At 39.0% G+C, this 72089-nt stretch overlaps 6 non-coding genes across 6 annotated transcripts; 2 read left to right on the top strand and 4 right to left on the bottom strand.

Annotated features, from left to right (window-relative positions):
* Positions 1-12459: 12459 nt before the first annotated feature.
* On the bottom strand, positions 12460-12567 carry LOC112793831 (small nucleolar RNA R71). Its single transcript, XR_003198524.1, has one exon. It is a non-coding gene; the product is annotated as a small nucleolar RNA R71 (small nucleolar RNA).
* Positions 12568-21828: 9261 nt separating this feature from the next.
* On the bottom strand, positions 21829-21936 carry LOC112793672 (small nucleolar RNA R71). The gene has a single exon (XR_003198374.1). It is a non-coding gene; the product is annotated as a small nucleolar RNA R71 (small nucleolar RNA).
* A 7815-nt stretch (positions 21937-29751) lies between these two features.
* LOC112793124 (small nucleolar RNA R71) lies at positions 29752-29859 on the bottom strand. Its single transcript, XR_003197833.1, has one exon. It is a non-coding gene; the product is annotated as a small nucleolar RNA R71 (small nucleolar RNA).
* Positions 29860-49481: 19622 nt separating this feature from the next.
* On the top strand, positions 49482-49590 carry LOC112793996 (small nucleolar RNA R71). The gene has a single exon (XR_003198679.1). It is a non-coding gene; the product is annotated as a small nucleolar RNA R71 (small nucleolar RNA).
* Positions 49591-56423: 6833 nt separating this feature from the next.
* Positions 56424-56527, bottom strand: LOC112793085 (small nucleolar RNA R71). Its single transcript, XR_003197794.1, has one exon. It is a non-coding gene; the product is annotated as a small nucleolar RNA R71 (small nucleolar RNA).
* Positions 56528-70510: 13983 nt separating this feature from the next.
* Positions 70511-70618, top strand: LOC112794014 (small nucleolar RNA R71). The gene has a single exon (XR_003198696.1). It is a non-coding gene; the product is annotated as a small nucleolar RNA R71 (small nucleolar RNA).
* Positions 70619-72089: the final 1471 nt, after the last annotated feature.

The raw sequence follows: 72089 nt of genomic DNA, 5'->3' as shown, positions 1-72089 counted from the left end.
AAGGAGATATTAATGTAGAAGCTTGTAAAGGAATTTAAACCCCAGATAAAAAAAAACAATTTTTTGATCATTCACATTCGATAACATACATAAGTGGGTCAAAAAAGGTAGATAATTACAAGCTTGAAAAAAGAATAAGGGTAAAGAGACATATATAAGTATATATAAATGTCTACTAGTCTCGGCTCGTAAAGATTAGGCCGGATAGAGTTACAATAGTAATATAATTTGATATATATAATATATCTCTTGACATATACATCAAAAGCCTCTAAAGGAAAGTTTTCAAAATGAATACATCATACGAGTTTCTCCAAAAGAAGGAGAGTATCTAAAACCAAAATAGAAGCAAAAAGTCTTCTTCGCCATCTTCCAAATAAAACTCCCGCTCACTGAGGAACGTTGGGACCTGCATCTGAAAAACAAAAATAATATATGGGTGAGAACCCAAACCACCGGGTTCCTAGTAGGGTAAAAGTGCCGAGTCGATACAATATATGGTAATAGGAACTCTCTAAGCAATCTGAATCTTCAAAATTTCATTGCTCCAAGTCTAGGGTTCTCACTAAACCAAAAAATGGAAACTTACCTAAGAGATTCTAATATATCTATTTATTCTCAATTTTCCACAAACCTCCAATCACCACATTGCATCAAGAACAATCTTCAGGGTCACCATCGCCAGCATAAGGGATATCTCAATTGTCAAACACATACAAAACAATACAAAGATTACACAAATAGAGAGAACAGATAAAGCAATTAGCCCAAATAGCATATAGATACAATTATTTAATAAGGCAAGCCAAATACAAGATGCACACCTAATCAATACACACAAATGAAAATGATGCATTCCTGCCCTACGGCTAATGAACTCATCTGTCGGTTATAAGCCAAAAGCCGATATGTCCGGTAATGAATCCTGAACAGTCACTTGGTGCGAGCATCCCTAAAACGTATTCATATTTATTCATTGATCAATATCATGCATGATTCTCAAATCAATGCTAGGGAGTGCCATTTTGGTGCGGAATTTATAACCCACAAACTAACCGGTAAGTGCACCGAGTCGTACCAAGTAATACCTCAGGTGAGTGAGGGTCGATCCCACGAGGATTGATGGATCAAGCAACAATGATTGAGTGATTGGCTTAGTTAGATAAGCAGAAAATGGTGTTTTGAGAGTTTAATTGCATAAACAGTAAATTCAGAGAATTAGAAAGCAAATAGTAAATGGATTGTAAAGAATATGGGAGAAAACAATTAAGATTTCAGAGATGTTTATTTTTCGTATTAACTTTTCTTACCAACTATTTTAATCATGCAAGATTCAATTCATGGAAAATTATATGTGACTAAACCCTAATTCCTTAGACCTTTTTAGTCTCCTCTAACCTTCATCAACCACCAATTCTTTGGTCACTTGATTCCAAATAGAGTGTTAAGTTCAAAACTAGTTTATGTGCCACAAAAACTCTAATTATCCAAATATAAGAGGATTATATGTCACATATCCCGTTAAGTATAGATAATTAGAAATTTAGGAGAAATTATTTTCAAGCTGTTGTTCAAGTAAATTACTTTTCCAAGGTTTACAAGAACTCAAATAGAATAAGGGTCATACTTCCATTCTACCCAGATTCATAAGATGAAGAACAAAAACAAATTCTTGAAATTGAAATCAATACATAAATTAAAATATAAAAGTAATAGTATCAATCCATACAATAAACAGAGCTCCTAACCTTAACAGTGGAGGTTTAGTTGCTCATGGTTCAGAGAGAAAACAAGGATTCTGAAAAACTGTAAAGTGCGAAATGAGGTAAGAGAGAAGAGGAGTCCAAATGGCTGATTCTTTTCCCTTTTATATCTAATCCTAATTAATGTAAAATATATTTTCTAAAACTAAACAATATCTTTTCCTATTTATAAATAAAATAAAAGTTTAATCAAAATCACCAAGGATCTTCGTGGCTTTCCTTGAGGAGCGCGGGGACCATTGGGTGTTATAAGGCTGGCACCTAACTTCATAATTGTGAAGTTAGGCATGAAGGGGGAAGCAAGGCTTGGAGGCGGGTTCCTTTGTCTTGGTGCCTAACTTGGGAAAAGCCAAATTAGTCCCCACTTATGCAGAATGAAACTTCAACGTGTACACTAAGGCCGAGTGTGTTGGAGAAGAAGTGTACACTATTATATATCGATGGAAAGCTCTGAAAGTTAGCTTTCCAATGCTACTAGAATAACATCAATTAGCTCAAGTTATTTCTGTTAGAGTGCAGAGAGGTCAGGGTTGACAGCATCATTCACTTTCTTCTCTTCTTCTACAAAAACTCCATCAAATCCATCCGAATGCTACCTGAAATAAACAGAATTGCACACGACTCAAAGTAACATTCACTGTGACTAAAAGATATTTAAATCTTAATTAAACTTAACAATTCAAATACAAATTCACTAGAAAAAAATAGAAAAGATGCTCACGCATTACATCTCACCTTCTCTTGGGAGTATCATCTAGGAAGGTCTAAGTGTTCGGCCACATTTTGCCATGGAGGCTCAACAAAGTCACATATCTCAACCCAGAGCAAGTGAGACAAAGCCAAAACCCTTGCATCTACCCAAGCAACTCAAATATCAACCCGGAGCAAGTGGGACAAAGCCACAATCCTTGCATCTATCCAGACAACTCAACTATCAATCAAACTCATCTCCATCATCCAATTATATCAACTCATCCCTTCAATCACTTCCAACCCATTTCGACTCAATAATTTTTTTCCCAATGCTTTCTACCCTCTAATCCACCGTCTCTAACTTACCATAGGAGTTATGAAAGTGAAAAATCTGGTTAGATAGACTAAAACAGTTAAAAATGATCATTTCTAAAAAAATGACAGTCGTGCGTGTACGCATGAGTTCACTTTTGCGCGTACGCGCGAAAACGTGCATGAAAATTATTCAATTCTAAAATGTAAGTCGTGCATACGCATGGGTCGTGCGTACCATGAATTGGCTTTTGTGCATACACATGGTATGCTCACAAAACTATTTCACTTCTATAACACCCCTTATGTGCATGAAACTATTACCATTATAACAATCAAACTACATTTCATTTCAACACAATTTCAATCATACCAACATATATCACAATTTTTAGTAAACTAAACAGTCAACCACAATAGTTCAACAATAATTCTAAGTCCAATAGCCTAGGATTTTAAGTCACATTGTATGGTATTTATCCGAAACTTAAGCCCACACCTTAATGTCGCAAATTTCAAGCTTCTAAGATTTTCCTTCCAAAATTTCACCAAGTCAAGCTTCCAATTACTCAATCTAATACTATATCATACAATTTGGCACAATGTCAAAAGTAAGGCTTGTATAAATTGATGAACCAAAGGGAAAAAGGGGTATTTATCTTTACTCATTGAAATTAGTAATAGAAACCACCAAGAACATAAGCTAGAGAACTCCTATAACATCAAAATTACCAAAAATTCTCAATACCCAACTCAAAATACAAAATTTATATTTGGCCTTCAAGTATGGGTATACTTGAAGGTTTCTGCCAATGTCGCCTTACGATCCAACGACTTAGCCTACACATATTGAAACCAAATAATAAAATAAATCAAGTAACAATTAATTCAAGTAATAATTAACAAATATTAATAAACTACATACCAATATGCTCGTCGTCTTCATGAAAGTTGCCGACCCACCGGTATACTTCGACTACCTCGGCGAAGCCTTATTAGTTCTATTTGTCAGACAGTGATGCTAAAATTCCTCATCAGTACTAAAATGGACATCTAGTTCCATCTTAATATCTGGACGAAGCAAAATCATGAGGTGGTCACGCTCTTGACGAACGTCCTGCATGATCTGCTGATGTCGCCTAGCTATCCGGTGGTCATAGAAATTCCTGATCAAGATGTTATGTTCCTTATCCCATATAAATTTCTCCTACATAAAGAAATTCAACAACATTAGTTATTCGAAATAAAATATAGTTAAAATACAGCTAATTTAATGGTGCACAAATTCCCACACTTCGTACAACTGAAGCAGCAAGTGCACTGGGTTGTCCAAGTAATACCTGAGCAAGTCAGGGTCGATCCCACAAGGATGGTTGGCTTGAATCAAGCAATGGCTATCTTGTAGATCTTAGCCAGGTGGATAGAAAAGTTGCTTGTTTGTTGGAATGCATAAAAGAAAAATAAAATGGAATTACTATATTTGATATAACTAGTGTTAAGAGGATGGTTAAGGCCTCGGAGATGCTTTGTTCCTCTGAATCAATTTAGTCTTACTGTTTAGGGGGTTCTTTTTGGGCGTTGGACGCTGGTCTATGCTCCTTTGGGCGTTGGATGCCAGAATAGAGCAGATGGCTAGCATTGAACGCCAGTTTTAGGCCTTTAATTCTGAAGCAAAGTATGAATTATTATACATGTTTGGAAAGCTTGGGATGTTAGCTTTCCATAGCCATTGAGAACGGTCTATTTGGACTTTTGTAGCTCCAGAAAATCTCTTCCATGTGCAACAAGGTCAGATCCTAACAGTATCTGCAGCACTTTCTCTGCCTCTAAATCAGACTTTTGCTCCAGCTCCTCAATTTTTGCCAGAAAATACCTGAAATTACATAAAAATACACAAACTCACAGTAGAATCCAAAAATGTGAATTTTACCCTAAAACGTATGAAAATATAATAAAACTTAAATAAAACATACTAAAAGCTATATGAAAATGATGTAAAAAAGTGTACAAAATATCCGCTCATCACAACACCAAACTTAAATTGTTACTTGTCGCCAAGCAACTAAAAACAAGGTAGGATAAAAAGAAGAGTAAGATACAATAAATCCCAGATTTTTAATGAAGCTCAGTTTCAATTAAATGAGCGGGACTTAGTAGCTTTTTGCTTCTAAATAGTTTTGGCATCTCACTATCCATTGAAGCTCAGAGATGTTGGCATCCTTAGGAACTTCGAATCCATATGATATTATTGACTCTCCTAGTTTAGTTCTTTTTTATTCTTGAACACAGCTTTTTAGAGTCTTCGTCGTGACCCTAAGCACTTTGTTTTCTAGTATTACCACCGGATACATAAATGCCACAAGCACTTAACTGGGTGAACCCTTTCGGATTGTGATTCAGCTTTGCTAGAATCCACAGATAGAGGTGTCCAGAGTTCTTAAGCACACTCTTTTTGCTTTGGATCATGACTTTAACTACCCAGTCTCAAGCTTTTCACTTGACACCTTCACACCACAAGCACATGGTTAGGGACAGCTTTGTTTGAGCCGCTTAGGTCAGGATTTTATTTCCTTTAGACCTCCTAACCATTGATGCTCAAAGCCTTGGATCCTTTTACCCTTGCCTTTCGGTTTAAAGGGTTATTGCCTTTTTCTGCTTGCTTTTTTTTGCATGCATGTTATACATTTTTTTTCTTTTTGCTGCTTTTTCTTGCTTCAAGAATCAATTTTTGGATTTTTCAGATTACCAATAATACTTCTCCTTTTTCATCATTCTTTCAAGAGCCAACATTCTTAAACTCCAATTTTAAATATGCACTATTCATTCATACATTCAGAAAATAAAAGCAATGGCACCACATCAAAATAATTGACTATTCTTTATTATATAACTCGAAATTTATGTATCTCTCAATTCTTTTTCAAATAAAATTTTTATTTAAGTAAGGTGAGAGATATATGGAACATTTATAACTTTAAGACATCAATGCAAATGATGATGCAATAAGAACAAGAGAACAGACAATAAAACATAATAGAAAATAGAAAAATAAAATAAGCAAGATGATGAAGCGGGACCACCTTAGTGAGGACGGCTACCACTTCCTCTAAAGAACCCAATGGTGTACTTGATATCTTCAATGTCGTACCCTTGTCTCTGTTGTTCTTCCCTCATAGCTCTTTGTTCCTCCCTTATGGCTCTTTGATCTTCTCTTATACCATGGAGGATAGTGGAGTGATCTTGATGCTCCATCCTCAGTTGACCCATGTTAGAGCTTAATTCTCCTATAGAGGTATGCAATTGATCCCAATAGCTTTGAGGAGGAACAAACATCCCTTGAGGCATCTCAGGGATCTCATGTTGAGGCAGCTTCACACGCTCATGTTGGGGTGCATGTGTAGGCTCTGTAGTATGCTCATCGTACTTATAGTGATGGGCTTATCCTCCTCAATTGGAATATCACCTTCTATGATAATCACAGCTAAATTGCATAGGTGACAGATGAGATGAGGGAAAGCTAACCTTGGTTGGGTGGAGGGCTTGTCCGCCACTTTATACAACTCTTGAAGTATCACCTCATGTACTTCCACCTCTTCTTTGAGCATGATACAATAGATCATGATGGCTCAGTCTATGGTCACTTCGGACCGGTTGCTAGTAGGGATGATAGAGCGTTGGATAAATTCCAACCATCCTCTAGCTCTGGGCTTGAAGTCAGACAGTCTTAGTTAAATAGGCTTGCCTTGGGAATCCCTTTTCCTCTGTGCTCCTTCCACACAGATGTTTGAGAGCACTTGATCCAACCTTTGATCAAAGTTGACTCTCCTAGTGTAAGGATGTGGGTCTCTTTGTATCATAGGCAAGTTGAACGGCAACCTCACACTTTCCAAATTAAGGTCCAAGATTCTTCCTCGAACCACGGGACTCCAATTCTTGGGATGTGGGTTCACACTAATGTCATGGTTTTTTGTGACCCATGCATTAGCATAGCACTCTTGCACCATTAAGATCCCAACCTCTTAGATAGGATTGGTTAGGACTTTCCAACATCTTCTCTGGATCTCTCTTTAGATTTCCGGATACTCATTCTTCTTAAGCCTAAAAGGGACCTCAACGATCACCTTCTTCTCTGCTACTACTTCATAGAAGTGGTCTTGGTAGCTTTTGGTGATGAATCTCTCCATCTTCAAAGATTTGGAGGTGGCGGCTACTACCTTTCCTTTCCTCTTTCTAGAGGATTCTCTGGCCTTGGGTGCCTTGAATGGAAATGAAAAGCAAAAAGCAAGGCTTTTCCAATACCAAACTTAAAAATTTGCTCGTCCTCAAGCAAAAATAAAGAGAAGAGAAGAATGGAGTAGTAGAAGAAGAAGAAAATAGAAGGAGATAAAGGGAGAAGAGCAATTCGGCTAAGTGGGATTAATATGTGTATGAGTAGTGTGTGGGATAGGTGATATTAGAGGGGGTATTTATAGGGAGGGAGTGGTTAGGGTTCGGTCATGGGTGGGGTAAATGGGAGGAAAATTTGATTTTGAAGTGGGTGGGTGTTGGTGGGAGTTGTGATGGTTTTAGAGAAGTGATATGGAGGTGATTAAGCTAGGGTTTATAGGGAAGAGTGTATGGGGAAGTGTAAAAAAGAAGAGAAAGTGGGGTAGGCAAGAATGCTGTGGGACCCATTGGTCCTGAGAGGCTAGGGAATTCAAATTTCCTACCCTCTTTATGGGTATTGAACGCCTAGGTATTGCCCTTGGCTGGCGTTCAACGCCAGCATTATTGCCATTTGGGGCGTTGAACGTCCAGGCTCTGCCTAAGGCTGGCGTTGAACACCCAGGCTCTGCCTAAGGCTGGCGTTGAACGCCAGCAAGGCTGCCATTTGGGGTGTTGAACGCCCAAGGTCTGCCCCTGGCTGGCGTTCAACACCAGCAAGACACTCCATCCAGAGTGTTCTGTTTTTAATCCTGAATGTATCTGTCTCTGTTTTGATTAATGCACATGATCATGAACCTAAAGAAAATAATTAAGAAAAATAAAAATGAAGAAAAAACATAGATAATTAATTATGGTTGGGTTGCCTCCCAACAAGCGCTTTTTTAACGTCACTAGCTTGACAGTTAACTCCTTACGGAGGTTGATATGGGCTCAAAATTTTGTCACTTACAGTGAACTTTCTTCCTGTCTTCTCATGGAAGAGCTCCACATGCTCTAGACACAAGACATGACTCACTGTATGTGGTATGATGATGAGCAGATAATTTATACGCTTTTTGGCATTGTTTTTAGGTAGTTTTTAGTAGGATCTAGCTACTTTTTGGGATGTTTTTATTAGTTTTTATGCAAAATTCATATTTCTGGACTTTACTATGAGTTTGTGTATTTTTCTATGATTTCAGGTATTTTCTGGTTGAAATTGAGGGACTAAAAAAAATCTGATTCAGAGGCTGACAAAGGACTGCTGATGCTGTTGGATTCTGACCTCTTTGCACTCGAAGTGGATTTTCTGGAGCTATAGAACACCAAATGGCACGCTCTCAACTGAGTTGGAAAGTATACATCCAGGGCTTTCTAGCAATATATAATGGTCCATATTTTGCTCGAGCTTTTATTACGCAAACTGGAATTCAAACGCCCCTCCTCTGCCCTATTCTGAAGTCAAAACGCCAAAACTGGCATAAAAGTTAGAGTTAAATGCCCAAACTGGCATAAAAGTTGGCGTTTAACTCTAAGGAAGCCTCTACACATGTAAAAGCTCAATGCTCAGCACAAGCACACGCCAAGTGGGCCCGGAAGTGGATTTCTGCATCATTTACCTATTTCTGTAAACCCTAGTAGCTAGTCTCATTATAAATAGGACCTTTTACTATTATATTTACATCTTGGAATCTTGGGATCATTTGATCATCCTTTGATCTCTTGATCACGTTTTAGGGGCTGGCCATTCGGCCATGCCTAAACCTTGTTCTTATGTATTTTTGATGAGCGGATAATTTGTACGCTTTTTGGCATTGTTTTTAGTATGTTTTTGGTATGATCTAGTTAGTTTTTAGTATATTTTTATTAGTTTTTAGTTAAAATTCACTTTTCTGGACTTTACTATGAGTTTGTGTGTTTTTCTGTGATTTTAGGTATTTTCTGGCTGAAATTGAGGGACCTGAGCAAAAATCTGATTCAGAGACCAAAAAGGACTGCAGATGCTGTTGGACTCTGACCTCCCTGCACTCGAAGTGGATTTTCTGGAGCTACAGAAGCCCAATTGGCGCTCTCTCAACGGCGTTGGAAAGTAGACATCCTGGGCTTTCCAGCAATATATGATAGTCCATACTTTGCCCAAGATTTGAAGGCCCAAACCGGCGTTCAAAGTCACCCTCAGGAATTCCAGCGTTAAACGCCGGAACTGGCACAAGAATGGGAGTTAAACGCCCAAACTGGCACCAAAGCTGGCGTTTAACTCCAAGAGGAGTCTCTACACGAAAATGCTTCATTGCTCAGCCCAAGCACACACCAAGTGGGCCCGGAAGTGGATTTTTATGTCATTTACTCATCTCTGTACACCCTAGGCTACTAGTTTTCTATAAGTAGGACCTTTTACTATTGTATTTTCATCTTTGGACATCTAGTTCTTATATCATATCTTGGTTCTTCTGGTTCCCTCTCTGGGACCGAAGCCAATGATCACTCTTGTTCTTATGTATTTTCAACGGTGGAGTTTCTACACACCATAGATTAAGGTGTGGAGCTCTGCTGTACCTCGAGTATTAATGCAATTACTATTGTTCTTCTATTCAATTCCGCTTGTTCTTGTTCTAAGATATCACTTGTTCTTTAACTTGATAAATGTGATGACCCGTGACACTCATCATCATTCTCACCTATGAACGTGTGACTGACAACCACCTCCGTTCTACCTTCGATTGGGTGAATATCTCTTGGATTCCTGATACACGATGCATGGTTGATCGCCTGACAACTGAGTGCTTGCCTGACAAACGAGCCAGCCATTCCGTGAGATCAGAGTCTTCGTGGTATAGGCTAGAACTGATGGCGACATTCAAGAGAATCCGGAAGGTCTAACCTTGTCTGTGGTATTCTGAGTAGGATTCAATGATTGAATGACTGTGACGTGCTTCAAACTCCTGAGGGCGGAGCGTTAGTGACAGACGCAAAAGAATCACTGGATTCTATTCCGGCCTGATCGAGAACCGACAGATGGATAGCCGTGCCGTGACAGGGTGCGTTGAACATTTCCACTGAGAGGATGGGAGGTAGCCACTGACAACGGTGAAACCCTTGCTTAAGCTTGCCATGGAAAGGAGTAAGAAGGATTGGATGAAGACAGTAGGAAAGCAGAGAGACGGAAGGGAAGGCATCTTCATACGCTTATCTGAAGTTCCTACCAATGAATTACATAAGTATCTCTATCTTTATCTTTATGTTTTATGCGTTTATCACCATACCCATTTGAGTTTGCCTGACTGAGATTTACAAGGTGACCATAGCTTGCTTCATACCAACAATCTCTGTGGGATCGACCCTTACTCGCGTAAGGTTTATTACTTGGACGACCCAGTACACTTGCTGGTTAGTTGTGCAAAGTTGTGTTTATGCCATGGTGTTGAACACCAAGTTTATGGATTATTTGAGTTGTAGTGATCACAATTTCGTGCACCAAGTTTTTGGCGCCGTTGCCGGGGATTGTTGAGTTTGGACAACTGACGGTTCATCTTGTTGCTTAGATTAGGTATTTTTTTTTTCGGAATTCTTGAAGATGAATTCTAGTGTTTCAAGATGATTTGTTGAAATCTGGCTGGCTGTGAAGCCATGTCTAATTTCATTGGACCGAGGTTTCAACTTATCATCACAAGAGCTTGTTGATTTCTATCAATCTTGCTTTTGGAGCAGTGATCTGCTAAGGCTTGGCTGGCCATTGGCCATGTCTAGTGTTTTGGACCGAAGCTTTCTTTGAAAGCTTGGCTGGCTGTGAAGCCATGTCTAATTCCTGGACCGGAGTCTTAGGCTAAACATTGCATGATTCTTGGAATTCTCATTAAGAATTTTGATACCTTTTTCCACTTAATTTTCGAAAAAAGCACAAAAAAATTTACAAAATCATAAAATCCAAAAATATTTCTAGTTTGAGTTATGTGTCTCATTAGTGTCAGCAGTATACAAACTGCTAAGTTTGGTGTCTTGCATGCATTGTTATTTGATTTTAGTTGCATTTTGATTACTAAAAATCCAAAAATATTTTTAATTTGTGTCTTCTCAAGTCAATAATACAGAGAATTGAAGATTCAGAATATACTGCAGAGGAATTATACAGAAAAAGCTGGGCGTTCAAAACGCCCAGTGAAGAAGGACAGACTGGCGTTTAAACGCCAGCCAGGGTACCTGGTTGGGCGTTTAACGCCCAAAAAGGTAGTGTTTTGGGCGTTAAACGCCAGAATGTGCACCATTCTGGGCGTTTAACGCCAGGATGGCACAAGAGGGAAGATTCTGTTTTTCAATGCAATTTTTTTCAGGTTTTCAAAGTTTTTCAAAATCAAATCTTTTTCAAATCATATCTTTTCAATCAAATCTTTTTCAAAATCAATTTCTTTCCATTTTCAAAAATACTTGCTATCAATTAATGATTTGATTCAACATTTCAAGTATGTTGCCTTTTCTGTTGAGAAAGGTTTAATGTTTGAATCATATCTTTTCTTGATAGCCAAGTCATTAATTTTCAAAATCAAATCTTTTTAAAATGTTTTTCAAATCATATCTTCTCAATCACATTTTTTTTAACTAATCATATCTTCTTAACCCCATCTTTTTCAAAATAACTTTCAATCAAATCTTTTTGATTTCTAATTTCAAAATCTTTTTCAAAAATCACTTGATCTCTTTCCCACTCTTGGTTTTCGAAAATTAATTAGTGTTTTTCAAAATGTTTTCAAAATTTCTCACTTAATTTTCGAAAATTGCTTCCCTTCTTCTCACATCCTTCTATTTATGGACTAACACTATCCCTTAATGCAAAATTCGAACTCCATCTTCTTTGATAAAGTTCAAATTTTCTACTTCTGCCTTTCATTTTTCTTTTCCTCTGACACCTCAAGGAATCTCTATACTGTGACATAGAGGATCCCACATTTCTTGTTCTCTTCTCTTTCTTATGAGCAGGAGCAGAGACAAAGGCATTCTTGTTGAGGCTGACCCTGAACCTGAAAGGACCTTGAAGCGAAAGCTAAGAGAAGCTAAGGCACAATTCTCTGTAGAGGACCTAACCGAATTCTTCAAGGAAGAAGAACTCATGGCAGCCGAAAACAACAACAATGCCAACAATGCAAGGAAGGTGCTGGGTGACTTTACTGCACCTACTCCCGATTTCTATGGGAGAAGCATCTCTATCCCTGCCATTGGAGCAAACAACTTTGAGCTTAAGCCTCAATTAGTTTCTCTAATGCAACAGAATTGCAAGTTCCATGGACTTCCATTGGAAGATCCTCATCAGTTTTTAGCTGAATTCTTGCAAATCTGTGACACTGTCAAGACTAATGGGGTTGACCCTGAGGTCTACAGACTTATGCTATTCCCTTTTGCTGTAAGAGACAGAGCTAGAACATGGTTGGACTCTCAACCTAAAGAAAGCCTGGACTCTTGGGAAAAGCTAGTCAATGCCTTCTTGGCAAAGTTCTTTCCACCTCAAAAATTGAGTAAGCTTAGAGTGGAAGTCCAAACCTTCAGACAGAAGGAAGGAGAATCCCTCTATGAAGCTTGGGAAAGATACAAACAATTAATCAGAAAATGTCCATCTGATATGCTTTCTGAATGGAGCATCATAGGTATTTTCTATAATGGTCTCTCTGAACTATCCAAAATGTCTTTGGATAGCTCTGCTGGAGGCTCTCTTCATCTGAAGAAGACGCCTACAGAAGCTCAAGAGCTGATTGAAATGGTTGCAAATAACCAATTCATGTACACTTCTGAAAGGAATCCTGTGAACAATGGGACTAGTCAGAAGAAAGGAGTTCTTGAGATTGACACTCTGAATGCCATATTGGCTCAGAACAAAATATTGACTCAACAAGTCAATATGATTTCTCAAAGTCTGTCTGGAATGCAAAATGCACCAAGCAGTACTAAGGAAGCTTCATCTGAGGAAGAAGCTTATGATCCTGAGAACCCTTCAATGGAAGAGGTGAATTACATGGGAGAACCCTATGGAAACACCTATAATCCTTCATGGAGAAATCATCCAAATCTCTCATGGAAGGATCACAGAGACCTCAACAAGGTTTCAATAATAATAATGGTGGAAGAAACAGGTTTAGCAATAGCAAGCCTTTTCCATCATCTTCTCAGCAACAGACAGAGAATCCTAAGCAGAATACCTCTGACTTAGCAACCATGGTCTCTGATCTAATCAAAACCACTCAAAGTTTCATGACTGAAACAAGGTCCTCCATTAGAAATTTGGAGGCACAAGTGGGTCAGCTAAGCAAGAAAATTACTGAACTCCCTCCTAGTACTCTTCCAAGCAATACTGAAGAAAATCCAAAAGGAGAGTGCAAGGCCATCAATATGGCCAAATTTTGGGAGGGAGGAGAGGCAGTGAACGCCACTGAGGAAGACCTCAATGGACGTCCACTGGCCTCCAATGAATTTCCCAATGAGGAACCATGGGAATCTGAGGCTCAAAATGAGACCATAGAGATTCCGTTGGACTTACTTCTGCCATTCATGAGCTCTGATGAGTATTCTTCCTCTGAAGAGGATGAGTATGTCACTGAAGAGCAAGTTGCTAAATACCTTGGAGCAATCATGAAGTTGAATGACAAGTTATTTGGAAATGAGACTTGGGAGGATGAACCCCCTTTGCTCACCAAAGAACTGGATGACAGAAACTGCCTCAAAAGAGACTGGATCCTGGGAAGTTTTCAATATCTTGTACCATAGGCACCATGACCTTCAAGAAGGCCTTGTGTGACTTAGGGTCAAGTGTAAACCTCATGCCTCTCTCTGTAATGGAGAAGCTAGGGATCTTTGAGGTGCAAGCTGCAAAAATCTCACTAGAGATGGCAGACAATTCAAGAAAACAAGCCTATGGACTTGTAGAGGATGTTCTGGTAAAGGTTGAAGACCATTACATCCCTACTGATTTCATAGTCCTAGAGACTGGGAAGTGCATGGATGAATCCATCATCCTTAGCAGACCCTTCCTAGCCACAGCAAAGGCTGTGATTGATGTTGATAGAGGAGAGTTGATCATTCAAGTGAATGAAGAATCCGTGGTGTTTAAGGCTCAGGGGTATCCCTCTGTCATCATGGAGAGGAAGCATGAAGAGCTTCCCTCAAAACAGAGCCAAACAGAGCCCCCACAGTCAAACTCTAAGTTTGGTGTTGGGAGGCCACAACCAACTTCTAAGTTTGGTGTTGAACCCCCACATTCAAACTCTAAGTTTGGTGTTGGGAGGTTCCAACATAGCTCTGAGCATTTCTGAGGCTCCATGAGAGTCCTCTGTCAAGCTAATGACATTAAAGAAGCGCTTGTTGGGAGGCAACCCAATGTTTTATAATTAACTATTTTCTTTTGTTATTTTATGTTTTTTGTAGGTTGATGATCATGAGAAGTCACAAAATCAATGAAAAGAGCAAAAACAGAATGAAAAACAGGAAGAAAAACAGCACACCCTGGAGGACGCACCTACTGGCATTTAAACGCCAGTAAGGTTAGCAGATGGGCGTTTAACGCCCAGTCTGGCACCATTCTGGGCGTTTAACGCCAGAAAGGGGCACCAGACTGGCGTTAAACGCCAGAAAAGGGCAAGAAGCTGGCGTTAAACGCCAGAAATGGGCACCAGCCCGGCGTTTAACGCCAGAAATGGCTAAAAGTGCAATTTTGCTTGCCATTTGGTGCAGGGATGACTTTTCCTTGACACCTCAGGATCTGTGGACCCCACAGGATCTCCACCTACCCCACCACTCTCTCTCTTCTTCCCCCATTCACCAATCACCTCAACACCTCTTCCCCAAACACCCTTCACCTATCAACTCCCATCTTTCTCTTCACCACTCACATCCATCCTTCATAAAACCCCACCTACCCCACCATTCAAATTCAAACCACTTTCCCACCCAAACCCACCCTCACTTGGCCGAAAATCACCCTTCCCCTCTCCTATATAAACCCAAGTTCACTCCTTCATTTTCACACAACCTAAACACCACTTCTTCCCCTTTTTGGCCGAACCACAAAGCCATTCCCTTTCCCTTCATTTCTTCTTCTTCTACTCTCTTCTTTCTTCTTTTGCTCGAGGACGAGCAACAATTTTAAGTTTGGTGTGGTAAAAGCATTGCTTTTTGTTTTTCCATAACCATTTATGGCATCCAAGGCCGGAGAAACCTCTAGAAAGAGGAAAGGGAAGGCAAAAGCTTCCACCTCCGAGTCATGGGAGATGGAAAATTCATCTCAAGGGTGCATCAAGACCACTTCTATGAAGTTGTGGCCTTGAAGAAGGTGATCCCCGAGGTCCCTTTTTCACTCAAAAAGAGTGAATATCTGGAGATCCGACATGAGATCCGAAGAAGAGGTTGGGAAGTTCTTACCTACCCCATTCAACAAGTCGGAATCTTAATGGTTCAAGAGTTCTATGCCAATGCATGGATCACCAAGAATCATGATCAAAGTGTGAACCCGGATCCAAAGAATTGGCTTACTATGGTTCGGGGGAAATACTTGGATTTTAGTCCGGAAAGTGTAAGGTTGGCATTCAATTTGCCCATGATGCAAGGAGATGAATATCCTTACACTAGAAGGGTCAACTTTGATCAAAGGTTGGATCAAGTCCTCACAGTCATATGTGAAGAGGGCGCCCAATGGAAGAGAGATTCAAGAGGGAAGCCGGTTCAATTGAGAAGGCATGACCTCAAACCCGTGGCTAGAGGATGGTTGGAGTTTATTCAACGCTCAATCATTCCCACTAGCAACCGGTCCGAAGTTACCATAGACCGGGCTATCATGATTCATAGCATCATGATTGGAGAAGAAATAGAAGTTCATGCGGTTATAGCTCAAGAACTCTATAAGGTGGCGGACAAGTCCTCTACCTTGGCAAGGTTAGCCTTTTCTCATCTCATTTGTCACCTCTGTTATTCAGTTGGAGTTGACATAGAGGGAGATATCCCTATTGATGAGGACAAGCCCATCACTAAGAAGAGGATGGAGCACACAAGAGACCCCACTCATCATGAGATCCCTGAGATGCCTCAAGGGATGCACTTTCCTCCACAAAACTATTGGGAGCAACTAAACACCTCCCTAGGAGAATTGAGTTCCAACATGGGACAACTAAGGGTGGAGCACCAAGAACACTCCATCATCCTCCATGAAATTAGAGAAGATCAAAGAATCATGAGAGAGGAGCAACAAAGACAAGGAAGGGACATTGAGGAGCTCAAACACTCCATAGGATCTTCAAGAAGAAGAACAAGCCGCCATCACTAAGGTGGACCCGTTCTTTAATTTCCTTGTTCTTTAATTCCTGTTTTTCGAATTTTAGTGCTTATGTTTGTCTATGTTTGTGTCTTGTGATCATTAGTGTCTTAGTGTCTATGCCTTAAAGTTATGAATGTCCTATGAATCCATCACCTCTCTTAAATGAAAAAAAAATGTTCTTAATTGAAAAAGAGAAGAATTGCATGAATTTTGAATTTTATAACAGTTTAATTATTTTGATGTGGTGGCAATATTTTTGTTTTCCGAATGTATGCTTAAACAGTGCATATGTCTTTTGAATTTGTGGTTCATGAATGTTGGCTCTTGAAAGAATGATGAAAAAGGAGACATGTTACTGAGGATCTGAAAAATCATAAAAATGATTCTTGAAGCAAGAAAAAGCAATGAAAAAAAAAAGAGAAAATTTCGAAAAAAGAAAGAAAGAAAAAGAAAACGAAAAAAAAAGAGAGAAGAAAGAAAGAAATAAAGTTATGATCCAAGGCCAAACGAGTGTGCTTAAGAACCCTGGACACCTCTAATTGGGGATTATAGCAAAGCTGAGTCACAATCTGAAAAGGTTCACCCAATTATGTGTCTGTGGCATGTATGTATCCGGTGGTAATACTGGAAGACAGAGTGCTTTGGGCCACAGCCAAGACTCACTAAGTAGCTATGTTCAAGAATCATCATACTTTACTAGGAGAATCAATAACACTATCTGGATTCTAAGTTCCTAAAGAAGCCAATCATTCTGAATTTCAAAGGATAGAGTGAGATGCTAAAACTATTCAGAGGCAAAAAGCTAAAGGCCCCGCTCATCTAATTAATACTGATGTTCATAGATGTTTTTGGAATTCATTGCATATTCTATTCTTTTTATCTTATGTGATTTTCAGTTGCTTGAGGACAAGCAACAATTTAAGTTTGGTGTTGTGATGAGCGGATAATTTGTACGCTTTTTGGCATTGTTTTTAGTATGTTTTTGGTATGATCTAGTTAGTTTTTAGTATATTTTTATTAGTTTTTAGTTAAAATTCACTTTTCTGGACTTTACTATGAGTTTGTGTGTTTTTCTGTGATTTCAGGTATTTTCTGGCTGAAATTGAGGGACCTGAGCAAAAATCTGATTCAGAGACCAAAAAGGACTGCAGATGCTGTTGGACTCTGACCTCCCTGCACTCAAAGTGGATTTTCTGGAGCTACAGAAGCCCAATTGGCGCGCTCTTAACGGCGTTGGAAAGTAGACATCCTGGGCTTTCCAGCAATATATGATAGTCCATACTTTGCCCAAGATTTGATGGCCCAAACCGGCGTTCAAAGTCACCCTCAGGAATTCCAGCGTTAAACGTCGGAACTGGCACAAGAATGGGAGTTAAACGCCCAAACTGGCACCAAAGCTGGCGTTTAACTCCAAGAGGAGTCTCTACACGAAAAGGCTTCATTGCTCAGCCCAAGCACACACCAAGTGGGCCCGGAAGTGGATTTTTATGTCATTTACTCATCTTTGTACACCCTAGGCTACTAGTTTTCTATAAGTAGGACCTTTTACTATTGTATTTTCATCTTTGGACATCTAGTTCTTAGATCATATCTTGGTTCTTCTGGTTCCCTCTCTGGGACCGAAGCCAATGATCACTCTTGTTCTTATGTATTTTCAACGGTGGAGTTTCTACACACCATAGATTAAGGTGTGGAGCTCTGCTGTACCTCGAGTATTAATGCAATTACTATTGTTCTTCTATTCAATTCCGCTTGTTCTTGTTCTAAGATATCACTTGTTCTTTAACGTGATAAATGTGATGACCCGTGACACTCATCATCATTCTCACCTATGAACGTGTGACTGACAACCACCTCCGTTCTACCTTCGATTGGGTGAATATCTCTTGGATTCCTGATACACGATGCATGGTTGATCGCCTGACAACCGAGTGCTCGCCTGACAAACGAGCCAGCCATTCCGTGAGATCAGAGTCTTCGTGGTATAGGCTAGAACTGATGGCGGCATTCAAGAGAATCTGGAAGGTCTAACCTTGTCTGTGGTATTCTGAGTAGGATTCAATGATTGAATGACTGTGACGTGCTTCAAACTCCTGAGGGCGGAGCGTTAGTGACAGACGCAAAAGAATCACTGGATTCTATTCTGGCCTGATCGAGAACCGACAGATGGATAGCCGTGCCGTGACAGGGTGCGTTGAACATTTCCACTGAGAGGATGGGAGGTAGCCACTGACAACGGTGAAACCCTTGCTTAAGCTTGCCATGGAAAGGAGTAAGAAGTATTGGATGAAGACAGTAGGAAAGCAGAGAGACGGAAGGGAAGGCATCTTCATACGCTTATCTGAAGTTCCTACCAATGAATTACATAAGTATCTCTATCTTTATCTTTATGTTTTATGCGTTTATCACCATACCCATTTGAGTTTGCCTGACTGAGATTTACAAGGTGACCATAGCTTGCTTCATACCAACAATCTCTGTGGGATCGACCCTTACTCGCGTAAGGTTTATTACTTGGACGACCCAGTACACTTGCTGGTTAGTTGTGCGAAGTTGTGTTTATGCCATGGTGTTGAACACCAAGTTTATGGATTATTTGAGTTGTAGTGATCACAATTTCGTGCACCAATTTTCAACGGTGGAGTTTCTACACACCATAGATTAAGGTGTGGAGCTCTGCTGTTCCTCGAGTATTAATGCAATTACTATTGTTCTTCTATTCAATTCAAGCTTATTCTTGTTCTAAGATATTCACTCGCACTTCAACCTGATGAATGTGATAATCCATGACACTCATCATCATTCTCACCTATGAACGCGTGACTGACAACCACTTCTGTTCTACTTAAGATTGAGCGTGTATCTCTTGGACTCCTGGTCCACGACGCATGACTGCCTCACCTGACAACCGAGCCTTCCATTCCGTGAGACCAGAGTCTTCGTGGTATAAGCTAGAATTCATTGGCGGCCATTCCTGAGATTCGGAAAGTCTAAACCTTGTCTGTGGTATTCCGAGTAGGATTTGGAAAGGGATGACCGTGATGAGCTTCACACTCGCGAGTGTTGGGCGTAGTGACAGACGAAAAAGGATCACGTGATTCTATTCCAACATGATCGAGAACCGACAGATGATTAGCCGTGCGGTGACAGCGTATTTGGACCATTTTCACTGAGAGGACCGGAGGTAGCGATTGACGCCGGCGAAACCCGAACATACAGCTTCCCATGGAAAGGAGTATGAAGGATTGGATGAAGGTAGTAGGAAAGTAGAGATTCAAAAGGAGCAAAGCATCTCCATACACATATCTGAAATTCTCACTAATGAATTACATAAGTATCTCTATCTTTACTTTGTGTTTTATTTATCTTGTTAATTATTAAAACTCTATCACCTATTTGAATCCGCCTGACTGAGATTTACAAGGTGACCATAACTTGCTTCAAGCCGACAATCTCCATGGGATCGACCCTTACTCACGTTAGATATTACTTGGACGACCCAGTGCACTTGCTGGTTAGTTGTGCAGAGTTGTGATGAAGTGTGATTCAAGTTTAAGAGCACCAAGTCTATTGGCGCCATTGTGATGATCACAATTTCGTGCACCAAGTTTTTGGCGCCGTTACCGGGGATAGTTCGAGTTTGGACAACTGACGGTTCATTTTGTTGTTCAGATTAGGTAATTTTCTTTTTTTTCAACCTTTATTTTGTTTTCAAAACGTTTTTCAAAAATCTTTCAAAAAAAAATTTTCTTCTTTTTTTCGTTTTTCCAAATTTAATTTTCGAAAAATACAAAAAAATCATAAAATCATAAAAACCCAAAAATATTTGATGATTCTTGTTTGAATCCAGAGGCAAAATTTAAGTTTGGTGTTAATTGCATGATTTTAATTGTCTTGCAATTTTCGAAAAAACATGCATAATATTCTTGATGATCTTCAAGTTGTTCTTGATGAATTGCCTTGTTTGATCTTCATGATTTATTGATTTAAACTGCATGATGTTCTACATATATTCCTGCATTCATATGGCCCAAACATGAGAAAGTTCTAAGTTTCGTGTCCTCCAAGTTTTCTTTTATTGAAAACTAAGTTCTTGATGTTCATCTTGATCTTCGAGATTGTTCTTGGTGTTCATCTTGACATTCATAATGTTCTTACATATATCTTGTGTTTTGATCCAAGAATTATATGTTTTGACTCATTTTGTTGTTTTTCAAAATTAAAAATATATATTCTTAAATAAAGGATATAGAAAAATGAAAATCCAAGAACATAAAATAGAGGATTTACAGAGAAAAAGCAAGAAAAACTGGCGTTCAAACGCCAGCCAGAGTACCTAGTTGGGCATTTAAATGCCCAATAAGGAAGAAAAACTGGCATTTAAATGCCAGCCAGGGTACCTGGATGGGCATTTAAACGGCCAAACCATGCAGCAATTGGGCGTTAAACGCCCAAAACATGCAGCTCCTGGGCGTTTAACGCCAGGATGACACAAGGAGAGGAGTTTTGTTTTCAAATCAAATATTTTTCAAATCTTCATAATTTTTCAAATCAAATCTTTTTCTAATCAAATATTTTCATCATATATTTTTCAAAATCATATCTTTTCAAACATATCTTTTTCAAATCATATCTTCTTCAAAATCAATTTCAAAATCTTTTCTAACTTATCTTTTAAAAATTGATTTTCAAATCTTTTTCAACTAACTAATTGACTTTTTGTTTGTCTTACTATTTTTTATCTTTTTCAAAATCACCTAACCACTTTTCACTTTTAATTTTTGAAAAACATTAACCTTTTTTTCAAAATTCTTTTTTATTTAACTAATTGTTTTGAATTTTAATTAAAATTTTCAAAAATTCTTTCCCCCCTCTCTTATCTTTTTCTATTTAAATACTAACATTCCTCCTCCATTGTCAATTTGAACTCCATATCTCTCATTGTGTTCAAATTCTTCTTCTATTCTTGTTTTTCTCTGACACCTCAAGGAATCTCTATACTGTGACATAGAGGATTCTATATTTTTTTTATTTTCTTCTCTTTCATATGAGCAGGAACAAAGATAAAGACATACTTGTTGAAGCTGATCCTGAACCTGAAAGGACTCTGAAGAGGAAGCTAAGAGCAGCTAAAGTACAGAACTCTGAAGAGGAGCTCACTGAAATTTTTGAAAAGGAGGCAGCAAAAGAAACGATTATAGCTGAATCAAACAACAATGCAAGGAAGATGCTTGGTGATTTTACTACACTAACTTCCAACTTCTATGGAAGAAGCATCTCAATCCCTGCCATAGAAGCAAACAATTTTGAGCTAAAGCCTCAATTAGTTTCTCTACTACTACAGAACTGCAAGTTTCATGGACTTCCATCAGAAGATCCTTATCAGTTTTTAATTGAGTTCTTGTAGATCTGTGATATTGTTAAGACCAATGGAGTTGATCTTGAAGTCTACAAGCTTATGCTATTCCCTTTGCTGTAAGAGACAGAGCTAGAACATGGTTGGACTCACAACCTAGAGATAGCTTAGACTCTTGGGATAAGCTGGTCACGGCTTTCTTAGCCAAGTTCTTTCCTCCTCAAAAGCTGAGCAAGCTTAGAGTGGACATTCAGACCTTCAGACAAAAAGATGGTGAGTCCTTCTATGAAGCTTGGGAAAGATACAAGTAACTGACCAAAAAGTGTCCTTCTGACATGCTTTCAGAATGGACTACATTAGATATATTCTATGATGGTCTGTCTGAATTTTTCAAGATGTCACTGGACCACTCTGCAGGTGGATCCATTCACCTAAAGAAAATACTTGCAGAAGCTTAGGAACTTATTGAAATGGTTGCAAATAACCAGTTCATGTATACCTCTGAGAGGAATCCTGTGAATAATGGGATGCCTCAAAAGAGAGAAGTTCTTGAAATTGATGTTCTGAATGCCATACTGGCTCAGAACAAAATATTGACCCAATAAGTCAATATGATCTCTCAGAGTCTGAATGGATTGCAAAATGCATCCAACAGTACTAAAGAAGCATCTTCTGAAGAAGAAACTTATGATCCTGAGAATCCTGCAATGGAAGAGGTGAATTACATGGGTGAAGCCTTTGGCAACACCTATAATCCTTCATGGAAAAATCATCCAAATTTTTCACGGAAAGATCAACAGAAGCAAGGCTTCAATAATAAAAATGGTGGAAGAAACATGTTTAGCAATAGCAAACCTTTTCCATCATCATTTCAGCAACAGACAGAGCATTCTGAGCAGAATTCTTCTAGGTTAGCAAACATAGTCTCTGATCTATCTAAGGCCACTCTCAGTTTCATGTCTGAAACAAGGTCTTCCATTAGAAACTTGGAGGCACAAGTGGGTTAGCTGAGTAAAAGGGTCACTAAAACTCCTCCCAGCACTCTCCCAAGCAATACCGAAAAAAATCCAAAAGGAGAGTGCAAGGTCATTGATATGATCAACATGGCCGAAACCATGGGAAAGGAGGAGGACAAAAATCCCAATGAGGAAGACCTCAGGGAACGTCCACTGAACAGTAAGGAGTACCCTAATGAGGAACCAAAGGAATCTAAGGCTCATACAGAGACCATAGAGATTCCATTGGATTTCCTTTTACCATTCATGAGCTCTGATGATTATTCATCTTCTAAAGAATATGAAGACATTGTTGAAGGGCAAGTTGCTCAGTATTTAGGAGCAATCATGAAGCTGAATGCCAAATTATTTGGTAATGAGACTTGGAAAGGTGAACCTCCCTTGCTCACCAATGAACTGAATACATTGGTTCAGCAAAATTTACCTCAAAAGAAATAGGATCCTGGTAAATTCTTAATACCCTATACCATAGGCACCATGACCTTTGAAAAAGCTCTGTGTGACTTAGGGTCAGGGATAAACATGATGCCACTCTCTGTAATGGAGAAACTGGGAATCTATGAGGTACAGGATGCCACATTCTCATTAGAGATGGCAGATAAATCTATGAAAAAGGCTTATGAACTAGTAGAGGACGTGCTAGTGAAGGTTGAAGGTCTTTACTTCCCTGCTGATTTCATAATCCTAAACACTAGGAGGGATGAGGATGAATCCATCATCCTTGGAAGACCCTTTCTAGCCACAGCAAGAGCTATGATTGATGTTGATAGAGGAGAGTTGATCCTTCATGTGAATGAAGAATGCTTTGTAGTAAAGACTCAAGGTTCTCCATCTGTAACCATGGGGAGTAAGCATGAAGAGCTTCTCCCAATACAGAGTCAAACAGAGCCCCCACATTCAAACTCTAAGTTTGGTGTTGGGAGGCCACAGCCAAACTCTAAGTTTGCTATTGAGAGATCTCAATCATACTCTGATCATCTGTGAGGCTCCATGAAAGCTCACTGTCAAGCTATTGACATTAAAGAAGCACTTGTTGGGAGGCAACCCAATTTTATTTTATTTTATCTATGTTATTTTATGTTTTCTTTTAGGTTGATGATCATGTGAAGTCACAAAAACACTCATAAAAATAAAGCAGAAGTAAAAAATAGCACACCCGAGAGGAAGAACTTACTGCCGTTTAAACGGCAGTAAGGGCAGCAATATAGGCGTTTAAACGCCCAATCTGGCACCTTTCTGGGTGTTTAAACGCTAGAACAGGGCACCAGACTGGTGTTTACACGCCAAAGCAGGGTAGCAAACTGGCGTTTAGATGCCATAACAGGAAGGAAAGCTGGCATTTAGACACCAGAACAGGAAGGAAAGCTGGCGTTTAAATGCCAAAACAGGGCAGCAAACTGGCATTTAAACGCCAGAATTACACTCTAAGGCGTTTTGAACGCCAAATTAGAGAAGGGATGAGAAATCCTTGGTCCCTCAGGATCTGTGGACCCCACAGGATCCCCACCAACCTCAACTCTCTCTCTCCTCTTCAAACCTTTCTACAACACCCTTCCCCAAATACCCTTCACCAATCACCTCCATATGTCTTTCCCAAATACCCTTCACCAATGACCTCCTTAACTCTTCCCCAAAAACCCCCACCCACCTTCAAAATTCAAAACTATTTTCCTCCCAAACCCTCCCAAACTATTCGGCCACTCTCCCTATAAATAACCCCCTTCACACCTTTATTTTCACACATCACAAACACCTTCTTCCCCTCTTGGCCGAACCCTATACACCCTTCATCTCCTCCATTTATTTCTTCTTCTACATCTTTCCTTCTGCTTTTGCTCGAGCAAATATTTTAAGTTTGGTATGGTAAAAGCATTGCTTTTTGTTTTTCCATAACCATTTATGGCATCTAAGGCCAGAGAAGCCTCTAGAAAGAGGAAAGGGAAGGCAACTGCCTCCACCTCTGAGTCATGGGAGATGGAGAGATTCATTTCAAGGGTCTATAGCTCAGTAGTAGAGCATTAGACTGCACATCAAGAGAGCCCACTCATGGACCTTAACAAGAGCATGAGGAATTCCCTCATTAAGAAATCCTTGAGATACCTCAGGGAATATATTTTCCTCCACACAACTATTGGGAGCAACTAAGGATAGGAGCTCCAAAATCACTAGGGATGAAGCAACAAAGGCAAGGAAGAGACATAGAGGAGCTCAAAAAGCACCATTGGTTCTTCAAGAGGAAAACGTCGCCCTCACTAAGGTGGACTCATTTCTTAATCTCCTTGTCTATTTATTTTTCTGTTTTCAATTTTTAGGTTGTATGTTCTATCTATGTTTGTGTCTTCATTACATGATCATTAGTGTCTAATGTCTATGCCTTAAAGCTATGAACAAATGAATCCTTCACCTCTCTTAAATGAAAAATGTGCTTAATTACAAAATAACAAGAAGTACTTGGATTTCAAATTTTATCCTGAAACTAGTTTAATTAGTTTGATATGGTGGCAATACTTTTTGTTCTCTAAATGAATGCTTGAACAGTACATATTTTTGATCTTGTTGTTTATGAATGTTAAAGTTGTTGGCTCTTGAAAGAATGATGAACGAAGAGAAATGTTGTTGATAATCTAAAAAATCATGAAATTAGTTCTTGAAGCAAGAAAAAGCAGTGAAAAAAAAAGAGAAAAAATGGCAAAAAAAGAGAGAAAAAGCAAGTAGAAAAAGCCAATAGCCCTTAAAACCAAAAGGCAAGGGTAAAAAGGATCCAAGGCTTTGAGCATTAATGGATAGGAGGGCCAAGGAAATAATATCCAGGCCTAAGTGGCTAAATCAAGCTGTCCCTAACCATGTGCTTGTGTCATGAAGATCCAAGTAAAAAACTTGAGACGGAGTGGTTAAAGTCGTGATCCAAAGCAAAAGAGTGTGCTTAAGAACTCTGGACACCTCTAACTGGGGACTTAAGCAAAGCTGAGTCACAATCTAAAAAGGTTCACCCAGTTATGTGTCTGTGGCATTTATGTACTCGGTGGTAATACTGGAAAACAAAGTGCTTAGGACCACGGCCAAGACTCATAAAGTAGCTGTGTTCAAGAATCAACGTACTGAACTAGGAGAATCAAAAACACTATCTGAAATTCTGAGTTCCTATAGATGCCAATCATTCTGAACCTCAAAGGAAAAAGTGAGATGCCAAAACTGTTCAGAAGCAAAAAGCTACAAGCCCCGCTCATCTAATTAGGACTAAGTTTCATTGATACTGTGGGATTCATTGTATATTCTCTTCTTTTTATCCTATTTTGTTTTCAGTTGCTTGGGGACTGATGAGCGGATAATTTGTACGCTTTTTGGCATTGTTTTTAGTATGTTTTTAGTATGATCTAGTTAGTTTTTAGTATATTTTTATTAGTTTTTAGTTAAAATTCACTTTTCTAGACTTTACTATGAGTTTGTGTGTTTTTCTGTGATTTCAGGTATTTTTTGGCTGAAATTGAGGGACCTGAGCAAAAATCTGATTCAGAGACTGAAAAGGACTGCAGATGCTGTTGGATTCTGACCTCCCTGCACTCAAAGTGGATTTTCTAGAGCTACAGAAGTCCAATTGGCGCGCTCTCAACGGCGTTGGAGAGTAGACATCCTGGGCTTTCCAGCAATATATGATAGTCCATACTTTGCCCAATATTTGATGGCCCAAACCGGCGTTCAATGTCACCCTCAGAATTTCCAGCGTTAAATGCCGGAATTGGCACAAGGATGGGAGTTAAACGCCCAAACTGGCATAAAAGCTGGCGTTTAACTCCAAGAAGAGTCTCTACACGAAAATGCTTCAATGCTCAGCCCAAGCACACACCAAGTGGGCTCGGAAGTGGATTTTTATGTCATTTACTCATCTCTGTAAATCCTAGGCTACTAGTTCTCTATAAGTAGGACCTTTTACTATTGTATTGAGATATAAATCTGGGTAGTTATCTTTGGACATCTAGTTCTTAGATCATTGGGAGGCTGGCCATTCGGCCATGCCTAGACCTTGTTCTTATGTATTTTCAACGGTGGAGTTTCTACACACCATAGATTAAGGTGTGGAGCTCTGCTGTACCTCGAGTATTAATGCAATTACTATTGTTCTTCTATTCAATTCCGCTTGTTCTTGTTCTAAGATTCCACTTGTTCTTCAACTTGATGAATGTGATGATCCGTGACACTCATCATCATTCTCACCTATGAACGTGTGCCTGACAACCACATCCGTTCTACCTTAGATTGGGTGGATATCTCTTGGATTCCTGATACACGACGCATGGTTGATCGCCTGACAACCGAGCGCTCGCCTGACAACCGAGCCAGCCATTCCGTGAGATCAGAGTCTTCGTGGTATAGGCTAGAACTGATGGTGGCATTCAAGAGAATCCGAAAGGTCTAACCTTGTCTGTGGTATTCTGAGTAGGATTCAATGATTGAATGACTGTGACGAGCTTCAAACTCCTGAGGGCGGGGCGTTAGTGACAGACGCAAAAGAATCACTGGATTCTATTCTGGCCTGATTGAGAACCGACAGATGGATAGCCGTGCCGTGACAGGGTGCGTTGAACATTTCCACTTAGAGGATGGGAGGTAGCCACTGACAACGGTGAAACCCTTGCATAAGCTTGCCATGGAAAGGAGTAAGAAGGATTGGATAAAGACAGTAGGAAAGCAGAGAGATGGAAGGGACCAAGCATCTTCATATGCTTATCTAAAATTCCCACCAATGAATTACATAAGTATCTCTATCTTTATCTTTATATTTTATTCATCATTCACAACCATTTGAGTTTTCCTGACTACGATTTACAAGGTGACCATAGCTTGCTTCATACCAACAATCTCTGTGGGATCGACCCTTACTCGCGTAAGGTTTATTACTTGGATGACCCAGTACACTTGCTGGTTAGTTGTGCGAAGTTGTAGTGATCACAATTTCGTCCACCAAGTTTTTGGCGCCGTTGCCGGGGATTGTTCGAGTATGGACAACTGACGGTTCATCTTGTTGCTTAGATTAGGTATTTTTTCTTCAGAATTCTTGAAGATGGATTCTAGAGTTTCATGATGATCTGTTGAAGTCTGGCTGGCTGTGAAGCCATGTCTAATTTCATTGGACCGAGGTTTCAACTTATCATCACAAGAGCATGTTGATTTCTATCAATCTTGCTATTGGAGCAGTGATCTGCTAAGGCTTGGCTGGCCATTGGCCATGTCTAGTGTTTTGGACCGAAGCTTTCTTTGAAAGCTTGGCTGGCTGTGAAGCCATGTCTAATTCCTGGACCGGAGTCTTAGACTAAACATTGCATGATTCCTGGAATTCTCATTAAGAATTTTGATACCTTTTTTTTTCACTTTATTTTCGAAAAATCCAAAAAATTTACAAAATCATAAAATCCAAAAATATTTCTTGTTTGAGACTCTATTCTCATGTTAAGTTTGGTGTCAATTGCATGCATTCATTCATGTATCTTAAGGATCTTCAAGTAATTCTTGATGATTTCTTACTCTGATCTTTGAATTCTCTTGACTTGAGTGTTTATGTGTCTCATATGCATTCTCATTAGTGTCAGTAGTATACAAGCTGCTAAGTTTGGTGTCTTGCATGCATTGTTATTTGATTTTAGTCGCATTTTGATTATTCCTCTTTAGTAAAAATCCAAAAATATTTTTAATTTGTGTCTTTTCAAGTCAATAATACAGAGAATTGAAGATTCAGAACATACTGCAGAGGAATTGCACAGAAAAAGCTGGGCGTTCAAAATGCCCAGTGAAGAAGACAGACTGGCGTTTAAACGCCAGCCAGGGTGCCTGGTTGGGCGTTTAACGCCCAAAAGGGTAGAGTTTTGGGCATTAAACGCCAGAATGTGCACCATTCTGGGCGTTTAACGCCAGGATGGCACAAGAGGGAAGATTTTGTTTTCAATGCAAATTTTTTTTCAAGTTTTCAAAATTTTAATTTTCAAAATCAAATCTTTTTCAAATTAAATCTTTTCAATCAAATCTTTTTCAAATTCAATTTCTTTCTATTTTCAAAGATACTTGCTATCAATTAATGATTTGATTCAACATTTCAAGTATGTTGCCTTTTCTGTTGAGAAAAGGGTTTAATGTTTGAATCGTATCTTTTCTTGATAGCCAAGTCATTAATTTTCAAAATCAAATCTTTTTAAATGTTTTTTAAATCATATCTTCTCAATCACATCTTTTAAAAACCAATCATATTTTCTTAACCACATCTTTTTCAAAATAGTTTTCAATCATATCTTTTTAATTTCTAATTTCAAAATCTTTTTCAAAAATCACTTTACTTCTTTCCCACTTTTATTTTTGAAAATCAATTAAAGTTTTTCAAAATGTTTTCAAAATCCTTTACTTAATTTTCGAATACTACTTCCCTTCTTCTCACATCCTTCTATTTATGGACTAACACTATTCCTTAAATGCACAATTCGAACTCCATCTCTCTTGATAAGTTCGAATTTTCTACCTCTGCCTTCTATTTTTCTTTTCCTCTGACACCTCAAGGAATCTCTATACTGTGACACAGAGGACTCCACATTTTCTTGTTCTCTTCTCTTTCTTATGAGCAGGAGCAAGGACAAAAGCATTCTTGTTGAGGCTGATCCTGAACTTGAAAGGACCTTGAAGCGAAAGCTAAGAGAAGCCAAGGCACAACTCTCTGTAGAGGACCTAACAGAAATCTTCAAAGAAGAAGAACCCATGGCAGCCAAAAACAACAACAATGCCAACAATGCAAGGAAGGTGCTGGGTGACTTTACTGCACCTACTCCCGACTTCTATGGGAGAAGCATCTCTATCCCTGCTATTGGAGCAAACAACTTTGAGCTTAAGCCTCAATTAGTTTCTCTAATGCAACAGAATTGCAAGTTCCATGGACTTCCATTGGAAGATCCTCATCAGTTCTTAGCTGAATTCTTGCAAATCTGTGATACTGTCAAGACTAATGGGGTTGACCCTGAGGTCTACAGACTTATGCTATTCCCTTTTGCTGTAAGAGACAGAGCTAGGACATGGTTGGACTCACAACCTAAAGAAAGCCTGAACTCTTGGGAAAAGCTAGTCAATGCCTTCTTGGCAAAATTCTTTCCACCTCAAAAATTGAGTAAGCTTAGAGTGGAAGTCCAAACCTTCAGACAGAAGGAAGGAGAATCCCTCTATGAAGCTTGGGAAAGATACAAACAATTAATCAGAAAGTGTCCCTCTGATATGCTTTCTGAATGGAGCATCATAGGAATTTTCTATGATGGTCTCTTTGAACTATCCAAGATGTCTTTGGATAGCTCTGCTGGAGGATCTCTTCATCTGAAGAAGACGCCTACAGAAGCTCAAGAACTAATTGAAATGGTTGCAAATAACCAATTCATGTACACTTCTGAAAGGAATCCTGTGAAGAATGGGACAAATCAGAAGAAAGGAGTTCTTGAGATTGATACTCTGAATGCCATATTGGCTCAGAACAAAATATTGACTCAACAAGTCAATATGATTTCTCAAAGTCTGTCTGGAATGCAAAATGCACCAAGCAGTACTAAGGAAGCTTCATCTGAGGAAGAAGCTTATGATCTTGAGAACCCTTCAATGGAAGAGGTGAATTACATGGGAGAACCCTATGGAAACACCTACAATCCGTCATGGAGAAATCATCCAAATCTTTCATGGAAGGATCAACAGAGACCTCAACAAGGTTTCAACAATAATAACGGTGGAAGAAACAGGTTTAGCAATGGCAAGCCTTTTCCATCATCTTCTCAGCAACAGACAGAGAGTTCTAAGCAGAATACCTCTGACTTAGCAACCATGGTCTCTGATCTGATCAAAACCACTCAAAGTTTCATGACTGAAACAAGTTCTTCCATTAGAAATTTGGAGGCACAAGTGGGTCAGCTGAGCAAGAAAATTACTGAACTCCCTCCTAGTACTCTCCCAAGCAATACAGAAGAAAATCCAAAAGGAGAGTGCAAAGCCATCAACATGGCCAAATTTGGAGAGGAGGAAGAGGTAGTGAATGCCACTGAGGAAGACCTCAATGGACGTCCACTGGCCTCCAATGAGTTCCCCAATGAGGAACCATGGGGATCTGAGGCTCAAAATGAGACCATAGAGATTCCATTGGACTTACTTCTGCCATTCATGAGCTCTGATGAGTATTCTTCCTCTGAAGAGGATGAGTATGTCACTGAAGAGCAAGTTGCTAAATACCTTGGAGCAATCATGAAGCTAAATGACAAGTTATTTGGAAATGAGACTTGGGAGGATGAACCCCCTTTGCTCACCAAAGAATTGGATGACTTGTCTAGGCAAAAATTACCTCAAAAGAGACAGGATCCTGGGAAGTTCTCAATACCTTGTACCATTGGCACCATGACCTTCAAGAAGGCCTTGTGTGACCTAGGGTCAAGTGTAAACCTCATGCCTCTCTCTGTAATGGAGAAGCTAGGGATCTTTGAGGTACAAGCTGCAAAAATCTCACTAGAGATGGCAGACAACTCAAGAAAACAAGCCTATGGACTTGTAGAGGATGTTCTGGTAAAAGTTGAAGACCATTACATCCCTGCTGATTTCATAGTCCTAGAGACTGGGAAGTGCATGGCTGAATCCATCATCCTTGGCAGACCCTTCCTAGCCTCAGCAAAGACTGTGATTGATGTTGATAGAGGAGAATTGATCATTCAAGTGAATGAAGAATCCTTGGTGTTTAAGGCTCAAGGATATCCCTCTGTCACCATGGAGAGGAAGCATGAAGAGCTTCTCTCAAAACAGAGCCAAACAGAGCCCCCACAGTCAAACTCTAAGTTTGGTGTTGGGAGGCCACAACCAACTTCTAAGTTTGGTGTTGAACCCCCACATTCAAACTCTAAGTTTGGTGTTGGGAGGTTCCAACATTGCTCTGAGCATTTCTGAGGCTCCATGAGAGCCCTCTGTCAAGCTACTGACATTAAAGAAGCGCTTGTTGGGAGGCAACCCAATGTTATATTTTATCTATTTTCCTTTGTTATTTTATGTTTTCTGTAGGTTGATGATCATGAGAAGTCACAAAATTAATGAAGAAAGCAAAAACAGAATGAAAAACAGAAAGAAAAACAGCACACCCTGGAGGAGAGCGTGCTGGCGTTTAAACGCCAGTAAGGCTAGCTGTTGGGCGTTTAACGCCCAGTCTGGCACCATTCTGGGCGTTTAACGCCAGAAAGGGGCACCAACCTGGCGTTAAACGCCAGAAAAGGGCAAGCACTTGGCGTTAAACGCCAGAAATGGGCACCAGCCCGGTGTTTAACGCCAGAATTGGCTCAAAACGCATTTTTGCATGGCATTTGGTGCAGGGATGACTTTTCCCTGACACCTCAGGATCTGTGGACCCCACAGGATCCCCACCTACCCTACCACTCTCTCTCTTCTTCACCCATTCACCAATCACCTCAACACCTCTTCCCCAAAAACCCTTCACCTATCAAATCCCATCTTTCTCTTCACCACTCACATCCATCCTTCATAAAACCCCACCTACCTCACCATTCAAATTCAAACCACTTTCTCACCCAAACCCACCCTCACATAACCGAACCCTACCCCTCTCCCCACTCCTATATAAACTCATCTTCACTCCTTCATTTTCACACAACCTAAACACTACTTCTTTCCTTTTTGGCCGAACCACATAGCCCCCTCCATCTCCTTCATTTCTTCTTCTTCTACTCTCTTCTTTCTTCTTTTGCTCGAGGACGAGCAAACCTTTTAAGTTTGGTGTGGTAAAAGCATTGCTTTTTGTTTTTCCATAACCATTTATGGCATCCAAGGCCGGAGAAACCTCTAGAAAGAGGAAAGGGAAGGCAAAAGCTTCTACCTCCGAGTCATGGGAGATGGAGAGATTCATCTCAAGGGTGCATCAAGACCACTTCTATGAAGTTGTGGCCTTGAAGAAGGTGATCCCCGAGGTCCCTTTTTCACTCAAAAAGAGTGAATATCCGGAGATCCGACATGAGATCCGAAGAAGAGGTTGGGAAGTTCTTACCAACCCCATTCAACAAGTCGGAATCTTAATGGTTCAAGAGTTCTATGCCAATGCATGGATCACCAAGAACCATGACCAAAGTGTGAACCCGGATCCAAAGAATTAGCTTACTATGGTTCGGGGGAAATACTTGGATTTTAGTCCGAAAAATGTAAGGTTGGCATTCAACTTGCCCATGATGCAAGGAGATGAACATCCTTACACTAGAAGGGTCAACTTTGATCAAAGGTTGGACCAAGTCCTCATAGACATTTGTGAAGAGGGCGCCCAATGGAAGAGAGATTCAAGAGGAAAGCCGGTTCAATTGAGAAGGCATGACCTCAAGCCTGTGGCTAGGGGATGGTTGGAGTTCATCCAACGCTCAATCATTCCCACTAGCAACCGGTCCGAAGTTACTATAGACCGGGCTATCATGATTCATAGCATCATGATTGGAGAAGAAATAGAAGTTCATGAGGTGATATCCCAAGAACTTTATAAGGTGGCGAACAAGTCCTCTACCTTGGCAAGGTTAGCCTTTCCTCATCTCATTTGTCACCTCTGTTATTCAGTTGGAGTTGACATAGAGGGAGACATCCCCATTGATGAGGATAAGCCCATCACTAAGAAGAGGATGGAGCAAACAAGAGACCCCTCTCATCATCAAATCCCTGAGATGCCTCAAGGGATGCACTTTCCTCCACAAAACTATTGGGAGCAACTAAACACCTCCCTAGGAGAATTGAGTTCCAACATGGGACAACTAAGGGTGGAGCATCAAGAACACTCCGTCCTCCTCCATGAAATTAGAGAAGATCAAAGAATCATGAGAGAGGAGCAACAAAGACAAGGAAGAGACATTGAGGAGTGATGAGCGGATAATTTATACGCTTTTTGGCATTGTTTTTAGTATGTTTTTAGTATGATCTAGTTAGTTTTTAGTATATTTTTATTAGTTTTTAGTTAAAATTCACTTTTCTGGACTTTACTATGAGTTTGTGTGTTTTTCTGTGATTTCAGGTATTTTCTGGCTGAAATTGAGGGTCCTGAGCAAAAATCTGATTCAGAGACTGAAAAGGACTGCAGATGCTGTTGGATTCTGACCTCCCTGCACTCGAAGTGGATTTTCTGGAGCTACAGAAGCCCAATTGGCGCGCTCTCAACGGCATTGGAAAGTAGACATCCTGGGATTTCCAGAAATGTATAATAGTCCATACTTTGCCCGAGATTTGATGGCCCAAACCGGCGTGGCAAATCAGCCTCAGAAATTCCAGCGTTTAACGCTGGAACTGGGATAAAACTTGGAGTTAAACGCCCAAACTGGCATAAAAGCTGGCGTTTAACTCCAGAAAAGGTCTCTACACGAAAATGCTTCATTGCTCAGCCCAAGCACACACCAAGTGGACCCAGAAGTGGATTTTTACGTCATTTACTCATTTCTGTATACCCTAGGTTACTAGTTTATTATTAATAGGATCTTTTGACATTGTATCTGTATCTCATGACACTTTACACTTTTCTCATTCTATCTTTCACAGCATGAGTCTCTAAACCCCATGGTTGGGGGTGAGGAGCTCTGCTGTGTCTTGATGGATTAATGCAATTACTACTGTTTCTCATTCAATCATGCTTGCTTCCATTCTAAGATACTACTTGTTCTTAAATTGGATGAATGTGATGATCCGTGACAAGCATTATCATTCTCAACTATGAACGTGTGCCTGACAACCACCTCCGTTCTATCTTAGATTAAGTAGATATCTCTTGGATTCTTTGACCGGAATCTTCGTGGTATAAGCTAGAACTGATGGCGGCATTCAAGAGAATCCGGAAGGTCTAAACCATGTCTGTGGTATTCTGAGTAGGATTCAATGATTGAATGACTGTGACGAGCTTCAAACTCCTGAAGGCGGGGCGTTAGTGACAGACGCAAAAGAATCACTGGATTCTATTCCAGCCTGATTGAGAACCGACAGATGGATAGCCGTGCCGTGACAGGGTGCGTTGAACATTTCCACTGAGAGGATGGGAGGTAGCCACTGACAACGGTGAAACCCTTGCATACAGCTTGCCATGGAAGGAGCCTTGCGTGCTTGCAGAAGAAGACAGTAGGAAAGCAGAGATTCAGAAGATGGAGCATCTCCAAAACCTCAACCTATTCTCCATCACTGCAAAACAAGTACTTATTTCATGTTCTTTTACTTTTCACAATCAATCCTGATAATTTCTGATATCCTGACTAAGATTTACAAGATAACCATAGCTTGCTTCAAGCCGACAATCTCCGTGGGATCGACCCTTACTCACGTAAGGTATTACTTGGACGACCCAGTGCACTTGCTGGTTAGTTGTGCGGGATTGCAAAAGTGTGATTGCAATTTCGTGCACCAAGGAGCTCAAGCACTCCATAGGATCTTCAAGAAGAAGAACAAGCCGCCATCACTAAGGTGGACCCGTTCTTTAATTTCCTTGTTCTTTATTTATCTGTTTTTCGAAAATTATGCTTATGTTTATCTATGTTTGTGTCTTGTGATCATTAGTGTCTTAGTGTCTATGCCTTAAAGTTATGAATGTCCTATGAATCCATCACCTCTCTTAAATAAAAAATGTTCTTAATTGAAAAAGAAAAGAATTGCATGAATTTTGAATTTTATAACAGTTTAATTATTTTGATGTGGTGGCAATATTTTTGTTTTCTGAATGTATGCTTAAACAGTGCATATGTCTTTTGAATTTGTGGTTCATGAATGTTGGCTCTTGAAAGAATGATGAAAAAGGAGACATGTTACTGAGGATCTGAAAAATCATTAAAATGATTCTTGAAGCAAGAAAAAGCAGTGAATACAAAAAAAAAGAGAGAAAAAAACGAAAAAAATGGGAGAAAAAAAAAGAGAAAGAGAAAAAGAAAGAAAAAGAAAGAAATAAAGTTGTGTTCCAAGGCAAAAAGAGTGTGCTTAAGAACCCTGGACACCTCTAATTGGGGACTCTAGCAAAGCTAAGTCACAATCTGAAAAGGTTCACCCAATTATGTGTCTGTGGAATGTATGTATCCGGTGGTAATACTGGAAGACAAAGTGCTTTGGGCCACGGCCAAGACTCAATAAGTAGCTTTGTTCAAGAATCATCATACTTAACTAGGAGAATCAATGACACTATCTGGACTCTGAGTTCCTAAAGAAGCCAACCATTCTGAATTTCAAAGGATAGAGTGAGATGCCAAAACTATTCAGAGGCAAAAAGCTAAAAGCCCCGCTCATCTAATTAATACTGATCTTCATAGATGTTTTTGGAATTCATTGCATATTCACTTCTTTTTATCTTGTTTGACTTTCAGTTTCTTGAGGACAAGCAACAATTTAAGTTTGGTGTTGTGATGAGCGGATAATTTGTACGCTTTTTGGCATTGTTTTTAGTATGTTTTTAGTATGATCTAGTTAGTTTTTAGTATATTTTTATTAGTTTTTAGTTAAAATTCACTTTTCTGGACTTTACTATGAGTTTGTGTGTTTTTCTATGATTTCAGGTATTTTCTGGCTGAAATTGAGGGACCTGAGCAAAAATCTGACTCAGAGACTGAAAAGGACTGCAGATGCTGTTGAATTCTGACCTCCCTGCACTCGAAGTGGATTTTCTGGAGTTGCAGAGACCAAATTGGCGTGCTCTCAACGGCGTTGGAAAGTAGACATCCTGGGCTTTCTAGCAATATATGATAGTCCATACTTTGCCCAAGATTTGATGGCCCAAACCGGCGTTCAAAGTCACCCTCAGAATTCCCAGCGTTAAACGCCGGAACTGGCACAAGGATGGGAGTTAAACGCCCAAACTGGCATAAAAGCTGGCGTTTAACTCCAAGAAGAGTCTCTACACGAAAATGCTTCAATGCTCAGCCCAAGCACACACCAAGTGGGCCCGGAAGTGGATTTTTATGTCATTTACTCATCTCTGTAAACCCTAGGCTACTAGTTCTCTATAAGTAGGACCTTTTACTATTGTATTGAGATATAAATCTGGGTAGTAATCTTTGGACATCTAGTTCTTAGATCATTGGGAGGCTGGCCATTCGGCCATGCCTAGACCTTGTTCTTATGTATTTTCAGCGGTGGAGTTTCTACACACCATAGATTAAGGTGTGGAGCTCTGCTGTACCTCGAGTATTAATGCAATTACTATTGTTCTTCTATTCAATTCCGCTTGTTCTTGTTCTAAGATTCCACTTGTTCTTCAACTTGATGAATGTGATGATCCGTGACACTCATCATCATTCTCACCTATGAACGTGTGCCTGACAACCACCTCCGTTCTACCTTAGATTGGGTGGATATCTCTTGGATTCCTGATACACAGCGCATGGTTGATCGCCTGACAACCGAGCGCTCGCCTGACAACCAAGCCAGCCATTCCGTGAGATCAGAGTCTTCGTGGTATAGGCTAGAACTGATGGCGGCATTCAAGAGAATCCGGAAGGTCTAACCTTGTCTGTGGTATTCTGAGTAGGATTCAATGATTGAATGACTGTGACGAGCTTCAAACTCCTGAGGGCGGGGCGTTAGTGACAGACGCAAAAGAATCACTGGATTCTATTCCGGCCTGATTGAGAACCGACAGATGGATAGCCGTGCCGTGACAGGGTGCGTTGAACATTTCCACTGAGAGGATGGGAGGTAGCCACTGACAACGGTGAAACCCTTGCATAAGCTTGCCATGGAAAGGAGTAAGAAGGATTGGATAAAGACAGTAGGAAAGCAGAGAGACGGAAGGGACCAAGCATCTTCATACGCTTATCTGAAATTCCCACCAATGAATTACATAAGTATCTCTATCTTTATCTTTATATTTTATTCATCATTCACAACCATTTGAGTTTGCCTGACTAAGATTTACAAGGTGACCATAGCTTGCTTCATACCAACAATCTCTGTGGGATCGACCCTTACTCGCGTAAGGTTTATTACTTGGACGACCCAGTACACTTGCTGGTTAGTTGTGCGAAGTTGTAGTGATCACAATTTCGTCCACCAGGGACAAGCAACAATTTAAGTTTGGTGTTGTGATGAGCGGATTATTTATACGCTTTTTGGCATTGTTTTTAGGTAGTTTTTAGTAGGATCTAGCTACTTTTTGGGATGTTTTTATTAGTTTTTATGCAAAATTTATATTTTTGGACTTCACTATGAGTTTGTGTGTTTTTCTGTGATTTTAGGCATTTTTTGGCTGAATTTGAGGGACCTGAGCAAAAATCTGATTCAGAGGCTGACAAAGGACTGCTGATGCTGTTGGATTCTGACATCCCTACACTCGAAGTAAATTTTCTAGAGCTACAGAACTCCAAATGGTGCACTCTTAACTGCGTTGGAAAGTAGACATCTAGGGCTTTCTAGCAATATATAATAGTTTATACTTTGTTCGAGTTTTGATGATGCAAATTGGCGTTCAAACGCCCCTTCTCTGCCCTATTCTAAAGTCAAAACGCCAGAACTGGCATAAAAGTTAGAGTTAAACGCGCAAACTGGCATAAAAACTGGCGTTTAACTCCAAGGAAGCCTCTACACATGTAAAAGCTCAATGCTCAGCCCAAGCACACACCAAGTGGGCCCGAAAGTAGATTTCTGTATCATTTACCTATTTCTGTAAACCCTAGTAGCTAGTCTCATTATAAATAGGACCTTTTACTATTGTATTTACATCTTGGAATCTTGGGATCTTTTGATCATCCTTTGATCTCTTGATCACGTTTTGGGGGCTGGCCATTCGGCCATGCCTAGACCTTGTTCTTATGTATTTTCAACGGTGGAGTTTCTACACGCCATAGATTAAGGTGTGGAGCTCTGCTGTTTCTCGAGTATTAATGCAATTACTATTGTTCTTCTATTCAATTCAAGCTTATTCTTGTTCTAAGATATTCACTCGCACTTCAACCTGATGAATGTGATGATCTGTGACACTCATCATCATTCTCACCTATGAACGCGTGACTGACAACCACTTCCGTTCTACTTAAGATTGAGCATGTATCTCTTGGACTCCTGGTCCACGATGCATGACTGCCTCGCCTGACAACCGAACCTTCCATTCCGTTAGACCAAAGTCTTCATGGTATAAGCTAGAATCCATTGGCGGCCATTCCTGAGATTCGGAAAGTCTAATCCTTGTATGTGGTATTCCGAGTAGGATCTGGGAAGGGATGACTGTGACGAGTTTCAAACTCGCGAGTGTTGGGCATAGTGACAGGCGCAAAAGGATCACGAGATTCTATTCCAACATGATCGAGAACCGACAGATGATTAGCCGTGTGGTGACAGCGCATTTGGACCATTTTCACTAAGAGGACGAGAGGTAGCCATTGACACCGACGAAACCCGAACATACAGCTTGCCATGGAAAGGAGTATGAAGGATTGGATGAAGGCAGTAGGAAAGCAGAGATTCAAAAGGAGCAAAGCATCTCCATACACTTATATGAAATTTTCACCAATGAATTACATAAGTATCTCTATCTTTACTTTGTGTTTTATTTATCTTTTTAATTATTAAAACTCTATCACCCATTTGAATCTGCCTGATTGAAATTTACAAGGTGACCATAGCTTGCTTCAAGCCAACAATCTCCGTGGGATCGATCCTTACTCACGTAAGGTATTACTTGGACGACCCAGTGCACTTGCTGGTTAGTTGTGCGGAGTTGTGACGAAGTGTGATTCACGTTTAAGAGAACCAAGTCTATTGCCACCATTGTGATGATCACAATTTCGTGCACCATATGACTGGTTTCATAGTGAAGACAACTCTCATGCCAGGTCAGAGGCTTTCAGTGGGGACTTTCTTGTCCCTACAGCCTTTAGGTACTTTCTTCTTGGTACCTTTGTTCTCAGTGCTTGTTGATGGTTGCCCAACACCAAACGTAGAATTGATGTTTAGGGCCTTCGTAAAGCTCTGCACTGAAAGAGATGATTGGAACACTAAGTGTTGCACTATTATCTCTCTTTTCTCAGAGGGAGAGTTGGGGTGAGGCATCTTGAACAAGATGTGTTCCTCCGCTAATTGTAGAATTAGTTCTCCCTTAGCTACATCAATGATAGCATTGGCACTGGCTAGAAAAGGTCTTCCAAGGATGATGGATTCATTCTCATATTCCCCAATATCTAAGATTATGAAGTTTGCAGGGATGTAAAGGTCTTCAACCTTTACCAAGACATCCTCTACTAAACTATATATTTTCTTCATTGATCTGTCTACCATCTCTAGTGAGATATTTGTAGCTTGTACCTCAAAGATTCTCAGCTTCTCCATTACAAAGAGTGGCATGAGGTTTATACTTGACCCTAGGTCACACAGAGCCTTCTCAAAGTGTAACACCCTAATATTCAAATCCTTATGCTCGAGTCATAAGTCAATGATATTACGGTGGTACGACTCTCATGTGGATTTTTAATATATAAATATAGTTAATTTCGAAAGGAGTATTAATCGAGAAGCCTGAAAAGAGTAGAAATAAAATCGCGAAGACGTATCACTCACGTTTCGACATCGAAAAGTTAAACTGTGAAGCCGAAAGCGATAAACGAACAAGGCATAAAGGAGATTAAGAGATAGATAACAGATAGATATATATAACATAAGTAATAGCCACTAGTCGCGACCCGCGAAGTTTAGGCCGGCTAGGGTACAGTATGAAAGTAGTTGACAACAGTATATCCTAATCTCTCCCAAAGGAAACATAAGAGCCTCTATAGGCAAGTTCCAAAAGAGTTCAACACATAATATAATATCTTCAAAACAAAGATGGAGAGATTCTAAGCAAAACACAAAGTAGAGAAAATAAAGATCTTCGCCGGCTCTCAGACGAACCACAGCTCACTTCTGAGCACCTGGACCTGTATCTGAAAAACAAGAGATATATACGGAATGAGAACCCCGGGCCCATGGGTTCCCAGTACGGTAAAAGTGCCAAATAAAGACAATGCACTGCAATAAAAACTCACTAAGCATCCTAAACTCCTTTTCACCAAATATCCAGTCTAGATTCTCACTAATCCATAAATAGGCATCTGACGTAAGGGGATACTAAATCTAGTTCATGTTACACATGTTTCCCAACTTTCTGATTATTCCACAAATCAAACTCAGAATCATAAGCAAAACCATCACCAGTTGTTCTGCCTCAGCACTCTATATCAATACATCATACCCTCGCCTGGAGCTAGTGAAATCACATCACTGCGTCTACCCAGGGGGCTCAAATGATCTCATTCAAAAATCAGCATCATTATGCAGTCGCATTATCAATTCATCTCATCAAGAACAGCCCCCAACATCCACCAACACCATCATGAGGGATCTCTCAGTTGTACAAACACAAGCAATACAGACAAGTAATACACAAATAAGGTACAAGTAGAACAAGTAGCATATAATCAGGTAACATAGCATATATGATATAGAAATCCAAAACAAATAGGCAAACCCAAACAATTCAAACATATGCAAATGATGTATGCCTGCCCTATGGCTGATGATATCATCTGTCGGTTATATAGCCAACCCGACACGTCCTGGTAGCTAACCATGGACAGAAACACCCCTTGCGGAGCAAGTAGGTTTGAGCTACAACCCCCTTGCTACTACCCGCTCAGCCCAGAGCCAGTGGAACAACCACTACTGCGGCTACTACCCAGGCGGGTGTTTAACAGCTCAACCTGGAGCGAGTGGATTCACCACTACTACCGCTACTACCCAGGCGTCACAATCTCTGACCTGGAGCAAGTGGGACGAACCACAACCCTTGCTACTGCCCAGGTATCTCAAGCATTAACCCGGAGCAAGCGGGACGAACCACAACCCTTGCTACTACCCAGGTATCTTAAGCATATATTCATTCAATCTCAATTCATATTATCAATCCTCATTGTTATCAAATCTCAAACATTAACCTGGAGCAAGTGGGACGAACCACAACCCTTACTACTACCCAGGTATCACAAATACACTCATTCAAAATTCCATAATTAACTCATTTATCATAAACATCATTTTTCGTCTCATACCCGGAGCAAGTGGACTAGCCACTGCTACTACCCAGGGAAACTCGCATCTCAGATAGTGGAAGTGCAAATCACAATTATCAATAATTCAGCATAAACATGCATGAATTCTCATCCATGGATCAACATCCATATCAGCCATCCGGCTCACGGTTAAATCCATAACCAGCCAATATTCATAGCATACACAGCTATTCCGGCTCACGGTTCAATCCAGAACCAGCCAATATTCATAGCATACACAGCTATTCCGGCTCACAGTTCAATCCAGAACCAGCCAATTCATAAACAATTACGGCCCTTCAGCCAATGGCATCACCAGCACTTCCACCACCATCCTCCACATCTCACATAATCATCAATGATCCTCATTGATTATTCATTTTCCCCTTACTTCACTCGCAAGTTACCTCATTCACTAGCCCTTTTTTAATAGCTAGGCATATCATAATGATTTAGGATATAAGTGGTGAGATCGGAGGCTTAGAAGTATGAGATTTGGCTTTTAAAACTCAAATATCAACTTTGGCATGAAAACAATGCCACGCGTACGCGTACTCCACGCGCACGCGTGGATGTCCTTAAAAACTCATCGACGCGCAAGCGTCATGCACGCTAACGCGTGGATTAAAAAGTTGCCAAATCGACGCGCACGCGTCAACCACGCGTACGCGTGGATACTCTCGTGCCCCAGGCACAAAGCTGGCACAGTTCTGGCACAACTCTCTGGAAAATGGCTGGGCATTGGGTGCAGCACTATCGGCGCGCCCGCGCACATCACGCGCACGCGTGGATGGCGTTTTCTGGAAGATCGGCGCGTACGCGCCAAGTGCGCACACGCGCAAGGGGTTATTCTGCTAAAAATTTTCTAAGTTAAAAACTGCAGAATTCACAGCTTCAACCCCCAATCTTCCGACGGACATAACTTCCTCATTTTAAATCGTTTTTCACCCGTTCTTCGAACGGCATGGACATCCCGGATCCAATTTCATTTCTAAACAGATTTGGCACAAAACAAAGATCCGTAGTCCAAGTTATGTCCCATCAAAGTATGCCCAAAAACCATATTTTCATATAAAACTACAAAGTGCCATTTTCAAAACAAGCCATTTTCAACTCTTTTCAAAATCAACCAAGACATGCCAATTTCAACCCTTTTTGAAACCAATCAAAATATACCAAAATCAACATCAAGCCTCCTCAACTCATACATTAACACTTTACCACGAATCACAAAACCATCATATAACCATCTTTACCCATTTCAAGCAATTGGCTAAATTACAAACATATCAACATGTCATACATCCTTCCTCATCTCAATTTCCCACAATACTATTTCCAATCAACCATCATTATACATAATCAATATCATAATCACTATCACGTGGTTTCACCCACAAATCAACATTAATCATTCCTCAAGCATATATCACAATATATATACCTCTCATGCATCATCATACCATCAAGACATCAATAATCATAATCACATATATGACCACATAATATTTCTTAACCCAAAACCAAACATACTTCATCTACATAATTTCACCCCTCAACTCCTCAAACCTTATTATTCAACAATCAACCCAATCATTCGCATATTCATTATATGAAATTCATCCAATCGCTTGTGTCATCATACAATGCACACGTCAACTTACCTCCCTTACCTCTTTCCGGCCTCCGGCCCAAAATTTACGGCCTCTGGCCCAATTTCACAATTTAAATGCATAAACCACAAATTAATACTCATTACCCAATACATCAATTTTTCAATACACCAAGCATACAAGGCCACACAGTTCTCAACCCAATCATCAATTCACATTACATACCAACTATGCATATTAGCATCAACCATTTACACAATCCAAACTTAATCCTAGGGGCATCTAGCCTAGGAATTCTCATCACACCACACGGTACTTAAATGAAACTTAAACCGTACCTCTTGTAGCCAAATCAATTGAGCCTCTTCTATGGAAGTCTCCACCAACCCTTAGCTCCAAGCCTCACCAAGCTCCACAAGCAATACCAACCTCCCAATTGTGCATCAAAATCACCAAATACACTAACATAACCAATATCACATACATACATCAACCTAGGGCTCATAAAGATGATAAATCACAAGGGTTTGAGCACTTCTTACCTCAGCCCATATGAAGTAGGGATAGAACCCACTTAGAATCCATGTTGAAGTATCCCTAAACACCCAAAATCACAAGATTTCAACACTAACTTCCCAAAAACGTGTAACAGTGGGGAAATTCGAAAACTGGGCAGAGATGAATGGAATACTCACCACAAAACTTAGATAGAAATGTAGAGGATGAGAAGAGCGACGCGTGGCCGCAAACGGCTTGTCAATCGGAGCTCCGTAGCTCAAGTTATGGTGGTTTGAAGATCAAAGAGAGTTAGGTTTTCTCTCTTCTCTTCTCTCTTCTCAACTCAGCGCCCCAACCTCTCTTTTTAGGGTAAAATGAGCTGAAATGCTCATAACTAATGTTTATATATGTTGGGTCTTGGGTCCACTTAGGCCCAGTTCACTTATTTTTGTCCGTTGGTCCAATTTTGGACCAAAACCTTTAAGATTAGCGCTCTAAATCGCACTTCAAATATTTCTACCTCCCCTAATTATAATTCCTCATTTCTTAATCTTATTTACTCATAATCAATTTTCTCAGCTGTAGTACCAGACAGGTCTCAGCCAGTACTACCGGTCAAAATTCCACTGTGCACTTTTACGCAGAAAACTATGTCTTCCGACTCGGAAAAATTCACTGAATCCAAATATCATATTTAAATCATCAAATTCCAATTGCCAAATCTTCCAACCATATTCGCTCCTACTTAACTCATTATTTAATTAATTTCGGTTAGACCGGGTATTACACAAAGGTCATGGTGCCTATGGTTCAAGGAATTAGGAAGCGTCCGAGATCCAGAAGCTTCTGAGGTAGCTTCTGCTGTACCAAGGTATTGAGTTATTTGGTGAGCACTGGAGGTTCTTCTTCCAATGTCTCTGTGCCAAATAACTTGGCATTCAGCTTCATCAGAACTCCTAGGTACCGAGCAACCTACTCTTCCCTAGTTTCCTCATCCTCATCAGAGGATGAGTATTCATCAGAAATCATGCACTGCAAGAGTGCATTCAGTGGAACCTTTATGGTCTCTACATGAGCCTTAGTTTCCTTGAGTTCTTGGGTATGGACATCCTTAGTATGCATTGAACACCCAGTGAGGTCTTCCTTACTGGCGTTCAATGCCAGCTTCTCTGTTGGTTTGGGCGTTGAACGCCCAGGAGGGCCTTCTTTCATAGCGTTCAACGCTAGTAATGATGTATGGTTGGGCGTTGAACGCCCAGTGGGTGGTATCTTTCTGGTGTTCAATGCCAGGAATGACATGTCTTGGGGCGTTGAATGCCCAGAAAGGGCTTCCTTACTGGCATTCAACTCCTCCCTTTTCTCCTCAGTTTCGGCCTCCACCTCTATGGTGATGGCCTTGCACTCTTCCCTTGGGTTAACTTCAGTATTACTAAGAAGAGTTTCAGGAGGAGTCTCAGGGATTCTCTTGCTCATTTGACCAACTGGTACCTCTAAATTTTTGATGGAAGACCTTGTTTCAGTAATGAAACTATAAATGGTCTTAAAGGGGTTGGAGACTATAGTGACTAAGTCAGAAAGGCTCTATTTAGGGATGTCCATATTCCCTTGGGAAGATTGAAATGGTGGCCTGTTGTTGAACCTATTCTGGTTCCTTTCACGTTGATTGTTGTTGAAGACTTGCTGAGGCTTCTGTTGATCCCTCCATGAAAGGTTAGGATGGTTCCTCCATGAAGGATTGTAGGTGTTTCCATAGGGTTCTTGCATGTAATTCACCTCCTCCATCATGGGTTGCTCAGGATCATAAGCTTCTCCTTCAGCGTGACAGATTTCATAACCAGCGAATTCTGGGCTATTTCCGGCCCAGTTTTAAGCCCAGAAAACACAAATTAAGAGCTGCAAAGTGGAGGAATGAAAGAAGACTCATAATTCACACTTTTCATAATTTAGATATAGTTTTTAGAAAGAGAGGCTCTCTCCTCTCTCTTAGGATTTAGAATAAGGATTTTTAGAAATTAGGATTTATTTCTTCTTCATCACAGGTTCAATGGAAGCGCTATCCGCGCGAACGCGTCACTCACGCGCTCGCATCGCCTGCGCCGCACAGCTTATCCAACACAGCAAAATATCTTATCTTTTTTTCCCCAAATTTAAATCTTTTTCTTTCCCCTTTCTTAATTCTTTCTTCTTCCTCCTTTACTTTCTTCTATTATCTCCACTCTTCGTCTTATTCATTCTTTTTCTTCTTCTCTCTTTACTCTCTTCTTTCTCTTCTTCTCCCTTTCTTTTCTATATTTGCTGTTTTACATTGGTGTTACAATCTTTTTACTCATCTGTTGCATATCTCCTGCATTATTTTAGGTGCTTCTTAACTTGTTGCTATTTAGTTGACATGCCATGTGCTTCCATTATTTTTTCACTTGCATGTTGTAGCTACCATATAATTGAGACCTTCACTATTTGGCATTAACCCACCCAGACCTTATTTATTTTCTTATCTTTATTTCTGGGTTACTTTTTCTTCTTTTTTCTTTTCTTTCAGGCTGGCCACCAAGAGGGAAAAAGACGAGTTTCTAACTGGAACAATGAACAAGTCTACCGCACAATCTTTGGAGAAAAGCATCAGTTGGAGCAACCCGTCCACCTGCACATCTCAGCATGCACCGAGGACGGTGCAATCTTTAAGTGTGGGGAGGTCGATACCGATCTCCACGGGTTAGTATTCTCTTCTCAACACCAATAGTCTATCTTCTTTGCATGTTCATTGTTGCATAGCATAATAGATTGCATGTGTAGTTGATTGTTTGCATTTAAGTCCTACTTGGTTGAAAAATAATAAGTTTCTTTTTAAGACCCTATTTTTGAAAAATTTCACTACTTTAAATTAAAAAAATTAAAATTAAAATTTTCTATATGTTAAATTTGTTTGAAGATTGTAAATTGGAACATGGTTTTTGAGGTAAAGAACACACAACGTGAGATTTTGAGCTTAATTGCATGGTTACATTATTTAACCATAATATTTTATTCTTGTGTGTTTTCTTCTCTATAATTGCAATCTTTGCTTTGTTCCAATCTATATGTCCACTATTTAGTGTATTTACATGCTTGCATATGATTGAGGCCATTACTTGTTTTTGCTCACTTATCCCAAATAAGCCTACCCTTTTATGTCACCCTTGTTAGCCACTTTGAGCTTTTTAATCCCCTTCTGTTCTATAACCACACCACTAGCCTTAAGCAGAAAAATAAATTAAATATCCCAATTGAATCTTTGGTTAGCTTAAGATAGAGGTTGTGCATCAACTAAGTGTGGAAAAACTATGGGAACATGGGTTAATAAGGGAATGCATCATGTTTCTAATTCTGAATATTGGGAAATTTGGGTATCTACTCATGTAAAACAGAAAATTAAAAATTCCATATGCATTGATATGTTATTTTAGTTTTTATGTCTCTATAAAAAAAGAGAAAAAAAGAAAAAAATATATAATATAAATAAATAAAAAAAGGGACAATATTACCCCAATGTTAAGTTAATAAAAGATAATGCATATGTGACACAAATTAAAAGAAAAGTTGATACATGAGTATGTGATACAAAAGTGGGAATTATGGGTAGCTAGGCATGATTTTAGAAGTTACATAGAATGTATGTAAGTTAGGTGATAGCCCAGGTTACTCAAAGATTCAATTTATAGCTCACTTAGCCATACATATATCCTCACCCTTGCCTTGGCCCCATTACAACCTTGAAAAGACCTCATGATGTTTGCATTGGTACATTAAACATTAGTTGATTGGTTAGGTGAAGAACAAAGTTTTAGAAAGCATGATTAGAGAAGAATAGAGTGATTGACCCTAGACACTTGAGAGATTAGAGTGCATATACACTATCAGTGAGGGTTCAATGCTTGATTCTGTGTTCCCTGCTTTCATAAGCTATCTTCTTACAAGTTTACTTGTCTTTTACTGTATGATTTGAATTAGTGGAATTTAATTCATGTTTGTCTTGGAGAATTTATTTACTTTTTAACCAAGTAGGTAGAAATATTTTGCATGTAGTTGCATTCATATAGATAGGTTGCATTTCTTACATTCTATCATTCCTCTTCACTTTTTTATAGCTTCTCTTGAGCTTAGTATGAGGACATGCTAATGTTTAAGTGTGGGGAGGTTGATAAACCACTATTTTATGGTTATCTTGTGCTCAATTGAGTGGTTTTTATCAAGCCTTTGCCCACTTATTCATATGATTTGCATGGTTTTACATTCTCCTTCCTGATTTTGTGCTATAATTGAAAACATGCTTCTTTGGTCTTAATTTTGCTATGTTTAATCCTCTCTTATTACCATTCGATGCCTTGATATGTGTGTTAAGTGATTTCAGAGATTACAGGGTAGGAATGGCTTAGAGGATGGAAAGGAAGCATGCAAAAGTTGAAGGAATACAAGAAGTTGAAGAAATTGCTAAGCTGTCAGCCTGACCTCTTCGCACTCAAATGGTCATAACTTGAGCTACAGAGGTCCAAACGATGCGGTTTTAGTTTCGTTAGAAAGTTAACGTCCGGGGCTTCGATTTGATATATAATTTACTATAATGGCCGTACAGGTAGGCGACGCGAACGCGCACTTCACGCGGATGCATTGCATCTGCAAAAATCAGCGTGGCCGATTTCATAACCAGCGAATTCTGGGCTATTTCAGGCCCAATTTTAAGCCCAGAAAACACAGATTAAAGGCTACAAAGTGAAAGAATAAAAGGAGACTCATAATTCACACTTTTCATAATTTAGATGTAGTTTTTAGAGAGAGAGGCTCTCTCCTCTCTCTTAGGATTTAGGATTAGGATTTTTAGAAATTAGGATTTATTTCTTTTTCATCACAGGTTCATATTCTTTTTACTTTATATTTTTCTTCCACTTTTAGATACTCTAATGCTTTTATTTGTATTTGACTTATATTGCCCAATTGGCTTATGAACTTTTCCATGTTAGATTTGACTGCTTTTATTAATGCAATTGAGGTATTTCAGATTTATGCTTACTTTATTCTATTTATGATGTCTTCAATTTAATTTAGAATTTTCCCTTTTGGCTCTAGTTAAGTAATTGGTGACGCTTGAGTTATCAAATAAAGCAGTGGTTGAAATTGGCAGATCGCTTTAAAGCTAGTCTTCCCACAGGGATTGACTAGGACTTGAGGATCAAACTAATTATTCCACTTGACTTTCCTTTGCTGTAGTAAAGGTTAACTAAGTGGGATTAAAATCCAATTCTCATCACAATTGATAAGGATAGGACTTCCAGTTCTAATACCTTGCCAAAAGTTTATTTTATTATTACTATTTTAATTTTACTTGTCATTTAACATACTTCTTCCTTACTTTCAAAATCCCCAATTTACAAAACTCATAACCAATAATAAGAACATACCTCCCTGCAATTCCTTGAGAAGACGACCTGAGATTCAAATACTTCAATTATCAATTTATTTAGGGGTTTGTTACTTGTGACAACCAAAACGTTTGTAAGAAAGGACTTTTGTTGGTTTAGAAGCTATACTTGCAACGGAAATTTATTCTGAATTCTAGACCACGCAAAAGTTCCTCTCTTCAGTGATCCACCAGCAGAGTTATCCAGTGACATCTTGGATATCTCAGAAAGGCCATCATAGAATATGTCTAATGTGGTCCAATCTGATATCATGTTGGGAGGGCATCTTCTAATAAGTTGCTTGTACCTCTCCCAAGCTTCACAAAGGGATTTACCATCTTTTTGTCTAAAGGTTTGAACTTCCACTCTAAGTTTGCTCAACTTTTAAGGTGGAACGAACTTGGTCAAGAATGCATTGACCACCTTCTCCCATGTGTTAAAACTCTCTTTAGGTTGCGAATCTAACCACACTCTAGCTCTGTCTTTTACAGCAAAAGAAAAGAGCATGAATTTATAGACCTCGGGACTTACTCCATTGGTCTTGATTGTGTCACATCTATGCAAGAAGTCAGATATGAATTTATTTGGATCTTCTTGTGGATGTCCATAGTACTGGCAGTTCTGTTGAACTAAGGTAACCAGTTGAAGTTTTAGCTCAAAGTTGTTAGCACTGATGGCAGGAATTGATATGCTGTGCCCATAAAAGTCTGAATTGGGTGCAGTATAGGCTCCAAGAACCTTTCTTTGTTCTCCTCCACCATTAGCATTATTTGCCATGTCTGTATTTCTTGTCTCTTGTTCGAATATCTCTGTGAGATTTCCTCCGGAGTGTTGTGCACTAAGGCACCTCCTTAGAGTTTTCTCAGGCTCAAGATCAAGATTAAAGAGGGGTTCTTTATCCCTATTCCTACTCATAAACAAGAAATGGTAAACAAAAAGGAAGAAGAATGGGAGCACATTGTTCAAGAACAGAGGACTCCCTGTGAGATGTGAAGAAGAAAGAAGAATGAAGATGGAGAAGAGAGAAGAAGAATTCGCATAAAGAAGGGAGAGAGAATTTGAAAATTAAAAGAAAAGAGATAAGTAACTAATTAAGAATTAAGATGACTAATTAATTAAAAAGATTTGAAAATTAAATATATGTTTTTCGAAAAAGAAGAGAGAGAAGGAGAGAAGATATTTTCAAAAATAGGAAAGAAGAATTAGTTAGGAAGTTTTGAAAAAGAAGAAAAAGAAAACAAGTAACTAATTAAGAAAGATTTGAAAACAAGATAAGATAAATGATTAGAAAAAGATTTGATTTTAAAATTAGAAAAGATAAGGTAGAAATTGAAAAGATTTGAAAAAGATTTAAAAGAGAGATAAGAATTGAAATCTGATTTTGAAAAAGATTTGATTTTAAATTTTGAAAAAGTCAACAAAATAAGATAAGTTAGGTAAGAAAGATAAGATAAGGAAGTTAAGAAAGATAAGTTTTAAATTAAAAAGATTTGATTTTGAAAATTGAATTTTGAAATAAGATAAGATAAAGGATTGAAAAAGAAGTTAAGAAAGATAAGATTTTGAAATCAACTTTGAAAAGATAGTTTTAAATTTAAAAAGATTTGAAAGTTAAATTTTAAAAGAAAGTTAAGATAAGATAGAATCAAAATTAAAAGAAAAGATTTGAAAATATTTTAAAAAGATATGAATTTAAAATTTGAATCTTGACTTAACTAACAAGAAAACACCAAATTTAGAAATTTTTGAAATTAATTATGTGTGATTTTTGAAAATTATGGTTAAAGATAAAGATAAAATAAAGATATGAAAAAGATATAAAAAAAATATTTGAAAAAGATTTGAAATTGAAATTTAAAAGAAAGATAAGATAGAAAATATTTTTTTTTTGATTTTTTGAAATTAATGAAGAAAGAGAAAAACAACTAAAAGACACCAAACTTAAAAATTTTTAGATCTAAAACACTAAATTTTTGAAAATTGTAAAGAAAAACACAAAAAGACACCAAACTTAAAAATGTTAAGATCCAAACAAGAAGAAAGCCAAGAACAACTTGAAGATCAAGATGAACACCAAGAACAAAATTCGAAAAATTCAAAGGAAACAAGAATACACAAAGGACACCAAATTTAAAATTTGACACTAGACTCAAACAAAAGACACTATTTTTGAAAATTTTTAAAAAGAAGACTCAAGAAATTCGAAAATTCACAAAGAACACAAACAAAAGACTCAGACAAAAAAAAAAGATTAATAAACAAAAGGTTTTTGAAAATTTATTTGAATTTTTTGAAAAAAAAGAAGAAAATAAAAGACTCAAACAAAATAAAAAACAATACCTAATCTAAGCAACAAGATAATCCGTTAGTTTATTCAACTCGAACAATCCCCAGCAACGGCCCAAAAACTTGGTGCACAAATTCCCACACTTCGTACAACTGAATTAACAAGTGTAATGAGTCGTCCAAGTAATACCTGAGCGAGTCAAGGTCGATCCCACGAGGATTGTCGGCTTGAATCAAGCAGTCGTTATCTTGTAGATCTTAGTCAAGCGGATAGAAAAGTTGCTTGTTTGTTGGAATGCATAAAAGTAAAATAAAATGGAATTACTATGTTTGATTATAACTAGTAATAAGAGGATGGTTAAGGCCTAGGAGATGCTTTGTTCCCCTGGATCAATTTGGTCTTACTGTCTACTCCAACTGTGAATGATTTCTTCTATGGTAGGCTGTATGTGATCAACGCTGGTTTGAGCATCCGCCAATCTTCCTCCAGTGTTGAACCCCAGGTTTAGTGTGGATCCAGCCTGATTGAGGGTGAAGCTCCTGCAGTTTATTCCCTTTGATGATCCTACTCAAAATGCCACAGACAAGGTCGAATCTTCTGGATCAGAGAATGCTGCGCCTTGGGTTCTAGCCTTTACCACAAAGACTGTAATTTCCCCATACCTCGGCTGAACTGATGTCTCGAGAAGTTTCCAACGAAGTCGTGGATTAGCTGTCTAAGAGATGTATGATCAAGCTAGTGGTTCTTTGTTGTCTGATGAAAGACGCACTCTGAACCCATGTAGAATGAGATAACCTTGTTCTGGTTCAACGCATTCATAAGGATGAAGAACGAAGATACATCTTAGAATAGATAATCAAACACGAATTGGAAATAAAATAGTAGTACTTTTATTAATCCATAAAACTTAGCAGAGCTCCTAGCTTCAACGTAAGAGGTTTAGTGACTCATGCTGATAGAAAATACAATGTGAAACATGAAAGTGGGCAAGGAACCTCTCTAACAATGAGAGCCTTGTTATATTTATACTAATCTAATGACTAAGGATTACATAAAAAGGGTAAAACCGTCTTTTAGTGTGAAAATCCACCTCCAGGGCCCACTTGGTGAGTATTTGGGCTGAGCAAAAGAGTAAGACACGTGCTAGGAGGCCTCTAGGGTGTTGAACGCTGGCTAGGGGTCATTTTTGGGTGTTGGACGCTGGTCTCTGCTCCCTTGGGTGTTGAACACCAGAATAGGGCAGATGGCTGGCGTTGAACGCCAGTTTTGGGCCTTCAATTCTGAAGCAAACTTTGGACTATTATAAATTTCTGGAATGCTTTGGATGTTAGCATTCCATACTTGTTAAGAACGCTCCATTTTGACTTCTGTAGCTCCAGAAAAGCTCTTCCGAGTGCAAGAAGATCAGATCCTGACAGCATCTGCAGCACTTTCTTTGCCTCTAAATCAGACTTTTGCTCCAGCTCCTCAATTTCAGCCAGAAAATACTTGAAATTGCATAAAAACACACAAACTCACAGTAGAATCCAAAAATGTGAATTTTACACTAAAACCTATGAAAATATAATAAAACTTAGATAAAACATACTAAAAACTATATGAAAATGATGTCAAAAAGTGTACAAAATATCCGCTCATCATTCAACAACATTGGATTTTTACTGCCCACTTCTAAAATCATCGCTCTCTGGTCTCAACAGGGATCTTTGTGTAGTGATGAGCAGATAATTTATACGCTTTTTGGCATTATTTTTAGGTAGTTTTTAGTATGATCTAGTTACTTTTAGGGATGTTTTCATTAGTTTTTATGCTAAATTCACATTTCTAGACTTTACTATGAGTTTGTGTATTTTTCTATGATTTCAGGTATTTTCTGGCTGAAATTGAGGGACCTGAGCAAAACTCTGATAGGAGGCTGACAAAGGACTGCTGATGCTGTTGGAATCTGACCTCCCAGCACTCAAAATGGATTTTCTGGAGCTACAGAACTCCAAATGGCATGCTCTTAACGGCTTTGGAAAGTAGACATCCAAAGCTTTCCAGAAATATATAATAGTCCATACTTTATTCGTGATTAGATGACGTAAACTGGCGCTCAACGCCAGTTCCATGTTGCTGTCTGGAGTCAAACACCAGAAACACGTCACGAACCGAAGTTGAACGCCCAAAACATGATACAACTTGGCGTTCAACTGCAAAAGAAGCCTCAGCTCGTGGATAGATCAAGCTCAGCCCAAGCATACACCAAGTGGGCCCTGAAAATGGATTTATGCATCAATTACTTACTCTTGTAAACCCTAGTAGCTAGTCTAGTATAAATAGGATAGTTTACTATTGTATTAGACATCTTTGGACGCCTAGTCCTTAGACCTTCATGGGGGCTGGCCATTCGGCCATGCCTGAACCTCTATCACTTATGTATTTTCAACAGTGGAGTTTCTACACACCATAGATTAAGGGTGTGGAGCTCTGCTGTACCTCAAGTTTTAATGCAATTACTATTATTTTCTATCCAATTCGAGTTATTCCTGTTCTAAGATATTCGTTGCACTTCAACTTGATGAATGTGATGACCTGTGACACTCATCATCATTCTCACCTATGAACGCGTGTGACTGACAACCACTTCCGTTCTACCTTAGACCGGGCGCATATCTCTTGGATTCATTTATCAGAATCTTCATGGTATAAGCTAGAATTGATGGCGGCATTCATGGGAATCCGGAAAGTCTAACCTTGTCTGTGGTATTCCGAGTAGGATTCTAGGATTGAATGACTGTGACGAGCTTCAAACTTCTGAAGGCTGGGCGTTAGTGACAGACGCAAAAGAATCACTGGATTCTATTCCAACCTGATTGAGAACCGACAGATGATTAGTCGTGCTGTGACAGAGCATTTGGACCATTTTCACTGAGAGGATGAGATGTAGCCAATGACAACAGTGATGCCCTACATACAGCTTGCCATGGAAAGGATTAAGGAGGATTGGATGAAAGCAGCAGGAAAGTAGAGATTCAGAAGGAACATAACACCTCCATGCACCTATCCGAAATTCCCACCATTGGATTTCATAAGTAACTTTATTTTTATTTTCTATTTATTTTATTAATCATATTTAAACCAATAATCTCTTAAATTAGTTGAATCCGCCTGACTGAGATTTACAAGATGACCATAGCTTGCTTCATACCAACAACTTCATACCATAGTTTGATCTTGATGTTTTCTTGTTTTGTGTTGTTTGTTGTTTTTCATATGCATTTTTCGTTTGTTAGAGTCCATGCATTAAAGATTTCTAAGTTTGGTTTCTTGCATATTTTCTTTGCATCAAAAAATTGTTCAAAATTATGTTCTTGATGTTCATCATGATCTTCAAAGTGTTCTTGGTGTTCATCTTGACATTCATAGTGTTCTTGCATGCATCATGTGTTTTGGTCCAAAAATTTCATGTTTTGGGTCATGTTTATGTTTTTCTCTCTCCTCATTAAAAATTCAAAAATAAAAAAAATATCTTTTCCTTATTTCCCTCCAAATTTCGAAATTTTGGGTTGACTTGGTCATAAATTTTTAAAAATTAGTTGTTTCTTACAAGTCAAGTCAACTTTTCAATTTTAAAAATCCTATCTTTTCAAATCTTTTTCAAAAATCATATCTTTTTCATTTTTTCTATTTTTCGAAAATTTTGAAAATTATTTTTCAAAATCTCTTTTTCTTAACTTTATTTCATAATTTTCGAAAATTATGCTAACAATTAATATGATTGATTCAAAAATTTGAAGTTTGTTACTTTCTTGTTAAGAAAGGTTCAATCTTTAAATTCTAGAATCTTATCTTTTAATTTCTTGTTAGTTAAGTAATTAATTTTAATTTTAAAAATTAAATCTATCTTATCTTATCTTTTATATCATATCTTTTTCAAAAATTTAATTTCAAATATCTTATCTAACTACTTATCTTCTTATCTTTTCAAATTTGACTTTAATATCTTTTTCAACTAACTATTTGACTTTTTGTTTGTTTCTTATCTTTTTCAAAACCACCTAACTACTCTTTCCTCTCTAATTTTCGAAAATATCTCATCCCTTTTTCAAAAATTCTTTTTAATTAATTAGTTGTTTTAATTTTAATTCTATCTTATCTTTTATTTTCGAAAATCATTTAACTTCTTTTCAAATTTATTTTCGAAATTTCTTCCCTCTCCCCTTCTTCTATTTATTTATTTATTTACTAACACTTCTCTTCACCTCTCTTCATCTCAAATCACTACCCCTACCTATTCATTCTTCTTCACTCCTATTCCCTTTCTTTCTCTACTAACATAAAGGAATCTCTATATTGTGACATAGAGGATTCCTCTCTCTTTTCTTGTTCTCTTCTTCCCTATATAAGCAGGAACAAGGAAAAAGGCACTCATGCTGAAGTTGATCCTGAACCTGAAAGGACTCTGAAGAGGAAATTAAGAGAAGCTAAATTACAACAATCCAGAGACAACCTTTCTGAAATTTTCGAACAAGAAAAGGAGATGGCAGCCGAACCCAACAACAATAATGCAAGGAGGATGCTTGGTGATTTCACTAAACCAACTTTCACATTTGATGGAAGAAGCATCTCCATTCCGGCTATTGGAGCAAACAATTTTGAGCTGAAACCTCAATTAGTTGCTCTAATGCAACAGAACTGCAAGTTTCATGGACTTCCATCTGAAGATCCTTACCAGTTTTTAACTGAGTTCTTGCAGATTTGTGAGACTGTAAAGATGAATAGAGTAGATCCTGAAGTCTACAGGCTCATGCTTTTCCTTTTTGCTGTAAGAGACAGAGCTAGAACATGGTTGGACTCACAACCTAAAGATAGCCTGGACTCTTGGGATAAGCTGGTCACTACCTTCTTGGATAAATTCTTTCCTCCTCACAAGTTGAGCAAGCTTAGAGTGGATGTTCAAACCTTCAAGCAAAAAGATGGTGAATCCCTCTATGAAGCTTGGGAAAGATACAAGCAGATGACCAAAAAGTGTCCTTGTGACATATTTTCAGAATGGACCATATTAGATATATTCTATTATGGTCTGTCTGAGTTCTCTAAAATGTCAATGGACCATTCTGCAGGTGGATCCATTCACTTAAAGAAAATGCCTGCAGAAGCTCAAGAACTTATTGACATGGTTGCAAATAACCAATTCATGTACACTTCTGAGAGGAATTCCGTGAATAATGGGATGCCTCAGAGGAAGGGAGTTCTTGAGATTGATGCTCTGAATGCCATATTGGCTCAGAACAAAGTGTTGACTCAGCAAGTCAACATGATCTCTCAAAGTCTGAATGGATGGCAAAATGCATCCAACAATACTAAAGAAGTAGCTTCTGAAGAAGCTTATGATCCTGAGAACCCTGCAATGGCAGAGGTTAATTACATGGGTGAACCTTATGGAAACACCTATAATTCATCATGGAGAAATCATCCAAATTTCTCATGGAAGGATCAACAAAAGCTTCAACAAGGCTTTAATAATGGTGGAAGAAATAGGCTAAGCAATAACAAGCCTTTTTCATCATCTTCTCAGCAACAGATAGAGAATTCTGAACAGAGCCCCTCTAACTTATCAAACATAGTCTCTGATCTGTCTAAGGCCACTTTAAGTTTCATGAATGAAACAAGATCCTCCATTAGAAATTTGGAGGCACAAGTGGGCCAGCTGAGTAAGAAAATCATTGAAACTCCTCCCAGTATTCTCCCAAGCAATACAGAAGAGAATCCAAAAGGAGAGTGCAAGGCCATTGATGTAATCAATATGGCCGAATGCACAAGGGAGGAGAAGGACAAAAATCCTAGTGAGGAAGACCTCCTGGGACGTCTCTCAAACAAGAAAGAGTTTCCTATTGAGGACCCAAAGGAATCTGAGGCTCATATAGAGACCATAGAGATTCCATTAAACCTCTTTCTACCATTCATGAGCTCTGAAGACCATTCTTCCTCTGAAGAGGATGAAGATGTAACTGGAGAGTAAGTTGCTCAATATCTAGGAGCCATCATGAAGCTGAATGCCAAGTTATTTGGTAATGAGACTTGGGAAGGTGAACCTCCCTTGCTCATTAGTTAACTTGATACATGGGTTCAGCAAACTCTACCTCAAAAGAAACAAGATCCTGGGAAATTCTTAATACCCTATACCATAGGCACCATGACCTTTGAAAAAGCTCTGTGTGACCTAGGGTCAGGCATAAATCTTATGCCACTCTCTGTAATGGAGAAACAAGGGATCATTGAGGTACAACCTGCCTTATTCTCATTACAATTCGCAGACAAGTCAGTAAGACAAGCTTATGGATTAGTAGAGGATGTATTAGTAAAGGTTGAAGGCCTTTACATCCCTGCTGATTTCATAATCTTAGACACTAGGAAGGAAGAGGATGAATGCATCATCCTTGGAAGACCTTTTCTAGCCACAACAGGTGCTGTGATAGATGTTAACAGAGGAGAATTAGTCCTTCGATTGAATGGGGACTACCTTGTGTTTAAAGCTCAAGGACCTTCCTCTGCAACCATGGAGAGGAAGCATGAAAAGCTTCTCTCAGTACAGAGTCAAATAGAGCCCCCACAGTCAAACTCTAAGTTTGGTGTTGGAAGGCCACAACCAAACTCTAAGTTTGGTGTTGAACCCCCACATTTAAACTCTAAGTTTGGTGTTGGGAGGTCCCAACAATGCTCTGAAGATCTGTGAAGCTCCATGAGAGCTCACTGTCAAGCTATTGACATTAAAGAAGCGCTTATTGAGAGGCAATCCAATTTTTATTTATCTAATTTTATTTTTATTTTATTGTTATTTTGTGTTTTATTAGGTTCATGATCATGTGGAGTCACGAAAAAAATACAAAAATTAAGAACAGAATTAAAAACAGTAGAAGAAAAATCACACCCTAGAGGAAGGACTTACTGGCGTTCAACGCCAGAACAGAGCATAGAGCTGGCGCTGAACACCAGAAACAAGCATGGAATTGGTGTTCAACGCCAGAAACATGTTGCACATGGGTGTTGAATGCCCAAAACATGCATCACCTCGGCGTTTAAACGCCAAAATTGTATGCAAAGGCGTTTTACATGCCTAATTGGTGCAGGGATGTAAATCCTTAACACCTCAGGATCTGTAGACCCCACAGGATCCCCACCTACCTCAACTCACCTTCTCCCTTCTTCCCCAAATCACCTTAATCCCTCTTCCCCATCATCTCTTCACCACTCACATCCATCCATCCTTCCCACCCAAACCCACCCTACATGGCCAAAACACAAACATCTCTCCCTCCCCCCCATATCTTCTTCTTCTTTTCTTTCTTCTCTTGCTCGAGGGCGAGCAATATTTTAAGTTTGGTGTGGTAAAAGCATAGCTTTTTGTTTTTCCATAACCATTGATGACACATAAGGCCAGAGAAACCTCAAAAAAAAAGGATAAAAGGGAAGACAAAAGCTTCCACCTCTGAGTCTTGGGAGATGGAAAGATTCATCTAAAGGGTCTATATCTCAGTGGTAGAACATTTGACTGCAAATCAAGAGATCCCTGAGATACCTCAGGGGATAAATTTTCCTCCATACAATTATTGGGAGCAACTAAGGATAAAAGCACCAAAATCACTAAGGATCATGCAACAGAGGCAAGGAAGAGACATAAAGGAGCTCAAAAAGCACCATTGGTCCTTCAAGAAGACACCACCCTCACTAAGGTGGACTCATTCCTTAACCTCCTTGCTCTTATCTTTCTGTTTTTCGATTTTTATGCTTATTATGTCATCTATGTTTTGTGTCTCTACTTCATGATCATTAGTGTTTAGTAACTATGTCTTAAAGTTATAAATAAATTCCATGAATCCTTCACCTCTCTTAAAAGAAAAATGTTTCTAATTCAAAAGAACAAGAAGTACATAAATTTTGAAATTATCCTTGAATTTAGTTTAATTATATTGATGTGGTGATAATACTTTTTGTTTTCTGAATGAATGCTTGAACAGTGCATAATTTTGATCTTGTTGTTTATGAATGTTAAAATTTTTGGCTCTTGAAAGAATGATGAACAAAGAGAATGTTATTGACAATCTGAAAAATCATGAAAATTGATTCTTGAAAGCAAGAAAAAGCAGTGAAAAAGCAAAAGCTTGCAGAAAAAAAATTGAGAAAAAAATAGAAAGAAAAAGAAAAAGCAAGCAGAAAAAGCCAATAGCCCTTAAAACCAAAAGGCAAGGGTAAAAAGGATCCAAGGCTTTGAGCATCAATGGATAGGAAGGCCTAAGGAAATAAATCCAGGCCTAAGCGGCTAAATCAAGCTGTCCCTAACCATGTGCTTGTGTCATGAAGGTCCAAGTGAAAAGCTTGAGACTGAGTGGTTAAAGTCGTGATCCAAGGCAAAAAGAGTGTGCTTAAGAGCTCTGGACACCTCTAACTCGGGACTCTAGCAAAGCTGAGTCACAATCTGAAAAGGTTCACCCAGTCATGTGTCTGTGGCATTTATGTATCCGGTGGTAATACTGGAAAACAAAGTGCTTAGGGCCACGACAAAGACTCATAAAAGTAGTTGTGTTCAAGAATCAACATACTTAACTAGGAGAATCAATAACACTATCTGAAATTCTAAATTCCTATAGAAGCCAATCATTCTAAACTTCAAAGGAAAAAGTGAGATGCCAAAACTGTTCAGAAGCAAAAAGCTACAAGTCCCGCTCATCTAATTAGAATTAATATTCATTGATATTTTGAGATTTATAGTATATTCTCTTTTTTTTATCCTAATTGATTTTTAGTTGCTTGGGGACAAGCAACAATTTAAGTTTGGTGTTGTGATGAGCGGATAATTTATATGCTTTTTGGCATTATTTTTAGGTAGTTTTTAGTATGATCTAGTTACTTTTAGAGATGTTTTCATTAGTTTTTATGCTAAATTCACATTTCTGGACTTTACTATGAGTTTGTGTGTTTTTCTATGATTTCAAGAATTTTCTGGCTGAAATTGAGGGACCTGAGCAAAACTCTGATAGGAGGCTGACAAAGGATTGCTGATGCTGTTGGAATCTGACCTCCCTTCACTCAAAATAAATTTTCTGGAGCTACAGAACTCCAAATGGCGTGCTCTCAATGGCGTTGGAACGTAGACATCCAGAGCTTTCCAGCAATATATAATAGTCCATACTTTATTCGTGATTAGATGACGTAAACTGGCGCTCAACGCTAGTTCCATGTTGCTGTCTGGAGTCAAACGCCAGAAGCACGTCACGAACCGGAGTTGAACGCCCAAAACACGATACAACTTGGCGTTCAACTCCAAAAGAAGCCTCAGCTCGTGGATAGATCAAGCGCAGCCCAAACATACATCAAGTGGGCCCTGGAAATGGATTTATGCATCAATTACTTACTCCTGTAAACCCTAGTAGCTAGTCTAGTATAAATAGGATAGTTTACTATTGTATTAGACATCTCTGGACGCCTAGTCCTTAGACCTTCATGGGGGCTGGCCATTCGGCCATGCCTGAACCTCTATCACTTATGTATTTTCAACAGTGGAGTTTCTACACACCATAGATTAAGGGTGTGGAGCTCTACTGTACCTCAAGTTTTAATGCAATTACTATTATTTTCTATCCAATTCGATTTATTCCTGTTCTAAGATATTTGTTGCACTTCAACTTGATGAATGTGATGATCCGTGACACTCATCATCATTCTCACCTATGAACGCGCGTGACTGACAACCACTTCCGTTCTACCTTAGACCGGGCGCATATCTCTTGGATTCATTAATCAGAATCTTCGTGGTATAAGCTAGAATTGATGGCGGCATTCATGGGAATCCGGAAAGTCTAACCTTGTCTATGGTATTTCGAGTAGGATTCCAGGATTGAATGACTGTGACGAGCTTCAAACTCCTGAAGGCTGGGCGTTAGTGACAGACGCAAAAGAATCACTGGATTCTATTCCAACCTGATTGAGAACCGACAGATGATTAGTCGTGCTGTGACAGAGCATTTGGACCATTTTCACTGAGAGGATGGGATGTAGCCATTGACAACAGTGATGTCCTACATACAGCTTGCCATGGAAAGGATTAAGGAGGATTGCATGAAAGCAACAGGAAAGCAGATATTCAGAAGGAACACAACACCTCCATGCACCTATCCGAAATTCCCACCATTGGATTTCATGAGTAACTTTATCTTTATTTTCTATTTATTTTATTAATCATATTTAAACCAATAATCTCTTAAATTAGTTGAATCCACCTGATTGGGATTTACAAGATGACCATAGCTTGTTTCATACCAACAATCTCCGTGGGATCGACCCTTACTCACGTAAGGTATTACTTGGACGACCCAGTGCACTTGCTGGTTAGTTGTGCGAAGTTGTGAATTAAATTTTAGACACCATCATATTGAGCACCAAGTTTTTGGAGCCATTATCGGGGAATTAATTCCATACAACAATAAAGATGAATCACAATTTCGTGCACCATGTAGCTCGGTTATGGATTGTCGTGCTTGGACTTAATCATATTGGAAATCTCCTGTGTACATGCATTGTTGTTTCGTGCAAACCTATCAATGAAAATCTTATGATTAGCAAACACATAAAAACGCATAAAATTAACAAATTCAAAATAGACTGCAGATAAAAGACATTAAAATAGCATGTACTCATGCCTGCATGCCATCAGGCCAAATCCTCATCCATATAACGGGCGGTGGTAGAGGGGCATCTGGATGGGATGCATTAGAGGAATTATCCACCTCGGGTTCTATCGCTAGAGTTGCAGGGGATAGAGGAGCCATAACAGAAGGAGCTACGTAGTTGAGATTCGGGACTATGATGAACTACTGGTTCGTTCGACCCGCCTGTGACGTCACAGAGGTCGACGGGGTAGTCGAGGTAGATGGCAATGACTGAAAAGTCCTTGTGGTGCCACCGGTAGTGGAAACCTTCCCTCTACGACGACCACGAGACCGACTTGTGACACTTCTGCTACCTGTCATCATGTCTACAAAGAGAATACCAATTAACATTAATCAACATACATACAACCCAAATCCTTCAATAATTATATTGTTTCAGAAAAATTTTGAGATAGCCTCCCTTAAAATTGGACATATATCCACCTTTATGGTTTTCACAAATCGAACAAACCTCAATCCACAATATTACTCAAAACTCAATTAAATTCACAATATTTTTAGCAAAATGTATTAACTTCATAATATATCACTTCATCTTTATATATAATAGCTTCATATTTTCTCTGCATTCATATAGATTAACATAATGAATACTCAATTAGAACTAATCTTTTACGTTCTCATTAATTTATAGAAGTGATTACATTGCATAAATTGCAAGATACAACTACTAACACAAACAACATATGTTGAATCATTACTACAATAAAATGGTATAAACTTAAGCCTTAAAGAAACAAAATTTACTTTACATCAAATTCAAGCTACTGCTACTACTTCTTCCTACTTATTAACACAAACAACAAGAACAAGAATAATAGATTCAGCCTAACAGCAATAATGATGATATCCTTTTTTTATTGACACTGATTTATTTTCATTTTTTAGCTAGATTGTTGGATTGTTCAATGCATCCCTCCAATAGTATCAAAAAATTATATGGAGCATGAATTTGGACACAAAAATAAAACAAGATAATCACTACATTGACAAGTACATAATTCAATAAAAGACCAAGCATAAAATGAATAAGAAAATATTGGAACTCACTATTTGCAGCTAGAGAGAGAGAGAGAGCACATAATTTGCTACTTGATCGAGGGGAGTCACAGCTGATGGAATGGGAGAGAAAGAGTCGCAGCTGACGGAGGGGAGAGGAGGAAGGGGCTGGTTTCGGTGATAGGGAGAGCAGGCGGCGAAAAGAGGCACCAGCAACGGCGGGGCTGACGGAGCGGCAGGGAGAGGATATGGTTAGAGAGAGAGTGGGAGAAGAGAGGTTAGAGAGAGAGAGGGGGGATTTTGAAATTAAATGGGGTGAGAGTTAGCGCTTCGGATTTTAGGGCTCGTTATTGTCAGATTTATTGACGATAAATCCGACGATAATGCATTATGGGTCAACAAAATACAGTGTTTTATTAATTAGGTTTAGTAGTGGAAAAATCTGCTGGTAAATCTCACGCCTATTTTTTTCGTTTTTCTCCAATTATTACCGGTGCATTTACCGTCAGAAGTGTAAATCTGTTGGTAATTACTTGACCCAATGAATTTCACACCAAAATAGTCAATAAGACAGCCTTGTTCAATTTATTTTTCCTTTTTCTTCTCCCCTTTTTGTTATCAAGGAGGGAAACCTACAAAAAATAAGATCACCAAGCAAACTCATATATCAACCAGTTAAGCAACATAAATAATCTAAACTATTACAGTTATAAAAAAAACAGTTATAGAAACAGTATTCAGTAGCTAGAACACAGCCAAAAGAGAATGTCAATCGTAACTAGAAATAACAACAAACTATAGATCTTGCATCAGCAGAGGGAGACAAAGACTAAGCATCAGAATCCTCATTTTCAGTACCCAAAACATCTTCCTCTTGCTCAAATAACACTTGATCCTCATCCAGTGAATCAAGGTACTTTAGAAGTACCTCAACTCTGTCCTAAGCTTTTAGCAAGGATTTCTCTTTTTGAAGTTCAAGTTTGCGTGTTTGTTTGCTGGAGTAGACCTTCTGTTTGGTCATATTTACAAACTCCTGAAGTACATCTTTGACTACTCCATTGATAAAGTATTTGTGAGAGCTAGAGGTGCCAGCAACTGAATGTGGAGGAAGACTTTCGTCTGCACTTTCTTCCATAATTGGATTCTTAGTGGCCTTAGTGCCTTTTCCTTTGGTTGGTTTCACTGCACTGCCACCTTTAAAGGATGAAATTTTGTTCTCTATAGCCTCATTACTTAGGTCAATAGAAAAATGCTCAAAAACACATGTTAAAAATATTCCATAAGGTAGAAAGACATTTTTATCGCTTGTCACACAGTCAATCATGTGGCGGATCATGAGATATGCGAATGAAATAGGAGAAAAATTTAAGATTGCATAAAGAACCATGGTGTCACAGATGGTAACCCTTTGGTAGGAGCCTCTTTGAGGTAGAATGATGTGGGTAATGATGCGGTAAAACTGGGTTCTAGTCAAACCTAAAGCTCTATGTGTTGGTGTCATACCGTCCTTGAAAAATTCTCACATATGTTAGCCAGGGCATCCTTATGTGATATGCCCAGATTGTTGTCTCACTTACCAAATATGAAGGCTTTCACCCCAATATCATCATAATCAAGAACATCACTTATGGATTCTTTGTTTAAATTATTTGATGGCCCTTAACATATGAGTGAATGTCTCCTTCATGATTGGTGCACGAAATTGTGATCATCAATGGCGCCATCAACATGGTACGCTCAATTGCAATCTCAACTCTTTATCACAACTTCGCACAACTAACCAGCAAGTGCACTGGGTCGTCCAAGTAATAAACCTTACGCGAGTAAGGGTCGATCCCATGGAGATTGTTGGTATGAAGCAAGCTATGGTCATCTTGTAAATCTCAGTCAGGTGGATTCAAATGGTTATGGAGGATTGATAATTAAAAGATGAATAAAACATAAAATAGAGATAGAGATACTTACGTAATTCATTGGTGAGAATTTCAGATAAGCGTATAGATATGCTTTGTCCCTTCCGTCTCTCTGCTTTCCTACTGTCTTCATCCAATCCTTCTTACTCCTTTCCATGGCAAGCTGTATGTTAGGCATCACTGTTGTCAATGGCTACAGTCTCGTCCTCTCAGTGAAAATGTTCAACGCGCTCTGTCACAGTATGGCTATTCAACTGTCGGTTCTCAATCATGTCGGAATAGAATCCAGTGATTGTTTTGCGTCTGTCACTAATGCCCCACAATCGCGAGTTTGAAGCTCGTCACAGTCATTCAATCCTTGAATCCTACTCAGAATACCACAAACAAGGTTTAGACCTTCTGGATTCTCAAGAATGGCCGCCAATGGATTCTAGCTTATACCACAAAGATTCTGATTAATGAATCCAAGAGATATCCACTCAAGCCTTGTTTGCATGTAGAACGGAAGTGGTTGTCAGGCACACGTTCATAAGTGAGAATGATGATGAGCGTCACATAATCATCACATTCATCAAGTTCTTGGGTGTGAATGAATATCTTAGAACAAGAATAAGCTGAATTGAATGGAAAATAGTAATAATTGCATTGATACTCGAGGTACAACAGAGCTCCACATCTTAATCTATGGTGTGTAGAAACTTCACGTTGAAAATACATAAGAACAAGGTCTAGGCATGGCCGAGAGGCCAGCCCCCATGATCTAAGAACTAGACGTCCAAAGATGATCCGAAGATCTAAAGTGATCCAAAGATGAAAATACAACAGCAAAAGGTCCTATTTATAGAGAACTAGTAGCTTAGGGTTTACAAAAATGAGTAAATGACGTAAAAATCCACTTCCGGGCCCACTTGGTGTGTGCCTGGGTTGAGCGTTGAAGCTTTCATGTGTAGAGACTTTTCTTGGAGTTAAACACCAGCTTTTGTGCCAGTTTGGGCATTTAACTCCCACTTTTGTGCCAGTTCCGGTGTTTAACGCTGGGAATTCTTGAGCTGATTTGGAACGCCGGTTTGGGCTATCAAATCTCGAGCGAAGTATGAACTATTATATATTGCTGGAAAGCCCTGGATGTCTACATTTCAACGCAATTAAAAGCGCGCCAATTGAACTTCTGTAGATCCATAAAATCCACTTCGAGTGAGGGAGGTCAGAATCCAACAGCATCTGCAGCCCTTTTCAGCCTCTGAATCAGATTTTTGCTCAGGTCCCTCAATTTTAGCCAGAAAATACCTGAAATCACAGAAAAACACACAAATTCATAGTAAAGTCCAGAAAAGTGAATTTTAAATAAAAACTAATAAAAATATTATAAAAACTAACTAAAACATACTAAAAACAATGCCAAAAAGCGTATAAATTATCCGCTCATCACAACACCAAACTTAAATTGTTGCTTGTCCCCAAGAAATTGAAAATCAAATAGGATAAAAGAAGAGAATATACAATGAATCCCAAAAACATCTATGAAGATCAGTATTAATTAAATGAGCGGGGCTTTTAGCTTTTTGCCTCTGAACAGTTTTGGCATCTCACTTTATCCTTTGAAGTTCAGAATGATTGGCTTCTATAGGAACTCAGAATCTGGATAGTGTTATTGATTCTCCTAGTTAAGTATGATGATTCTTGAACACAGCTACTTTATGAGTCTTGGCCGTGGCCCAAAGCACTCTGTTTTCCAGTATTACCGCCGGATACATCCATGCCACAGACACATAAATGGGTGAACCTTTTCAGATTGTGACTCAGCTTTGCTAGAGTCCCCAATTAGAGGTATCCAGTGTTCTTAAGCACACTCTTTTTGCTTTGGATCACAATTTTAACCGCTCAGTCTCAAGCTTTCACTTGACACCTTCACGCCACAAGCACATGGTTAGGGACAGCTTGGTTTAGCCGTTTAGGCCAGGATGTTAATCCTGTAGGCCCTCTTATCCACTGATGCTCAAAGCCTTGGATCCTTTTTATTATCCTTGCCTTTTGGTTTAAAGGGCTATTGGCTTTTTCTGCTTGCTCTTTTTTTTTTTTGAATTCACTGCTTTTTCTTGCTTCAAGAATCATTTTTATGATTTTTCAGATCCTCAGTAACATGTCTCCTTTTTCATCATTCTTTCAAGAGCCAACAATTTTAACATTCTTGAACAACAAATCAAAAGACATATGCACTATTCAAGCATACATTCAGAAGTCAAAAGTATTGCCACCATATCAAAATAATTAATCTGTTATAAAATTCAAAATTCATGCAATTCTTCTCTTTTTCAATTAAGAACATTTTTCATTTAAGAAAGGTGATGGATTCATAGGACATTCATAACTTTAAGGCATAGACACTAAGACACTAATGTTCATAAGACACAAACATAAATAAAACATAAAGCATAATTTTTGAAAAACAGAAAAATAAAGAACAAGGAGATTAAAGAGCGGGTCCACCTTAGTGATGGCGGCTTGTTCTTCCTCTTGAAGATCTTATGGCGTGCTTGAGCTCCTCAATGTCTCTTCCTTGCCTTTGTTGCTCCTCTCTCATGATTCTTTGATCTTCTCTAATTTCATGGAGGAGGATGGAATGTTCTTGGTGCTCCACCCTTAGTTGTCCCATGTTGGATCTCCGGATATTCACTCTTTTTGAGTTTGAAAGGGACCTCGGGGATCACCTTCTTCATGGCCACAACTTCATAGAAGTGGTCTTGATGCACCCTTGAGATGAATCTCTCCATCTCCCATGACTCGGAGGTGGAAGCTTTTGCCTTCCCTTTCCTCTTTCTAGAGGTATCTCCGGCCTTAGGTGCCATAAATGGTTATGAAAAAACAAAAAGCAATGCTTTTACCACACCAAACTTAGAAGGTTTGCTCGTCCTCGAGCAAAAGAGGAAAGAAAAGAGTAGAAGAAGAAGAAATAGAGGAGATGGAGGGGGCTTTTATGGTTCGGCTGAGGGTGAGAAGTAGTGTTTAGGTTGTGTGAAAATGAAGGAGTTAAGAAGGGTTTATATAGGGGTGGAGAAAGGGGTAGGGTTCGGCCATTATGGGTGGGTTTGGGAGAGAAAGTGGTTTGAATTTGGATGGTGGGGTTTGTGGGGTTTTATGAAGGATGGATGTGAGTGGTGAAGAGAATGGTGGGATTTGATAGGTGAGGGGTTTTTTTTGGGGAAGAGGTATTGAGGTGATTGGTGAATGGGTGAAGAAGAGAGAGAGTGGTGGGGTAGGTGGGGATCCTGTGGGATCCACAGATCCTGAGGTGTCAAGAAAAAGTCATCCCTACACCAAGTGGCGTGCAAAACGCCCTTTCTGCCAATCCTGGCGTTAAACGCCCGGCTGCTGCCCTTTTCCGGCGTTAAACGCCAGTGTCATGCCCATTCCTGGCGTTAAACGCCAGTCTGGTGCCCCTTTCTAGCGTTAAACGCCCAGAATGGTGCCAGACTGGGCGTTAAACGCCCATTTGCTGCCCTTACTGGCGTTTAAACGCCAGCAAATTTTTCCTCCAGGGTGTGCTATTTTTCATTCTCTTTTTTATTCTGTTTTTGCTTTTTCAATTGTTTTTGTGACTTCACATGATCATCAACCTATAGAAAACATAAAATAACAATGGAAAATAGATAAATATAACATTGGGTTGCCTCCCAACAAGCGCTTCTTTAATGTCAGTAGCTTGACAGTGGGCCATCATGGAGCCTCACAGATGTTCAGAGCAATGTTGGAACCTCCCAACACCAAACTTAGAGTTTGAATGTGGGGGTTCAACACCAAACTTAGAATTTGGTTGTGGCCTCCCAACACCAAACTTAGAGTTTGACTGTGGGGGCTCTGTTTGACTCTATTTTGAGAGAAGCTCTTCATGCTTCCTCTCCATGGTTGCAGAGAGATATCCTTGAGCCTTAAACACAAAGGATTCTTCATTCACTTGAATGATCAATTCTCCTCTCTCAACATCAATCACAGCCTTTGCTGTGGCTAGGAAGGGTTTGCTAACGATGATGGATTCATCCATTCACTTCCCAGTCTCTAGGACTATGAAATCAGCAGGGATGTAATGGTCTTCAACCTTTACCAGAACATCCTCTACAAGTCCATAAGCTTGTTTTCTTGAATTGTCTGCCATCTCTAGTGAGATTCTTGCAGCTTGTACCTCAAAGATCCCTAGCTTCTCCATTACATAGAGATGCATGAGGTTTATGCTTGACCCTAGGTCACACAGAGCCTTCTCGAAGGTCATGGTGCCTAATGTATAAGATATTGAGAACTTCCCAGGGTCCTGTCTCTTTTGAGGTAAACTCTGCCTAGTCAAGTTATCCAGTTCTTTGGTGAGCAAAGGGGGTTCATCCTCCCAAGTCTCATTACCAAATAACTTGTCATTTAGCTTCATGATTGCTCCAAGGTACTTAGCAACTTTCTCTTCAGTGACATCTTCGTCCTCTTCAGAGGAAGATTACTCATCAGAGCTCATGAACGGCAGAAGTAATTCCAATGGAATCTCTATGGTCTCAGTGTGAGCCTCAGATTCCCATGATTCCTCATTAGGGAACTCATTAGAGGCCAGTGGATATCCATTGAGGTCTTCCTCGGTGGCGATCACTGATTCTTCCTCCTCTCCAAATTCGGCCATGTTGATGGCCTTACACTCTTCCTTTGGATTCTCTTCTGTATTGCTTGGAAGAGTACTAGGAGGGAGTTCAGTAACTTTCTTACTCAACTGACCCACTTGTGCCTCCAAGTTTCTAATGGAGGACCTTGTTTCAGTCATGAAACTTTGAGTGATTTTGATTAGATCAAAGACCATGGTTGCTAAGTCAGAGTGGCTCTGCTTAGAATTCTCTGGCTGTTGCTGAGAAGATGATGGAAAGGGCTTGCCATTGCTAAATCTGTTTCTTCCACCATTATTGTTGTTGAAACCTTGTTGAGGTCTCTGTTGATCCTTCCATGAGAGATTTAGATGATTTCTCCATGAAGGATTATAGGTGTTTCCATAGGGTTCTCCCATGTAATTCACCTCTTCCATTGATAGATTCTCAGAATCATAAGCTTCTTCTTCAGATGAAGCGTCCTTAGTACTGCTTGGTGCAGCTTGCATTCCAGACAGACTTTGAGAAATCATATTGACTTTCTGAGTCAATATTTTGTTCTGAGCCAATATGGCATTCAGAGTATCAATCTCAAGAACTCTTTTCTTCTGATTCGTCCCATTGTTCACAGGATTCCTTTCAGAAGTGTACATGAATTGGTTATTTGCAACCATTTCAATGAGTTCTTGAGCTTCTGCAGACGTCTTCTTCAGATGAAGAGATCTTGGACAGTTCAGACAGACCATCATAGAAGATACCTATGATGCTCCATTTAGAAAGCATGTTAGAAGGACACTTTCTGATCAATTGTTTGTATCTTTCCCAAGCTTCATAGAGGGATTCACCTTCCTTCTGTCTGAAGGTTTGGACTTCCACTCTAAGCTTACTCAATTTTTGAGGTGGAAAGAACTTTGCCAAGAAGGCATTGACTAGCTTTTCCCTAGAGTTCAGGCTTTCTTTAGGTTGTGAGTCCAACCATATCCTAGCTCTGTCTCTTACAGCAAAAGGGAATAGCATAAGTCTGTAGACCTCAGGTTCAACCCCATTGGTCTTGACAGTGTCACAGATTTGCAAGAATTCAGCTAAAAACTGATGAGGATCTTCCAATGGAAGTCCATGGAACTTGCAATTCTGTTGCATTAGAGAAACTAATTGAGGCTTAAGCTCAAAGTTGTTTGCTCCAATGGCAGGGATAGAGATGCTTCTCCCATAGAAGTCGAGAGTAGGTGCAGTAAAGTCACCCAGCACCTTCCTTGCATTGTTGGCATTGTTGTTGTTTTCGGCTGCCATATCTTCTTCTAGTTTGAAGATTTCTGTTAGGTCCCCTCCAGAGAGTTGTGCTTTTGCTTCTCTTAGCTTTCTCTTCAAGGTCCTTTCAGGTTCAGGATCAGCCTCAACAAGAATGCTTTTGTCTTTATTCCTGCTCATATGAAAGAGAAGAGAACAAGAAAGTATAAAGTCTTCTATGTCACAGTATAGAGATTCCTTGAGGTGTCAGAGGAAAAGAAGAATAGAAGGAGAAGGTAGAAGAATTCGAACTTATCAAGAGGGATAGAGTTCGAATTATTGATAGTGGAGGAATGTCAATCCTTAAATAGAAGGATGTGAGACGAGGGGAAGAACTTTCAAAAATAAAACAAAAGATTTTAAAATGGTTAAAAGAAATTTTGAAAATTTGATGAATGATTTTCGAAAATTAAAGTTGGGAAAGAAATAAAGTGATTTTGAAAAGATTTTGAAATTAGAAATCAAAAAGATATGATTGAAAACTATTTTGAAAAAGATGTGATTAAAAATATATGATTGAAAAACAATTTAAAAAGATTTGATTTTTAAAATTAATGACTTGGCTAACAAGAAATTTAAAAGATATGATTCAGACATTAAACCTTTCTCAACAGCAAAGGCAACATACTTGAAATGTTGAATCAAATCATTAATTGTTAGCAAGTATTTTTGAAAAATGGAAAGAAATTGATTTTGAAAAATATATGATTGAAAAGATATGATTTGAAAAAGATTTGATTTTGAAAAATTATGAAAACTTGAAAAAAATTTGAATTAAAAACAAAATCTTCCCTCTTGTATCATCCTAGCGTTAAATGCCCAGAATGGTATCCATTCTGGCGTTTAACGCCCAAAATGCTACTCTTTTGGGCGTTAAACGCCCAGCCAGGTACCCTAGCTGGCATTTAAACGCCAATTTTCCTTCCTCACTGGGCGTTTTGAACGCCCAGCTTTTTCTGTGTAATTCCTCTGCTTTATGTTCTGAATCTTTAATTCTCTGTATTATTGACTTGAAAAGACACAAATTAAAAATTTTTTTGAATTTTTAATGATGAGGAATAATCAAAAT

Source organism: Arachis hypogaea, chromosome 3 (genome assembly GCF_003086295.3).
Source record: "Arachis hypogaea cultivar Tifrunner chromosome 3, arahy.Tifrunner.gnm2.J5K5, whole genome shotgun sequence".
Classification (NCBI taxonomy): Eukaryota; Viridiplantae; Streptophyta; class Magnoliopsida; order Fabales; family Fabaceae; genus Arachis; species Arachis hypogaea.
This window is presented reverse-complemented; position numbering and strand designations above follow the sequence as displayed.